Below are 69,213 nucleotides of genomic sequence, written 5' to 3'. Positions count from 1 at the left end.
GTCTCGTAAAAGCCATCTGTCCGTTGGAAGTGGCATAAAACCTTTATTTGCAGGATATCATCATGACGCATACCACATACTGGAGGTCCAAACGCTTAAAAAAAGATGTTAATATTTAAATACAAGCTGCGCTATCTAGACTTTTGGTATTCTAACATTGAATAACTTTAAAATTTTTGAACTGAGTAACTTTAAAATGTGCTTGAATATGAAACAACATTCTGTAGCATTTTAGCTTCGAGTCAAGACAAATCAATGCAGGTTGATTGAACCCGCTGAAAATATTGAAAAAATTGCGCAATTGAGAAATAATAAGTAAGAAATATATTAGAAATTCGACGTGAGAGTTACAGTGGGGAAATAGATCGCTGGCGTTAAAGCATTATCTGGGCGCTTTTTGGCAATCAAATAATTTTCAGATCATAATTCACTTAGTTAAAACATTATTAATGGATTAGGTTATTTAGAGCAAATATTGTAATAAATTATATATTTGATTTGGATTAGGGTATAATGCTGGGATATGAATATAAATATGGACCGGCAGTGCTAACCGAACTTATAGCTCCAGTTTGAATATTGATTGCCCTTCCCTCTTAGAAAAAAATTGGTACTTTCTTCCTGCCTCAATTATCGAATAGTTCGTAGTCCGACAAGTGTAAATATAGGTGAAATCGGATAAAAACCATGCCCCTTCTTTATATGTTAAGACTAAATTTCCGTCCGCCCGTCTGATGCTACAAGCCATAACTCACATTGCCTATGAGTTTGTTTGATTCCAAAAATTAACAGCTAACCTAAATTAGATTTTACTAATTATAAATGCGCGGATAGAGTCTGCAAGAATTGACAAATAAATAAAGAAACTCGCGTATAGATTGTACGTGTTTGAAAGCAATATTTTTGGAACAGTTTTGATCCTTTTCTTCTTCTTCTTAATTGGCGCGATAACCGCTTACGCGATTTTGGCCGAGCTTAACAAAGCGCGCCAGTCGTTTCTTTCTCGTGCTAACCGGCGCCAGTTGGACACACCAAGTGAAGCCAAGTCCTTCTCCACCTGATCTTTCCAACGCAGAGGAGGCCTTCCTCTTCCTCTACTACCACCAGCTGGTACCGCATCGAATACTTTCAAAGCCGGAGCGTTTGTATCCATTCGGACGACATGACCCAGCCAACGAAGCCGCTGGATCTTTATTCGCTGCGCTATGTCTATGTCGTCGTAAAGCTCATACAGCTCATCGTTCCATCGCCTGCGATATTCGCCGTTGCCAACGTGCAAAGGTCCAAAAATCTTACGCAGAATCTTTCTCTCGAACACTCCAAGCGTCGCTTCATCGGATGTTGTCATCGTCCACGCTTCTGCGCCATACGTTAGGACGGGCATGATGAGAGTCTTGTAGAGTGTTAGTGTTGTTTGTAGAGAGAGAGGACTTTACGACACAATTGCCTACTTAGTCCAAAGTACCACTTGTTGGCAAGAGAGATTCTACGTTGGATTTCAAAGCTGGTATTGCGATCGGTATTAATGCTGGTTCCTAAATAAACGAAGTCTTTTACAACCTCGAAATTATAACTGTCTACAGTGACGTGAGTGCCGATACGCGAGTGCGCCGACTGTTTGTTTGAAGACAGGAGGTACTTCGTTTTGTCCTCGTTCACCACCAAACCCATTCGCTTTGCCTCTTTATCCAGTTTGGAGAAGGCAGAACTAACAGCGCGGTTGTTAAGGCCGATGATATCAATATCATCGGCATACGCCAACAATTGTACGCTCTTATAAAATATTGTGCCTGAGCGATTAAGTTCTGCGGCTCGTACGATGCTCTCCAACATCAGGTTAAAGAATTCACACGACAGCGAGTCACCCTGTCTGAAACCTCGTTTGGTATCAAACGGCTCGGAGAGGTCCTTCCCAATTCTGACGGCGCTGCTGGTGTTGAGCAACGTCATCTTACATAGCCGTATTAGTTTTGCGGGGATACCAAATTCAGACATAGCGGCATACAGGTAACTCCTTTCCGTACTGTCGAATGCAGCTTTGAAGTCGACGAAAAGATGGTGTGTGTCGATTCTCCCTTCATGGGTCTTTTCCAAGATTTGGCGTATTGTGAATATTTGGTCGATGGTAGACTTTCCAGGTCTGAAGCCACACTGATAAGGTCCAATCAGTTGGTTGACGGTGGGCTTCAGCCTTTCACACAATACGCTCGCTAGAACCTTATAGGCGATATTTGGAAGACTAATCCCGCGGTAATTGGCACAAATTGCAGGATCGCCCTTCTTATGGATTGGGCAGAGCACACTTAAATTCCAATCGGCAGGCATGCTTTCATCCGACCATATTTTGCATAGGAGCTGATGCATGCACCTTACCAGCTCCTCGCCGCCATGTTTGAATAGCTCAGCCGGCAGTCCGTCGGCGCCCGCGGCTTTGTTGTTCTTTAGCCGTGATATTGCTATTCTCACCTCGTCATGGTCGGGTAACGGAACGATAATTCCGTCGTCAACGATTGGGGTATCGGGATCTTCACTTTCTCTATGACATGCGCAGCTGTCACTGTTTAACAGGTTCGAGAAGTGTTCCCTCCATAATTTAAGATTGCTCTGTACGTCAGTCACCAGATCACCGTCTTTGTTCTTACAGGAAAACGCCCCGGTCTTAAAACCTTCTGTAAGCCACCGAACTTTTTGGTAGAATTTTTGGGCGTTGTTCTTATTGGCCAGCATCTCAAGTTCATCACCCTCACGCATTTCGGCCTCTCGTTTCTTCTTTCTGATAATACGACTCTCTTCCTTTTTCAGCTCTCTGTAGCGATCCCACATGGCTCGCGTTGCGCCCGATCGCAGCGTGGCTCTATAGGCGGCATCTTTTCTTTCGGCGGCAGCATGACATTCCTCGTCGTACCAATTGTTTTTTCGGGCTCGCCGGAGTCCGATTTCTTCTTCGGCGGCGGTACGTAGGGAACGAGAAATGTTGCTCCATGATTGCAGCTTTTCGATGTCGAACATTCTTTGCGTAGGTAGATGTACGTTTTTTGCTGCACAGAGGCGTGTGCGCAATTTGGCTGCAACAAGGTAATGATCCGAGTCGATGTTGGCTCCTCGGATCGTACGTACATCTAATACACTAGAAGCGTGTCTTCCATCTATCACAACATGATCGATCTGGTTTCGCGTTTTTCGATCAGGGGACAGCCAGGTAGCTTGGTGTATCTTTTTATGCTGGAATCTGGTGCTGCAGACTACCATGTTTCGGGCCCCGGCGAAGTCGATCAGCCTCTGTCCGTTGCCGGATGTTTCGTTGTGCAGGCTGAATTTTCCGACTGTGGGACCAAAAATTCCCTCCTTGCCCACCCTGGCGTTGAAGTCGCCAAGCACGATTTTTATGTCGTGGCGGGGGCAGCGCTCATAGGAGCGTTCCAGGCGCTCATAGAAAGAATCTTTGGTCGCATCGTCCTTTTCTTCCATCGGGGCGTGGGCGCAAATTAGCGATATGTTAAAAAACGGGCTTTGATGCGGATTGTTGCGAGACGCTCGTCCACCGGAGTGAACGACAGTACTTGGCGACGAAGTCTCTCTCCCACAACAAATCCGACACCGAATTCGCGCTCCTTTACATGGCAGCTGTAGTAGACGTCGCAAGGTCCTATGGTTTTCTTACCTTGCTCCGTCCATCGCATCTCTTGGATGGCAGTGATGTCAGCCTTTACTCTCACGAGGACATCAACCAGCCGGGCAGAGGCACCTTCCCCATTAAGAGACCGGACATTCCAGGTGCATGCCCTCAAATCGTATTCCTTATTTCGTTTGCAGGGGTCGTCATCAGTGTTGGAAGTTCTCATCCGAGGCTTTGTTGCTGTTTTCATTGGGGGGGCTTTTTAAGTGGCGGGTCCCAAACCCAGCGCACAACCAGCTATGCTGGGATGCTTCGCCTTCTCACGTTAGCTCACTCCCGAACGGGTGTTCGGAAGCTAACCAGAGGATACGTGGGCTAATCCCGGACGTTGTGAGCTGCTTGAACCATATGTAGAAGAATCGTCCTGGCCACTCCCAAGTGAATGACGATCAGTAACTTTCCCCACTTGCGTGGACTTCTACACATGGAACCATCCTCCATTGTTCCTTTTAGATACCTAAAATATGGCACTCAAAGTAGTTATCCTTGTCTTAATTCCAAAACTAGTATTTTGTTGCCAAAGTTGTAAAACAATATAACTTACCACGCCTACAACATAAAATATTAAACTTTAACCTTCATTTGTTTTGGAAGAGTGACAGATGTGAATTTTCTTCTATTTCTCAGATCTTCTCGTTATCACTAAGTGAGGGGTTGAATAGAAAAGCGGTTTCTAATATTTTGGTAGAGATTTTCTTAGAAAATCAGGTCAAATCTTGAGTCACTAGAGATACAATAGCATTAACATATTTTATTTTGAAAACAAACAAAAAACAAATGAGCTGCTCTCGTAAAAACACCTTGTATAAATTTGCCTTGGTTTGCATATTTCATTTCGATCTATGTCATACAATTAACACTTATGTTGACTCCCTGTGCAATATTCGTACATGGATACCCATGTTTTGCTCCGTATAAAATATGTAGAAATGAAGTTTGATTTCCTAGGTTAATAAGTGTAGCTGATGAATTATAAAATATACAACCCCTTACCATTTTCAAAAGTTTAATTTATAAGTTGTCGAATTAAAAGTAATTGACAAATTACATCTAAACAAGATTTTCTGTCTTAATCTTTATAATTTTGAGTCTATTTTTAATTAGTTTCATAGATCTTCTTAATAAAAATTCTTAAAAAGCAGTACAGTACGCTACCTGTTGCAATCCCATACTGCTGTCTCAAACTGTTTGTTGCCATCCCTCGCTTCTGTCTTAAAGTAAGTTTAGTTAGAATCTGCTCATTGATAACCACTGGGTCCAGTGGTTTCGTCCTCTTCAGAATCCTAGTACTCGTATATATTGCTTCATCGCAAAGAGATGAGGCTTCAGCATTGATAATGTTGCTCAATCCTATTGGCATGCTTGACAGCGTAGAGATTTATCATTTCATTGACTGTATGCAATTGTAGGTCTCTCTGTAGGTCGTCATTCCGTATGTACCAGGGGCCTTTAACAATGTCCCGGATTACCTTGTTTTGAAAACGTTGAAAGATTTCTACAATACTTTTTGCGGTGCCTCCCCACAGTTGAGCTCCATAAGTCCACACTGGTCTAAGGATTTGATTGTAAATTATCAATTTATTTTCAATGCGTAATTTCGACGCTCTGCCGATAAGCCAGTACAAGTTTCTATATTTTAAATTGAGTTCAGCTACTTTGGTTTTGACATGTTCTTTCCACCTGAGCTTAGTGTCTAATGTCATGCCCAAGTACTTTGCTGTACAAGCATACGGAACGTTTTCGGAAAATATTTGAATGGGTTTGTAGATAACTTTTTTGTTTGTAAAGTTTACGTGTACCGATTTAATGTCGTTAAGTTTAATATTCCACAAACTAGTCCAGTTTGTTATTACAGTAATCGATTCCTGTAGCTTCGCAGTAGATTCATCCACGTTTTCGCCAACAGCGGGGACGCGCGTATCTTCCGCAAACGTCGCTATTTTGCACGATTTAGGAACAGGCAAATCGGAAGTATACAATAAGTACAATACAGGTGTGTATGAGTATCTAAATTTTAGAGGCCGACAACCAATGAAATTGTCTCGATATTAACAAGCTGCAAAAAATTGCTGTAATGATTCAACAATTCGAATCTTCATTCGCTGCGCTATGTTGATGTTCTCGTAACGCTCATACAGCTCATCGTTCCATCGCCTACCACCCCATTTACACACGGAGACATCTGGAATGGAGACACTGGAAATTCTCTTTTCATGTCTCATTCGCGGACACACGGGTAAAATTGTTTTCGGCGACATTTTGACATTTAATACTTTAGCATCGTCTGGTTCGGATGTATTCTAGCACGCGCTTACATGTAAAGCAGAGAGCGTTCGACAACAGTTTCTTAAATATATGAATGAAAAATGCAAACTGGTTAAATAATAAATAATTTGTTGTTTTTTTTATTGAAATATATTTATAAATTCTTATACTTGAATAAAAAAATTAAATTAAAAATACTTCATATGTAAATAATTAACTTAAAATTAAACTGAGTATCTAGAAATGCAGGGAACAATTAGAAATCAACATAAACATGTCCCATAACTATTTTAAATTATACTACTTTACTAGCAAAAATAATTGTGCATTTCCCAAGCAGCGTTCGTATGTTTGTCATCGTTGTTATCTTCCGTTTGCTTGAAAACCAACACATAACTTAGAACTTTCTTCCACGAAAGAAGAAAACGAATGAAGCAACTGTCAAAAATTGCTTTAAGATTGGAAATACGAATAAGAAGCACAAAGCGTGTCGCCAGTACAGGAGACAAATTCCCTTCTCTCTTCCGCGGCCGTCCTTCACCACCGAACAAAATGTTTCCCTTCCAGTGGAGACATCGTGTAAATGGGGTCTACGATATTCGCCGTTGCCAACGTGCAAAGGTCCAAAAATCTTGCCAGAATATTTCTCTCAAACACTCCATCGTCAACGCTTCTGCGCCATACGTTATGACGGGGATGATGAGAGCCTTATAAAGTGTGAGTTTTGTTCGTCAAGAGAGGATTTTACTACTCAATTGGCTAATTGATCCAAAGTAGCACTTGTTGGCAAGAGAGCCTCTTCGTATGATTTCAAGGCTGACATTGTTATCGGTGTTAATGATGGTTCCTAGATAAAGGAAACCACTTACAACCTCGAAATCATAACTGCCAAGAGTTCTAAGTACTGTGGCTCGCACGATCTTTTCCAATATCAGGTTAAAGATGTCACGACAGCGAGACGCCTTGTCCGAAACCTCGTTTGACAGCGGTTAGTTTACGAAAAAACTGAGATTGTGTTGGAGATATTCGAAAAAATCAACGTGGCTAATACTCATATTACTTAGCTGCAGTCTGAAGAACGACAGATTGTACGAGTGTGTGAATACGTGTGAAATGAGCCAATCCCAGCCGAAGTTACTCTCACAATTTCGTTAGAAACCTGCATTTTATTTGTCGTGAAATGTTGCTAGCAATATTAATTGTGAAATTAGAAGAAACGTCAAAAGGAAAATTGTATAAATGCAAACAAACAAATTTATGATCATCGAACCAGAAGTAATTGGAAAATTTAGGAAAGAAAAGTGTTTTTAATTATAATAATGGAACTAATTGTATTCTTTTTAAAAGTTTTTACTGATACTTTTGGGCGCCCTTTGCCCAAATGGTACCTTGCTTGTGGACCCTTATAAGCAACCAGCATTTAAAAACATTCTAACCGAACCATTATTTTTGCATATTCAACAAGTATACATTTCCCAACTGTGGAGGTGCCCTCGATGGTAAGCATGTCGCCATTAAATGTCCACGAAATTCTGGAAGCCTTTTTTATAATTATGAGGTATGCACTACATAGTTTACGTATGTACATATAATATAACATTTTTTATTTTTTACGACGTGTATGGAGAAGATGTCATAGTCTACAGCACGGAAATGGTTTGCAAAGTTCAAAAAGCGTGACATCGGCGTCGATTACACGCCCCGTAGCGGAAAGCCTTCTGAATACGATGAAGAAGGTCTCAAATCACTTTTGAAGGAGAAAGGTGGCCAAACCAGTCATGAATTAGCGGAAAAAATGAGCTGCGATCATAAAACGATTCTCAATAACCATCAATCAATGGGATTTACCGAAAAATTGGAAGCCTACGTGCCTCACAAGCTCAACGAAAAAAACAAAGAAAGGTGCGTCTCGCCCGCCATTGAGCAATACGCGCTCATAAACAGCGCTTTTTGTATCAAATCGGGACGGGAGATGAAAATGGCCTTCAATATGAAGCAAAGAAAGGAATGGGTGGCTCCAGGAGATTCGGCAAAGCCGAGAACCAAGCCGGTTCTTCACCCAAAGAAGATCATGATGTGTGTTTGGAGGGACTGAGAAGGCATAGTGCACTGGGAAATGCTGGAAAAGAATGTCACGGTCAACAAGGAGCTCTACATTGACCGCCGTATGCTCCGGACCTTGCACCGACCGATTACCATCTTTTCCGCTCCCTGTCAAACCATATAAAGGGCGTTGCCTTCACCAAAAAAGAGAGTCTTAAAAACTGGCTCAACAACTCCTTTGGCACCAGTCCAGATGATTTTTGGCGGAACGGCATAAACAAATTGGTCGAGAGGTGGGAAGAGGTTGTAAACAGCAACGGCGAATATACCTATAATTGATAAACTTATTGTTTTTTGTTTAAACAAAAGTCTTGTGTAAAAACGCACATTATGCATATGTACAGTAAAGTGCAACAGCAAATTTATTTGTTTTTGTTTTTTATTTAAAGCAACAAATAAAATCAAATCGCTTATGTTTAATAAATATATAAAATTCACAACAGGCAGAAAATAAATTCAATTCAATTCAATTAAATGAAATAAAATAAATAAATATAAATTAAATTCAGATACAAACAAAAAAACAAAACAAATAAGTCAAATTAAATAAAATTAAATTTCCTTAATACTTCTTTGGTGCTTTTCAACATCCTCCTAGCCATTTTCGTGAATTTATATTCCCTGTGCTTTCCTTAATTCTACAATGCTGTTCACTTGTTCCACAATTTTCTCTAAAAATAAAATAGGAGATCCGTGCATTAAGCGGTTTATGTTAAAAAATGTTGAAGCTTAGCTTACGTAATTATAGTCGGGCTGACCGAAACTGGTAACAGCCATTTCATGTGAACCGCGAACTTAGTACTATGCTTTAGGTTATTCAATAAATAAAATTAATTCAACATGAAATGATAACTATTTTAAATTTTTTTCTTATTTCTAATGTTTAAATTTTTGTAGAAATAGACACTCGAGGGTATCATAAAATAACAAGCCGAACGAAAATAATTTACTGATTAAACATTTGTTTTAAGCATAAATATGGTCTGGCCAGAACCGGGTGGCAACATAATGGTTAAAGGACTTGTTTCAAGACTCTTCAATAATATACAAAATATGTATATGTATGCACACTCATGCTCGCATGCAAGGCTCAACTATAGAGTGCCTTTGTTCTCTATAGCAGTAGAGCAACAACAACATGGCGAGTATTTTGTTGTTACTTGAATTACCTTGCCAACAACAAAGTAAAAGGTAAACAAAATTTGACAATTTAGAGACAACAATTAAAAACAAATTGAATATGGTTAATGTGCCGGCGCTCGTATCAATTCTACCTGCTCTACTGGGAATACACGGACGGAAACTTTTGGTATTCTTGCGCTCTTTTGTTTGTATTTGTTTATGTTCATTGATCTTATTTTGACGGAACAATGACTTGGGTAAATGTTAAATGTGGTGATACCCAGTTTTAGAGATTAATTCTATAGTGAGTAATGGTATGTTTGAGTTTATTTACAACCAGTTAAGAAAGACATTAGGATACGAGGGTTTGAGTTCCGCCAAATGCGGAACAAACCAGAAGCTAAACTATCAGCAGGTAACTAATGGTGTTTTCTTTTCCCGTAATAATGTCGCAATTATTTTGCCAATTTATTCAAGCAAATGTATAGCACTTTCTACCTTTTATAAGCCCGTACTTCAATTGCTCCATGCGATATACCTACATACATACATAATTTTGAAAGGATTGAGTTTTTTCTTTGGTCTATTCTCATACTGAATACGCAAAATTTTAGTAGGGCATAAAGCAATATCGTCATAATATTGTCAATTAGATGACATTTTTTCGATAAAAGGAAGCACTATAACCTTCACCACTTCACACGTGCTTACGTTCGTCCAACACGTAATATCGTTATATCACCAACACAATCCCAGTGTTGTCGTAAACAACACCTGTCACATCACCTGTAACATTAACAAATTAGCTGAATCCTTCATCTACTACATCAAGTGGGTCGGACTACTGGGTTATTACATATGTTTGTATTATGTTATTGGGCAGCATTGAACAACTTGTATAATATTTCGTTGAAAGAAGCCAAAGAAACGAGTTTTGAAGGAATTCGGTGCCCACTGAAGCATAGACAGAAAATATAAAAAATGTTGCAAGTATCCATTTTTTTGCACCTACAAATAAGTAGGCTATTCACACCAAGCGCAATTTGTGCAATATTCCGATATATATTTACTTTGTTGGAAGATTACCTAGGTTATTTTTTTGCTGTATATTTTTCTGGCGGCCGGCGCCGTAGCCGAATGGGTTGGAGCGTGATTACCATTCGGAATTCACAGAGTGAACGTTGGTTCGAATCTCGGTGAAACACCAAAATTAACAAAAAAAAACATTTTTCTAATAGCGGTCGCCCCTCGGCAGGCAATGGCAAACCTCCGAGTGTATTTCTGCCATGAAAAAGCTCCTCATAAAAATATCTGTTTTGTTAGACGTCACTCTTCGCACTTCACTGACCCATATACTCTTAAGATATACTCTGCGTTTGTTCGGTCCAAATTAGATTATGCTGATTTTATTCGGAGACCTTATCATGCAGTCCATATAAATCGAGTGGAGAGGGTTGAAAAAGTGTTTGTGCGTTTCGCAATACATTCACTCAATTTCTCTCGTTTGATTAGTCTCTTTCCTTTAAGTGACAGAGGTACTTTTCAGGCAATATAATTTATCTTTGATCTCATTAATGGCAAAATTGACTGTCCGGTCCTTCTAGAAAGAATACAGTTTAATAATTCTTTGCAGAAGTTTTCGCGGTTGCAAGATTTTTCGCGTTCGTTAGAACGTTGTCTGACCTTAATTATCTCGCCACCCTTTAGGATTTCGGCCTTTCTAGGGCCAAACAAGTATTTCGAACGCAATTAAAAAATGACTTTCTATGTAAATAATACCCAGTATATATTTGTTATTTTAGTTTCATGATTATTAATTTCGTTAAAATTCAATTGTAGCTTGTATATATTTTTACCAATTTAATGGTTTCTTATGTTGATAATCTAATTTTTCTACACTTTTTAATATTAAATATTGTAAATTTGTATTTTAGTTCTGAATTTATATCATAAATGTCTGTTCTGAATTTTATTAGATATTAATATTATATATAAATAAAAATAAATAAATAAATACGTGCATTGGCTACGATTTACAGAGTTTTGCCGTGAAAGGACCCGAAGAAGTAAGTTTTGATCTGATGTTATTAAATTATAAAACTTAAACTTTATAAATTTTTTGTATTCTTTCGTATCTGATCCACAAAAAATACCCTCGAAATCGGTTATATTTTACATTTAGTTATAGTTTGTTAACACTCTCACTTGTTTCGTTTTATTTGTTTATTCAGCAGTTGAACGTTTTGTTTTATCCAAAGCGAATCCATACAAAGCGATAGCAGGAGGACAAAAGCAATATTTACATGTTTTTCCACTTGCATATTTTGTTCCTGTAATTTGTTTATTTGAGTGTAAAAATTTTAATCAAACTGTAAACAAGCAAGCGAAACAACAACAAATAAGCAGAGTACTTTGACATTGAAGCCACCAAATCACAATAAGAGAATTAAATCAGCTAGTCTACTGCTATCACCTTAAATGTATGTTCATTGACCCGATTTACACGAGGAGACATCTGGAAGGGAGACACTGGAAATTCTCTTTTGAAGTTTCATTCGCGTTCACACGGGCAAAAATGTTTTCGCGACATTTTGACATTTAACACTTTAGCATCGTCTGGTTCGGATGTATTCTAGCACGCGCTTACATGTAAAGCAGAGAGCGTTCGACAACAGTTTCTTAAATATATGAATGAAAAATGCAAACTGGTTAAATAATAAATAATTTGTTGTTTTTTTATTGAAATATATTTATAAATTCTTAAACTTGAATAAAAAAAATTAAATTAAAAATACTTCATATGTAAATAATTAACTTAAAATTAACTTGAGTAACTAGAAATGCGAGGAAAATTAGAATTCAACATAAACATGCCCCATAATATATTATATTTTAAATTATACCTACTTTACTAGCAAAAATAATCGTGCATTTCCCAAGCAGTGTTCGGATGTTTGTCATCTTTGTTATCTTCCGTTTGCTTGAAAACCAACACATAACTCAGAACCTTCTCCCACAAAAGAAAAAAACGAATGAAGCGACTGTCAAAAATTGGAAAGATTGGAAATACGAATAAGAAGAGCAAAGCGTGTCGCCGAGTACGGGAGACAAAATCCCTTCTCTCTTCCCCGACCGTCCTTCGCCACCGAACAAAATGTTTCCCTTCCAGATGTCTCCTCGTGTAAATCGGGTCATTGGTTTAGCTGGAATTTCCCAAGTACTTTCCAGCGGACCATGCCCAATAGCCTCTTTGTTTTACTCAAGAATGATAGAAAGAAGATTGCGCCCATCAGAGCGTACGTGACGTCACGTTTGCAGAGTTGTGCAGTATTGCCAACCATTTGCTCTTCGCAATAAATTTAGTGCTTTTTTATACCGAAAATGCGAAAATTTTTAAGTTTGGTGTTTGTTTCTTTTTGTTTTTAATTTAAGGCTACCGAGACTTAAGTTGAAAAAAAACTGTATTATTATACAAAAGAAGTTTAAAAAAGGCCACTCTGAGAAGATTTTAGTGCTAATGAAAAGTTTTTTACTCTTATAAAATTTGATAATTTGAAAGTGCAAGTTTAATTTTTGGCTCCATTTAAGGCTATGCAAAAATATTAAATGCCCCTCTCTCAACTCTTCTGAAGATTGAAAACCTTTTTACACATTTTAAAAAGCCTTTGAATTTATTGAATGCGAATTGAAACCATAGAGGTGTAATCGTTTCTTCCGGTCATCAATCCTTAGTGAGACATAGAGCATCAAGAGGTGTATTCATAGTAAAAATAACCAACAAAATACCAGAAAATACTAAAGAAACCATACTGACATTTTTACAAAAAGAGTACCTTATGTAGTTACATAACTTCAAATATAGCAAAAAAGTCGTTTCTTTAACAAAAGAATTTCGCTTAACAAAAAAAACTCATAAATTAAATTGAACATAAGCATAACACATTTATTTAAAAAAAACGCACATTCTACAGACAATTTGTCACGCATACAAAGTTCTTACTTAACACAATAAAAATTTCGTGTTTTATTTTCTTTAAATGGGCATTTAGTGCGTTTTTATATCCAAAGCTAGGCAACTCTGCAGTAGCGAGAGAGAGATTTGACTGCCGAAAGCAGAAGAACACCAACAACACCGGCAATCGCGGGCAATGCCACCAGATGTTAAAAAAAAGTAAAGCTAAATAAAACTGAGTGAATTATTTAAATAATTATTAAAAAATGTATATTTCACAAAATTATAAACATGACATTTTAATTAGAACAGCTAGAAAAATGTCATGAAGAAAGAACTAAAACTCCGAGACAAAAAATAATAAAATTAACAAAAAAAAATGCTAAATCAAGTTACGAAAATGGTAATCTGGCCATACTGGAGCTAAAATCACGTAACTAGTTGTCAAATTCGCTGAGCGCAAAGTAACGGGACCACGATGGACGCCATCTCATTATTCTTTGCATCATGGTTTTACTTTACAACATATCAATTAAGTGAATATTTTGATTTGTTGCTTTCCCCCTAATTCGCTAAATTTCCTATGTTCTGCAGGTCAAGTGTAAAAGAAGACTGAGAACTGTTAAATAAAGTGCGTGAATTTGTCAACAGTATCGCGCAGTTATTGTCACCTGAAAATTAAATGTCACGAAAATTAAAATCTTGAATAAGTGCTACCGCGTGTTGCATCGGTCTAACACTTTGCTAGAAAGATTTGTTGTTTTTTTCAGACAAAGGCTCACTTATGAAACTATATTACATAAACAATACCTGAAAACTTAAAGGTACTTAAGGTACCAAAAAGATACTTAAACGTTGATAGTTTCCTGTGCTAGTTTTTTGAACAGATTTTTTTAATTGTAAACTTATCGATATGTACAGAAAATTCGAGGGCGGATCAATAAGTCCGTGACTTTTTGTATTTCTGACCTCTTTACTGAAAAAGAAATACTGCTCCTGTCAACAGGCATCTGTCAGTTGACTCCTGTCAAAATTTGAACGTGTTGCGTCAGTTAGTTTGTGTTTTACAGCTACCTTCATCAGACTACCCAGTAATTTGAGGAGAAAATGGAAAAAACTGAATTTCGTGTGCTTATTAAGCCGATTCACCCTTAGAAACCCACTGCTTCGACTGTTGTTTGGTCTCTGGTGTGTGGTGATGGATCCATGTTTCGTCCACGGTTACAAAACGGCGCAAAAAACTCCTCCATATTGCGATTAAACAACGCCAAACCTTCCTCTGAAGTTGTTACACGATTGCGTTTGTGGTCGACTGTGAATTACTGGGTAGTCTGATAAAGGTAGCTGCAAAACACAAACTAACTGACGCAGCACGATCAAATTTTGACAGGAGTCAACTGGCAGATGCCTGTTGACAGGAGCAGTATTTCTTTTCCAGTAAAGAGGTCAGAAATACAAAAAGTCACGGACTTATTGATCCGCCCTCGTATTAAAGAATTCTTTATCCTTTAAATAGCCTCATAATAGTCCATAAAAAATAACGGAACCAGCTCCTATGTTATTTTCAACGCGAATATTTCGATAAGAAACTCTTCCAGAATGGCTCTTAAGCCCTGTTCCTCGCCCGACCAAGTTTCTAATCATGAAGGCTGTGGGAGCTGCTCTTGAATTTAATATTGGTGATCGTTTCACTAGGCCTTAACAACTGATCGTTGACAAGAATAGAAAAAGTTGATGGTGCGATTTGACTCGTTGCTGCGTACTGTATGTATCCATTACTAAATCCGAAAATTTCAATTATAACCTGCAAAAAAAAGAAAGAATTACTACATATATTAGAAAATAAAAAGTTACTCGAATTTAACATTAGTAGGTCTTATTTGGTCCTCACTGTATAATTGATTCTTTCTTCTAAATACATATTTTATGTGTATACAGGGTGGTCTACATAGCCTGATACAAACAGTGCTTTTATCGAAAATAAATCCAATTATCTTTTCTCACAAAGTGCATTTTCATATCGGTGGATATGTTAACAAGCTATACTTCAGCGTCACGTGATCGTCAAGAAGCAATGCGTCAAAATAAAGTTTTTGAATTTTGTGTCCTCTCGTCTCTCGAGTTTATTTACCGCAGTACTCCATACTATATTAGAGAAAACAAACCGCGAAGCCCCAGACGGCATTCAATGGTTGCCGTCCCAAAAGCTTGTAGATCTAGATTATGCAGACGGCATATGCATCCGAGGCACACATTCGATAAAAATTTGAAAAATCAATGGCAAATTCAAAACCATAGGCCTGAGAGTTAACATTGCAAAAACTAAATTAATGCGACGTGGAATTAACAATATTACGCTCCCCATGCTATCAGCGGAGCATAATTTTCAAGAATAAAGTTACTGAAAGTGACGTATCTAACCATTTAAACAACGGCAAGTTTTTATAAATTGAGCAAAATTTGGGCTTCACGAAATATTAATAGATGTGCTAAACTAAGAATTTTTAATAGAATTAAAAACGGCACTCTTGTATGGTTATAAAACCCGGAAAGTCACTAAGTCTGCCAGAGTATGCAAACCATTACAAAAGCCTTCGACAAATTTGATTTTTTGTATTCAATTTATTTTCAAGGTAATAAAAAATAATAATTATATTATTTATTGAATTAAATTGTTAAACTATTGAAAATATATTCGTAATTAAAATTGTTTAAGCCTCTTTCCATCCATAGTGTTATACATCTATACTAATATTATAAAGAGGAAAACTTTGTTTGTTTGTTTGTTTGTAACGAATAGGCTCAAAAACTACTGGACCGATTTTAAAAATTCTTTCACCATTAGAAAACTACATTATCCAAGAGTAACATGGATTACATTTTATTTTGGAAACAAAATAGAGTTCCGTAAGACATTTGGATTTTTCGGACACAAACTGAAAAAAATCTTATATATAAAATAAAGTCAACTTTTTGTGTGTGTTCGCTAACCGGCCGTGTCTGCACCGAATTAAACCAAACTTACACACATTGTTAAGAAGGTATTGAAGATGGTTTCCGTATAGTTTGGATACCTATTGGTGGATAGGGTCTCGAGATATAGGTCAAAACGTGGACCCGGGTAACCTTCGGATGTGTATGTACAATATGGGTATCAAATGGAAGCTGTTGGTGAATGCTTTAGTTCAGAGTATTTCCATCCGCTCCGTGACTAGGGTCTCGAGATAGAGACCAAAACGTGGACCTTAGAATGTGTTTGTACAATATGGATATCAAATGAAAGCTGTTGATAAGTGCTTTAATACGGGGTAATTTTCATACCTATTGATGACTAGGGTCTCAAAATATATGCCAAAACGTGGACCCGCCGTGTCTTTGAACCGAATTAAACCAAACTTACACACATTGTTAAGTAGGTATTGAAGATGGTTTCCGTATAGTTTGGATACCTATTGGTAGATAGGGTCTCGAGATATAGGTCAAAACGTGGACCCGGGTAACCTTCGGATGTGTATGTACAATATGGGTATCAAATGGAAGCTGTTGGTGAATGCTTTAGTTCAGAGTATTTCCATCCGCTCCGTGACTAGGGTCTCGAGATAGAGACCAAAACGTGGACCCTAGAATGTGTTTGTACAATATGGATATCAAATGAAAGCTGTTGGTAAGTGCTTTAATACGGGGTAATTTTCATACCTATTGATGACTAGGGTCTCGAAATATATGCCAAAACGTGGACCCGCCGTGTCTTTGAACCGAATTAAACCAAACTTACACACATTGTTAAGTAGGTATTGAAGATGATTTCCGTATAGTTTGAATACCTATTGGTAGATAGGGTCTCGAGATATAGGTAAAAACGTGGACCCGGGTAACCTTCTGACGTGTATGTACAATATGGGTATCAAATGGAAGCTGTTGGTGAATGCTTTAGTTCAGAGTATTTTTCATGCCACTCCGTGACTAGGGTCTCGAGATAGAGACCAAAACGTGGAGCCTAGAATGTGTTTGTACAATATGGATATCAAATTGAAGCTGTTGGCGAATGCTTTAGCACAGAGTATTTTTCATGCCGCTTCGTGACTGGGGTCTCGAGATATAGGTCAAAACGTGGACCCGGGTAACCTTTGGTTGTGTATGTACAATATGGGTATCAAATGAAAGCTGTTGATAAGTGCTTAAATACGGGGTAATTTTCATACCTATTGATGACTAGGGTCTCGAAATAAATGCCAAAACGTGGACCCGCCGTGTCTTTGCACCGAATTAAACCAAACTTACGCACATTGTTAAGTAAGTATTGAAAATGGGTTTCGTAAAGTTTGTTTGTAATTCGGAGCACTGGCAACGGGTACAGCGTTCTTTTGAACCAGCCATAATGTCGCTTACTTTTTCAACGCTTGGGGCGGAACTGAACTGTCAAATTGACAGTGTGAGTTACAATGGGTCTATATTTCTTTCTGATTTGGATGCCATAAGGAAAAAACGTAAGTGCGACATGTAAAAATTGTTTGTGAATTTTTTTGGAGTGGATTTTGGAACAGTGAATAATTTCTTACGAAATTTGAGAATTTAATGTGAAATCCGAATGAAATTATATGTTCGTGAAAAAAAAATTTTTTTCGTTTTTTTTTTTGAAAAATAGGGTAACTGCGGGTATTGTGGTATAGGCGGGTAATGTGGTATAGCAGCTTTATTCGAAAACTAAAGTCGTGGAAATAACGGGACCAAGTTAGATATTTCGGCATTCTCAGAATCTTAAGAACGCGTGATTTGATTTGTGTTTTGCAAGGCATACAATGAGTCAGTTGTAAAAAAATCGCGTGGTCGTGTGGTTGACATTTTTTTGTGCTCAGTGGAAAATTTCTGGCAAATTAAAATCCTGTGCTTTAAACTGCATTTATCCATCGGGAAGTAATAAGTGAGTTTAATACTAGTGAAGCATATAAGCAATATTTTTGTATATTTGGTCGATATTTAATTATTCAAAATTAATTTGTTCAAACTCTAATGCGGCTATTGTGGGATAGGTAAAGGCGGCTAAAGTGGTATAGTGTACCATATTACCCTCTCGATCAAAAAAATGCCGAAGAAAGGTGAAATACCAAAATGGAAAGCAGAGGATATGAAAAAAGCTATCCAAGCGGTTAGAAAAGGTGAAATGGGTATTCTCTTGGCTTCCAAGACATTTAGTGTCCCCCATACCACTCTGCAGCGCATGGCAAGAAGCGAGAAATCCATCGAGGAGCTGTTGACAACTAAACTTGGCCGGGCTCCGATTTTAACAGCGGAGATTGAGAATGACTTAGTTAAATATTTACTAGAAATGGAGTCAAGGTACTGGGGACTAACACGCGCAGACGTGCGGTCATTGTGTTATCAAATTGCCACAAAAAACAACATTCCCAATAAGTTCTCCGTTATTAAAGAGTGCACTGGCAAGGATTGGCTAAAAGGCTTCTGTAACCGACACCGAAATGTTCTGAGTTTTCGAAAGCCAACTGGAACAAGCGTCGACCGTGCACGTGGTTTTTCTCGAGAAAATGTTGATATATTTTTCAAATTGCTGGAAGAAGAAAACGCAAAACATAATTTTCCGCCTTCTCGTATCTGGAACGTTGACGAAACCGGAATATCAGTAGTTCCTTCGCAACAGGCACAAATAATCGCTCGGAAAGGAAAAAAACAGATTGGAACAATGACTTCAGCTGAGCGAGGATCGCTTGTTACAGTCATCACTTGCATGAGCGCAGGAGGTGGTTTCGTACCACCATTTTTCATCCTTCCACGAAAAAACCATAACCCTCTTCTAATGAAAGACGCTCCCCCTGGCTCAAGCTCGGCGTGCCATGGTTCAGGCATTTTTTAAGCGTAACGAAACCATCTCCGTCTGAACCTCTGCTTCTTATATTAGATGGGCATTATAGCCACACACGCAATATAGAAGTTATTGATCTAGCTCGCGAACACAATGTGACTATACTTTCTTTGTGCCCCATTCAACACACAAACTTCAACCGTTGGATCAGGCTTTTATAGGACCTTTTAAGAAGTACTATAATGACGAAATAAGACGATTTATGCGTGAACAGGGCAGAAAAGTTACACATTTTGATATCGCAGGACTATTTACTAAGGCTTATTTGAGGGTTCAAACTGGACAAATTGCAATAAATGGTTTTAAAGCCACGGGAATTTATCCGTTTGATAAACATATTTTCACAGATGCAGATTACATCATCATCAGGTACAATTCAGTTTTAAATATAAAAAATCTTGCTAGATATATTGTCTTCTCAGAGGATCCAGTTGAAACTATAAATTCAACGACAGAAGAAACCCCAAGCGCATCAGCCATGGAAATTGAGCCTGAAATTCGTAAGTTTCGAAATAAAATCTATGGAAATTTTAGGAACGCTATTTAATTTGTTTATAGAAGCAAGCACAAGCCGAAGACTCGTTACTCCCTGGGAAATATCTCCACCACCAAAGCTACGAGATCCACCACCTAATCGGAAAGGCCGGAAAACAAAGGCAACTGTTTTAACAACTTCGCCTTATAAGTGTAATTTGTTACAGAGCATTGAAAGCATTAACATTAATCCATCCCCAAAACCCTCTAATAAAAAAAATATTTCTACCAAATCGTTTGTTGACTCGCATTCAAGTGACAGTGAAGAGGAGTTTCCAGATGTTCCACCAACAAAAGAATCGTCTTGCAACTACTGTGGCAAAATTTATGGGCAGGATATAATAATGAAGCCTTGGACCTCTTGTCTGCAATGCGAACAAATTTGGGCCCACGAAAAGTGTATTCCCAATCGAAGTGCTATTTTTCTTTGCGATTCTTGTAAGTAATATTGTAAGTAATACTCTTACAAGTGCTATGAATTTTATTGTTGCGTTTTTTGTCAATTGAAGCTTAAAATATTTTTGTTCAATATGTTTTAATTCAGTTCATATTCCTTTTTTAAATGGTTCGCAATAAAATTTTAGTTATCAATCAAAAGTAACTGACTTATTATTAAAAGCATCATATGCGGGTAATGTGGTATAGTATACCACATTACCCGCATATGATGCTTTTAATAATGTAAATGGTATAGTATACCACATTACCAGAACAAGGTATACCAATTTACCCGCCAATTTCTTCAAGGGCTTGTTTCCGTCTTTTGCAGTACTTTCTTAAATATTTCTGAAACTCGCGGCTCTAAGGCTTTTGAAGCTAGGTTTATTTGAACTTAATAACGGTAGCATATTATTGATAAATTTTCATTCAAATCAAATAAAATTTAACGATTTTATAGACGAAAATAAAATGGGTATACCACAATACCCGCAGTTACTCTATAAATGGATAATGGTTGAAAAAGCTCCAATGCTTAATAAAACATATAAATTGAAACGAAAAATTCATGGACGATCAGGAAAAAAGACGATTGTTTATTCATATGCGTTGATTTGAAATTTAAAAACAATCTTCTTTTTTCCTGATTTTCAATTTATATTTTATATTTACTCAAAAACAAATAGAAAAACAAAAAATATTGTTTATGCCAAAGCGCTTGAATAAAGAATAAAGAAATAAATAATATGAAAATCATATATTTTCTGTTCTAAACCATATCTATTCTATTTTAGTGTGCCCAGCGAAGGGGGCCGGGTTTGCTAGTCATTTATATTATTATTATTACTTGGACTTGATTTTTTAAACGATGGCCACCATCAACAAGCTGTAACTCCTTTAAAGAAGTAACCTATTTTTCAATCCAGGTCATAAACTATCTGCCAACAATGCCAATGTCACGCGTTCTCTCAGTAAAATGTTGACAATCTGATGGTCATTACGAGCTAATCAAGCGCAATATAAAAATTTTCAGTTATTTGGTAAATACTACTTTGAAGCTTAATATTGTTTGTTTATTGTTTTTAGGGTAAAATTAAATTCAAATGAAACGAAGTTATTGATCTATATTTCTGTGTTTTAAATCAACGCGTTCAGCGCGAAATAGCTTCTCTAATATTGCGACAGCAAGCCAGCTGAGTATCACCAATAAACCACCAAAAAGTAACAGTGCTCGAATGAAATCTGTCATTTATCAGATACTAAAATTAAGAGGGGTTCAGTTAAATCAATGAAGAGGTGAAAAGAAAAATTGAAAATATTATTTACTTAAAAACCGCTTTTTATAAAAAATATTTGCATTTGTGAAATATTCTTCTTTAAGGAGTAGGCTATTAAAGACAAGTTTTTTTTTGAATTTCTTCCATTTTCCCTTAGTTGGAGAATTTTTTATTGATTGATTATGGGGCAGTCGCTTGTTCGCAAGTTCAAAATTTTAAAAATCTGGTTATCTGCTTTAGTTGAAAAAAGCAAAAGTTATAAGTTTTCTCAAAAGGCATCCCCCAAAGAGTTCCCCAATTTACTCCGAAACACTACACATTTTCCGCATCTTCACTTTTTTCCGCATGAAGATTCAAAAGCGGCAGAACTGCAACAAACGGTGTGCGCCTTATAAGGCATCGGCCATAACAGCTGTTCCAATTGCGATGCGTACCCGCATTTATGAAGAGTAAAGAAAGCATTATTGCTGTCACATCACTTCATTAATTTGTCCAACGAATAGACAGCCCACTGAAGGCACTCTTACATTTTTTAATGAACGTTTTATTTTTTTTTTATCAAATTACACACACAACCGGTTACAGCGTTCAATTTAAAATGTCCAACTATTCAGCCTCGCCTTTTGAGTCTGAAAGAAGAAAAGCTTACGACAATGTACGCGCAACCTAACACATATTCTCATACACACATACACATAATTAATCTTCGACGTAAGATTTCTTTCATATTAACATGACTTTTTGTTGTTAATTTTTTTACGCTACCGAAAATTAACTTGCTACTGAGCTTGTGGCGGCGACTTATTAGCTGTCCCACTGAGCTTACACGAGGTACGGGAGGTTCACTAACTTCAAATGCAAGCTCTAGTCGAGTTTTAGTGCGTTTCAGCTTTGCTTGCTCTCTCAGTGGGTGCATTGCTACCTTACGAACACAATTGAACAACTGCAACCGCCTAAACCAGGGATGTGCAAGTAGTAGTGGTCACTACCTAATCTTAGCAGGCTTTGCGGGTTGCATAGGTATAATTTCTAATTCATTAATTATCAAGCCAATTTGAGCTTCATAATTACAATAGAAACAAGTAAGATGAAAAATAGAAAAATTAAAAATAGTACGTATTTTGTATTAAAATAAACCGGTAGCTGTGCGCGAACGCGTCGAAGAACCAAAATTCGAAATGGTTATTAGAGAGATTAGAGAACTGCTGGATATAATCTTTCCAACATTTGCTTGATTGCAGTAATTGTATATTTAATTGTTATCACAAAAATTGTGAACTATGTTGCTACATGTTGCACTCGGAATGCTAAAAAACATTTATTTATTTAAGGTATGTCAAATGCCAATAATGCATTTTTCGGCACTTTGAGCTGATGGAAATTTCGAATTCACTATCTGCCCAAAAGATCATTCAAACAGCTTTAACATTTGTGACCAAAAAATATTTATTTCCATTTTGATTGTCCTTTTATATTTATCAGTTATAATAAACAAATTTTAAAGCTAAACTAACCTACCAAATTACATATAGGTACATTTTTACCATAAAGTACTTATTCACAATTTCAATTTCAACTCTTGGCGTTCACTCTATAATTCTATACACATGATGGGGAGAGTAATTAGTGGTACCGTTACTTTGCTCCTAGGGAGTTTGAGAATATCAGCTGGTTTTCTTGACGTCACTCTAGACCAATTGGTGATCAGTGCTACCAAATTACTATTTTCGTAACTTGATTTAGCATTTTTTGCTCTTCAGCCTATCTAGCCTTTTTCTATCATTCTTGGCTGTACGCACGTTTTTTTATGAAGTACCTGAAAGTAACTTAAGTTCTGTAATATGTAAATTCGTCATCAAACTCAACAAGTACGCAATCAGCCTAATGAGAACTTCGTACACTTAGATTGTTCTCCTAAAAGGTAAAATTAACTCAGCGTTTGAAAGCGAATGATCATTGATTGATTGATGATTTAGTTATCGCTCTTTTAAGGAAAAAACAGCCAACTTCAAACTAAGGAATAAATTCGATTCTATATTCCCACCCCTTTAGGCAGATTAGTCGAAATGTATAGAAATAATAGTGGATTTGCTACCTCTGGCCTTAGCTATTCAAAAGGTGGCAATAAAAATTATGGGTCAACTGCATTCTGATCGGAGTTCTATACACAGAGAGTTGTTCAAAAGGTTGTCAGAGGAGTATTCTCGAAATTTTTTGTCTTCCCTCATCTTATAGTAAATCATTTCAAGAATGTTGTGTCAAAATTTTAAGTGGATCGGAGCAGAACTCTCAAAGTTATAGCCTTTGTAGGCACTCTACCTCGAAATCGATAATTTCTCTGAGTCATTTTTTCAAACGCGTTTTTCCCGAAACGACTTCTTAAAAGTCGGTGGCCAATCACAACTCCGAAACTATTCAACCGATTCTTTTCAAATTTGGCACACGTTTTCTAAATCAAAAATACCGCCCCCCTACACTGTTTTTTTTTTATTTTTTTTTTTAAGGTTGTTTTTCACTTACAAATATGGCGAAATTTTTCGCCAAAAATGCTCGTTTTACGTTTTTTTGCCACCAAAACTACAAAAATGAAAAAAAAAAAATGTTATTAATGTAGGGGGGAGCATTACGTCATACTTTAACTGAAAAATTCGACTTTTTTATATTAGATTCAGATGATTCTACGACGAATGCCGATTGGCACCGCAGAGCACCTCTCGAAAAACATATCTCCAAAAAAACTCTGTCATGGGCTTATTTGTCAATATTTTATTATTAATATTTTTTAAAAACTTATTGAAAAGATACACAATAACATGCAACTGATTTTATTAAAGTATCTTAAGCCATATTTCTGTAAAAAATTCAAAAAAAAAGTGTTTTTTTTTTTTAGCGCTAAACCCTAACCTAGTTGACAATCCAACTACCAAATTACAAAAATAAGAAGTTTTTTTCTAGTATTTCAGCACTAAAAATATTTGGGAAATAAAAACATGAATTTTATTGTCTCTAACAAAGTTTTCCTACATTTTTTTAGCAAGTCATTGCATACCGCTTACAAACATCAAAACACGCAAATGATTGGCAAGGCAGTAGCAGACTAGGATGATTTGCACTATTTTCATTTCTTGCAAATTTTGCAAGACCTGCAATGTAAACAATCCCGCATATGCTAAAGTAGATCAGCTTTTGTGATACTATCTTTTTTCAAGGCGCCAGATTGGATAAAAAAAATCTAAATGTACAATACATAAGAAAATTTGCTCAGTCAACAAACTTATCCAGCTAAGAACCTCAAAGTCAATATTTATTTAAGTGGGGAAATTGGAAATCTTTTCCAAAAATCAACAGTCGTCCTCAAATGTGGATTAGTGCACTACTTAAGCACAAATCGTTCAGCTGAATGTTTGTTCACTGGAAAAGTAATGAAATCAAAAAAGGTCAGATTTGAAGAATGATTTGTGTGGATATTGAGAAAAGTGTGAATATTCGGAATGACCCAATTAGCAGGTAATGAACCAATTACAGTTACTGTGTTTGAATGATCTGATTAACTACTTAGGAAATTTGAAAATTCACACATTGCATTCACCTTTTTTTATAATATAGTTTTTCGACGCAAGCATTGGCCATAAATCTTCTTGAAATTTGTTGAGGTATTTTATTACAATCGATTCAAACCCTGTCAGCAAATAGCAAAAGCATAACATTGCAGAACTCTTACTATTATTGATTCCATTTCTGAGAAATATCTCAATTAGATACTCTTTCTTGCAAATGGACAGTTGCGTTATGATGCTCATGCCATTTTAAAGCTCTGATACAGGTATACTACATACCGGACAATTCACATTTGCTGTAATTCAACAATGCGTACTTTCGTTTTGTTTTATATAATCTTACTAAATAACTGTAATTTGCCAGAGTGAAAAACTAGTTTCTTACGATCTCGTCGGAAGTCAAGTCGGTGTAACACTTGACCTTAAACTTCATTGAAAGCTGCACATCGAAAATCGAGTTAAGAAGGCCAGTATATGTTAGCATTCTACTTCTGTAAATCTATGTTGAGCAAGCCACGTGTCGTACTCTGTATGTACAACTTAGTGGTTCTTCCAATTTTGACATATGTATAGTTTGTAGCTTTTCGGAAGGGTTAGAACACCACAAAATTAGGGAGATTGCAAAAGACTGCATGTATTGGCATCACTGGGACGTGTAGAAAAAACATACCGTCCAGCTGCCCTTAACGTCATTCTGCACTTACTTCCCGTTGATCTTCAAGTTCAATACATTTCTGCTGAGAGCGCTATTAAGTTGAAGGAGATTCTCCTCGGGAAGCAAACTCCTATAGGATATGATAGAATTTTACGGCAGATTTCTTTTTCCTTCTCTGTACTTCGGACAGATCTCTCCATCCGCAAACTGGGTTTTCCAAGCAAGCTGGATTGGAAGAAAGGTAGAATCTGCACGGACATAGTTGCCTCTGTTTTCACCGACAAATCCGAAATGAAATCTGGAGTTGGAGCGTGGGTTTTCTATAAATCAGCCACTATTTTAGTATCATTTAAACTGTCAAAAACTAGTTGGGTTTTTCAAGCAGATGTCTTCGCGATCCTGCGGGCATACAAAATGCTTAGGGATCGCTGCTGGGAGAGAGATATAAATATCTGTTCCAATAGCCAAGCTGCGATCAAAGCCCTGTTGTCGCCATATTGCACCTCTCTTCTGATCAACTCCTGTACGGAGGAGATCAAACGTATCGAGCGTGCAGGAAACATTTCTCTTATCCGGGTTCCAGGGCATGCCGATAAGTTTGCCAGGAAGGGATCGACAGAACAGGTTTCAATTGTCCCCATATCAGACATCAGTGTTGAAGTTCTATATTATCGTGGGGTGTAGAGCAGATCGCCTCCGCGTGGTGCACCCTGGATAGCGCCAAATGATCTGCGGCCTGAACGGCCTTTCCGACAACCTGAACGGTGACAACCCTTGCTTTCGTCTTTGGATTTTCTCTCTTTCTGTACGATTTGGAATCTTTTGAACCTGTGCTGGTGGTTGCGGCATTCTGCCACCTGAGTATGTTAGGGTGAAACTTAACAGAAATGGTTGGTGGGCTAATGCCGTGACCGCCCCCGTCCCGTTAAAACCCTGGCAGGCCTCGGAGTACGTTCCAAACCCGTCGCCATTGGGTTGGCGGTGTAGGTGCGGTTGAGAGGACTCCCGTCTTTGCGTCCGGTCTGGCTCTGAACGCATGCCTCATGAGGGCATGCGTCAACCCTCGCATGGCCTCCCTGCCGCGGCACAGACAACCATGAGACCTCTAAGGGACGACTACACTTCTACGGGCTTTGGATAGCGGCTTCGAGTGGGGACCCACTTAACATAAAACATGAACAATACAAAACAAACAACAAAAACCTCAGATGGTAGCGGGAACTTGGAACCGAGTCCTAAAACCATCTCTCGTAGGATAGGAGGGGCGAAATCGCCTCCTCGTAAACTCTCCCGGGGTCTTACCCTGAGAGCTGAAGTTCCCAGTGGCAGCAAAATGTCGGAAGCGACTAGCAGAGTAGAGGGGGACCCCGAGGGGAAGTCGGAACCGACTTCCAGCAAGAACGTGGGGGTCACAAGCGGGAACCCGCTTATGGTAGGTAGGAGGCCGCAGGCGGAACCGGCTGCATCTCCTAATTTACCTTATCTTATTTTTTATTTATTTATTTATTTATTTATTGTCTTTGAATGGATACATTCTTACAGACTATATTAAGCTAATGTACAATAGTTTATTAGTTACTAAGAAAAGAACGATTTAAGATGATTGACTAAGATGCCATACGGCCATGTAAAATCAGCACCAGAAGAATTGAAAAACATATTTAAATCTGAACATGCCCTAGGAATCGGAGCATTCATCCCATAGTTGGTTCTCGAGAAGCCAATTTTAAAGGTTTCGTACTGTCGGAGCCTCATATTGGGTATATTAAATTGAATTTTACTTAAGAGGGAAGGACAATCAATAGATCCAGAAATAATACGAATAATAAATGAGCACGATAGAATAGACCGTCTGCTATCAAGTGGTTTTAAGTCAATTAATAAACATCGAGAGCGGTACGATGGTACAGGATCAGAAAAGTTTAAAGATCGGAGCGCAAAACGAAGAAAGACTTTCTGCACTCTCTCAATCCGATTAGACAGACCTATTTGGTACGGTCTCCAAATAATAGCGGCATACTCTAATCTTGATCTAACAAAAGCACAATACAATGTTTTGAGAGTGTGTGGGTTGGTAAATGCAGAACAATTTCGGCGAACGAATGCTAGCATCGCATATGATCGTCTTATGACGTGGTTAACATGGCTGGTGAAATTCAGCTTAGAGTCGAAAATAACGCCTAAGTCTTTAATTTCCTCAACGGATTGCAAAGGTAAGCCAGCAATATTATACGAAGTATGCAAAGTGTTGTTTGATTTAGCATATTTTACGTGAAAGCATTTGCTAATATTTAGTGACAGATGGTTTAAATAGCACCAGTTCCGGACATTGTGCAAGTCGGTTTGCAACTTTTCAGAGTCCCTAACACTGTTAATCACCGCAAATATTTTAAGATCATCAGCATACAACAAGTGTTCTGCAAATGAAAAGCAAGAACCAATATCGTTAATAAAGAGTATAAAGAGGAGGGGTCCTAGAATACTTCCCTGTGGGACACCGGAGGATGCAATAAATGCACGGGATGTCGTATTATCGACGGCTACAACGCAGTGTCTGTTGGACAAATATGATTTGATCCAAGACAAAAACGTGGAATGTATACCCAATGATGCAAGCTTCGACAAGAGTATTCGGTGCGATACTTTGTCAAACGCTTTAGAGAAGTCTGTATAAATTGCATCAACTTGAGATCTGTTCTGGAAGGCTGAAATGCAGTAATCATTGAAAATAGACAAGTTAGTGACAGTGGAGCGACTTGCAACGAAACCATGTTGGTTGGTAGATATTAGGCCTTTGACAGCAAAATATAACTTATCATTTACTGTTATCTCAAAAAGTTTTGAGACAGACGAAAGCTTCGAAATCGGTCTGTAATTGCTAACATCGTTTTTATTTCCACTCTTAAATATAGGCGTAATGGAAGTAAATTTCCAGTCGTCAACAAAGATACCAGAGGACAACGATTTATTGAATATAATTGTAAGAGGCTCAGCGAGACACAAGCAATTCTTCAGCAAAATGCCCGAAAGGCCATCCGAGTCAGTTTTCGTTGTAGGCTTAAGCTTCGTAATACCCTTGACGACATCAGTAACAGATAGGTACAAAGTCCCAAAATTGAGAGGTGAAAAACTATTAGAGGGCAAACTAGAATCGGAGTCTAGGTCGGGTTCAAAATTAGAGCAAAAAAAGTCAGCAAATAAATTGGCAGATTCTATGGCAGAATTTGCATATTTACCATTATAAAAAACATCGTTTGGCACCATTGAGCAAGACTTTTTTGATTTGATGAATTGCCAAAAGGCCTTCGAATCCGAAATAATATTGTTTTCGAAATTCAAGATGTAATTTCTATATAAGAACTTGTTCAAACAGTTAAACTCTTTTAAATGGCATTGAAATTTTGAGAAGTGCATTGGGTCTCCAGACCTTTTATACAGTTTAGAGAATTTGTTTTTTAGATTCTTTAGGTGCCTAAGCCGTTTGGTATGCCAAGGTGACTTATATACTTTCTTATGATAAATAGGAATGTGCTTCAAACAGAGCTCAGAAACCTTAGTCTTAAAAAAATGAAAACAAGAGGTAACATCATTGTCGTGGAAGGCATTACCCCAGTCAATACTTAATAAAATTTCGTTAAAAATTGAGAAGTCGCATAAGTTGTAGTTAAATTTGATGTTAGGCTCATCGGATACCTCAGAAAACTCATAAAATTCCAACTCAAGAGAAAGAGGAACATGATGTTTATCAGTTAAAGATATGGGAGCAATGCCTTCCGACAATGTGTAGTTGATGTTATTTGAAATGAACACTAGATCTAGGATTCTATTAAGGCTATTATAAAAACCATTGATTTGTGATAAATCAATGCTTAAAAAGCTATCAATGACATGAATTTCGGCTGAAGAATTTACATTAGAAGCCATAAAAGCAGCCGAGTTTCTAAGTGGGGACCAATTCAGGCGACATAAATTAAAATCACCGAGGACACAAAGATGACTGTCACCAGCTATGCTTGATACTAATGACACAACATTGTCAGAATGTGCAAAGTATAAATGATCCGGACTATTCGGCGGAATGTAGGATGCACACACATAAACTGATCCAGATGAGCCATAAACACGTACACAAAGCTGATCGATGAGTGTGTCAGAATTGGTAAGTGTAACCAATGATGCCCGAAATTTTCTCCGAACAGCAATGAGAACACCACCTCCTCTGGAACATCCAGATTTGACAGGGTCACGGTCTTTACGGAAAACATCGTACAAATTGAGGTCAAAAATTTCACAGTCGAAGAAATTTTCATTCAGCCAAGATTCAACGAATACAAAAATATCAAAATCTAAGAAAGAACTTTTCATATATACCGTGGAACATTTAGTCCGAAGTCCAGATATATTTTGAAAATACAATTTTAATAACTTATTACTAGCGATGGAGTTAGCTGCAGAAGTTACGGAATTAGAGGTGGAGTGACGTCTTTTTGAAAAAAAGTGAATGGCCGAATTTTTACGTTCGTAGGCCATATATCCGCATTTAAAAGCTTATCATAGGAAAATTCAGATACGCCTAGCTTAAAGTTGATTTTCTTGAAATCCTTTACGAGGGTATCCTTTTTGATAAGCATATAGCAGAAAAGAAATTTGCGGTCAATTTCTGCATGTTTCGCAACATAATCAACAATATCGGCAGCTGTCACAGTGTTTGAGAAGGACGATATGTGCAGCCACTTCATGTTAGGAACTACACTTAATTCACTATTTTGGTTTGAACCAATAACTAAAGGTTGCTTAAGCTTTTTCCTATTAGCTCTAGTTACGGTTTTCCATTCACGTGTACGATTTGATGTAGGTGCAAGAGAAGTCGGCAATGCCGACGCTTTTCTGCAAGTTGATGTTGATGGGAGAACGGACGTAGTAGCAGCAGCAGCAGCAATTGGCGTCAGCTTCACTTTAGCTGTATTAGTAACAGCAGCGCTATAAGAGAGCGGCGCATCACCAGCAGCAGCATGAGAGTGCGAAGCAGAGGAAAACGAATTAGTCTCACCATGCGAAGCAGCAACAATAGGCACGTTTACAGGCGACGTAGCAGCAGTCACTGATAGTGATTCCTGTCTCTTCGATTTGCTTTTCGCATTTTTTGTGTTCCTTGCATGACACTCACATGCAAGAACACAAGCATTAAGGTCTTTCACCTCAGCGGTTAGCTGTACCAGAGCAGAGGAGACATCAACCGTTTGATGTTTTCGTAACTCCTTCACTTCTGCACACAAATCACTTATTTGCGAAATCAGCAACTGTTTATCCACTTTGAGAGAGCTAATTGCAGCCATCGCACGAGCATTTTCTGATCTCAGTGCAGCAATTTCTCTGATAATTGTATTCAGACTGATATCTAAATTGTTTACGTCATCAGCTGATGTTGATTTCGGCAGTTGTTGATGTGGTGATAATTGTGTACTTAGATTAGCTGGATTCACAGGTACATTATCAGCAGTGGCAATTTCGTCATCCAGGTTAATGGGAGTTGATGGTGCTCGAAGGGATTGTCGTCGAGCAGCGGCACACTTATCGCATATGAATTGCTTACCCGTTTTAAGCAAGAATTCAAGGTCAACAGGTTGCAGGTTGACACAATTTAAATGAAAAAGGTCATTGCACTTGTCGCACTGCACTTTGTCTTGTGTACGCTCAACTTTGTTGGCACATAGACACGGCATTTTTAGATCGGTATATTATGCAATAGCCAAGAAGAATAAATTTATTAAAATAGAGTCACTGTCTCGCAAATAAAATTACACAATTTCGTATTTATGATGGTTTAGGATCATATTCAAAACTTCGATAGCGGAGCAATCAAAAAACACGACCGTTCACGTTCGCATACATACTCTTAATTTAGCAGTACTGGATGGGATGGCCAGTACCAGCAAGGGGTCCTCCATCAGTTTTCCGGGGGCTTTGGGGTTGCCTCTTCGGGGACCCCCTGTTAAGCCTAAACGGCAGAGAGGGCAAAGCAAACGATCCTTCTCCGACCTCCGTCTCGCGACCAAAATCTTGGAGCGCTACGGCGACCAAAGTGCTTCTCAGCTATCTGAGAAACATTCCCAGACGCTTGAGTGAGCCAGGAAGGTTCTGCGGGGGGCGGAAGAGGGCAGAGAAAAGGGAGTGACTGCGCCACAAGTGGATTCGGGGGTAAAAAGACAGCGATCCCAGGAGGAGGATGTTTCCCTCGAAAAGAGACCCAGGACTGATGGCGGCATGCCCAAACCATTTAGCGAAGTCGCTAAACAGGCAGGCCACATCACTCTTGGAGTCATGGACAGTGCTAGGGAGGACGGCGCCATTTCCAGGGAGGAATGGAAGAAAGTAGCGTCCGCCATCTCCGCTGTCTTCATGAGGGTAGTAAGGGAAAACCCTAGAAAAATTCACATCACGAAAAGAAGTACATAGTACGGAGTACATAGTAAGGAAGTACGTGGGAATTTCTCGGTACAAGGATTTTTTTATTTAAAAACAACAGAAGCATTCATAAAACATTAGTAAATACTAATCTTCATAATAACTTCGTATTAATTAAAGATGGCTTCTGTTATAATTTAGAAGCCTGGAAATTGACTTCAGAACCATGTGCTAAAGGATATTTTTTATAATTTTATGTAGAATCCGAATCTATTAGCAACGAAGTCGAAAAAATCGTTTGATACACATTGAGCTAACCTTCTTCTGCCTTTAAAATCGCATTAATTTGCGAGTCATTTTTTCATCTCCGAACACATTTTTAATCATTCATCGTCTTTATTTAAAATTTTCATCCAAACGTTTTAAATAACTTTCATCTAAATTCTCTTTTCAAATAAATAAGCAAACGAAGAAGATAGAATAAATACGAAAACAGGGAGTTTATTAACAAAAGTACAATGTTTCTGTATTATGCAAACAAAATTATAGTTGGCCGAACGGCGGCATCCGTGGCCGAATGGGTTGGTGCGTGACTACCATTCGGAATTCAGAAAGAGAACGTCGGTTCGAATCTCAGTGTAAGATCAAAAATTAAGAAACAGTTCGAGTTCCTCCTCCTATTTGTGGCGAGCGTCTTCATGTTGTTTCACAAATGGAAAGACTTACACTTTTAAGTCGACTGCACACAGCAACTTGTTCATGGCAGAAATGCACTCGGAGGTTTGCCATTGCCTGCCGAGGGGCGACCGCTATTAGAAAAACCTTTTTCTTCACTTGGTGTTTCACGAAGATTCGAACCAACCTTCTCCGAATTCCGAATGGTAGTCATGTAACAACGCATTCGGCTACGGCGGCCGCCATTAACATATCTATACAATAAATAAAGGCAATGTGGCATACAACGAGAAATGGTTACATTGTTCTTACTTAGTACCAGGAATGATATAATGGCTGCGGCACCGTGGGGTAGTTCATTTTTGGGGACGAGCTAAATCCTGTGCTCCCGAAATTCTGCTGCATAAAGTGGGATGAGCTGCCACCTGTCGCGGAGCCCATATTGCCGACCGTCGAGTTGTGATGAAAACCTAAATGCGATGTGGCATATGGCGCAGCTTGATGGTGCGCATGTGGATGCATGTGAAAGGAAGGCGATGTGTATTGAGAATGAGGTGGAGTAAAATCTTGATGAAGGTGGAATACATGCGCTGCCAATTCGGGCGCTTGTGAGGTGCTCGAATTCAACGAATCTTCGGGCGAGTGTGATGCTGTGGGACGTGTTGCGCCAATGTTATCATTCGAAGATGATTGTTGTGCGATTGATGCATTCCAGCTGGCATAAAGATGCTGCATTTGCTGTGTTTCCGTTTGCATTTTATTTTGCAATTCCTTGGAGGGATTGCCCATATTATCAGCGCTGACATTATGCTGCTCAGTGCCAATGGCGGTCGTTATGTTATTGGGTGTAGGAGGTATTTGTATGCTATTAGTATTACCGTTGACGCCGAATGTAGATGCATTTGGACTCTCTTTGCGTGGCATCACCTGATTAGAGTTCGCCGCCGTTTCTGCTGTGTAAGCCGGATTCTGATCGTTATTGCTTTGGCATGAATTCATGGTGTTGTTGTTGCAGTGATTTGGGCGCATCAACGGTGAGTTTGATTGGTATTGCGAATGTATTGGTACTCCAATATCACTGCTGTGTTGAGTTATGCTCGCTGATGACAAAGTTGGACCGGCACTTAGCAAGTTATGCTGTGGCAAGCTATAACTAGAGGTAGAATTGTAAAATTGCTGTGGTGGCGTTATCGAACCAGTACCTGAAGCAGGCGCTGTGGAATGTCCGACATAGAAGTCATACATCTGTTGCTGATACGCAGCAGCCATTGCAGTGGCCTCTGAAGATACTGTCGGCATCATGCCTGCGGCACCAACGGGTGGAAGTTGATTAGACCCATAGCCACCGGCCATGCCATTAGCACTGTCGCCCCCCGTTGATGGGCCAGAAGTATTTTGTTTTCGTAAACGTGCACGCCTATTGCTGAACCACACCTGTATGCGTGCTTCGGAAAGATTCGTGCGTTGTGCCAACTCCTCACGCGTATAAATGTCTGGGTATTGTGTACGCTCAAAAGCACGTTCCAATTCCTCCAGTTGCATGGCGGTGAAGGTAGTGCGACTACGACGCTGCTTGCGCTTCAAAGCGATACCCGGTTCACTCTCGCAATCAGAAACGTCCTCCCCGGACAATTTTTGTGAATGCTCCGAACCGGAGCAAGTCTTTTGCTCCTCATCATCGGCATTTGCATCGCGTCCACGTACCAAACGAGAAATAGCCGAGACAGAAGGTGCTGTAGTGCGATCACATATACCATCACGTATCAATTTATCTCGTATTTCCCAAGAGAAAATACTGGGATTTTGGCGTTTATACTCTTCAATGCGATTCTCTATTTCTGGTGTCGCGATGCGCGGCTTAGAACCACCGATAACACCCGGACGTATCGAACCGGTCTCCTGGTAGCGATTTAGAATTTTCGAAACACATCCGTGCGAAACGCGTAACTGTCGGGAAATTACGCATGGTCGTATACCCTCAGCGGCCATTTCCACGATCTTTAAACGCACGTTGTTGGGCAGCGGCCGCCCATTTATGAAGAGACCACCCAATTGGTTGACGCGGCCTTGCCCCGTATCTGTGAATTAGTGAAATAAACAGAAACATATTATAACACATAACAAATTAAATCTTACCATTCTAATTACTAAAAATCGTACTATTACAGCAGAAACAAGCGACTCTTAGATTCAAGCCCATCTTCGAGACTTCTCCAGAAAGCTTTACTAAGAAAATGTACTCGTATATACGAAAGTGTATAAGTTAACAAATTTCTGAAACCACAATAACAAAAGTCAAAACTAATTTATCTCCGTTCATTTTAACAAGCATTAAATCAAGTAAAATGTGTCGTCAAACAGACAAACAGTGCACCCGTCTACCCTCAGCTGTTTTAAGGTACAACGAGGAAATTGCCAATTTACTTTTTTGTAATAAAACAGTTTTTTTGGAAAACGACCGAAATATGCATTTTACTCTGAAAGTACGAGTACAACCTATAAATAACAGCTAACGAGAACAATTGACTTCTACGGAAGTCACACGGGCAATAACAAATCGGTGTCTATTTACATTAGTATTGAGCATCACAAGACCAAATGATCACATGGACGTCGACGGTGACTGTTGTGATTGTAATAAAAAAGTAGTGGAAGATTGGAATGTCTCTATGGTCTTTATACAAGTCGATGTGTCCATGTGTCCACGAAATACCATTAAACCAGCGACAATAAACTAGCTGCGTCGCTACCGAAGAAAAATAAATATATGTACGAGTATACATAAGAAAAACTACAATTAAACGAATTTTTTGTTGTTGAATAAAATTTAAAAAAGCGTGTTCAGGTAGACAAGTGAAATGGATGAAGTAGCGCTCTGGCACTCTCCAAGTAGCACTAAAGCGCCGCTTTAGTATCATTATGAGACTCCAATAGGCAGATATCTACAGCCAGACAAAGCTGTTGATGTAATGGAGAAGATTGGTTGGATATAGATTGGCGTACTACTCCAGACTGTCGAAGAAAGTAGCACGCAGTGACCTTAATCCTCCAGCTGCCAATTCAGGACATTTACAGAGAAAGTGCGCTACAGTCTCCGTCTCTGAAAGGTCCCCACAGCTTCTGCAATGGGGGCTAAATGGTAAACCCAGCTATTCCGCGTGCGTGCTATTCGTCCAATGACCGGTAAACACAGCTACGAGTTTGGAAATTGAATGATGTGAAGTGTCCGGGACTTTCTAGGTCCTCCTTCTATTGTACCGGGGTCAAAGGTTCTCGAATTAGCACATAGAGAAGTGAGCCCCTTTTCTTCGCTTTCCCGATAAATAGGTTGTGCAGTTCCCCTTTGACAACTGTCAGGTAGATGCCGATGAACGGGTAGGAGGTTTCCGAGGCCAATTTTTTGAAAGACCCTTTATATGAATTTAGTTCTTGTGCTGCCAAGGCAACTCGCAAATTCCACTTTTGACAAAATCAGAAATATCAACTACATGCTGAAATACTTTCTAGTTATATTGACGTCGGGTTAGGTAGGAGTTCGTTTTCTAACTGTTTGTTTTTAAGATTTTATTCACATATATCCGCTGCGGTTTTTCTTAATTAACTTTTTTCTAATTTTTTCTCAAGGAATTCCCCAAAAATACAACGTCAGCTGCAACACTTACCTTGCAAGGTGGCAAATCCATTGAAGAAGGGCCTGTGCATGGCAAATTCATTTATTGTCATTGTTTTTAGCTTCCAAGTTCAAGTCTTTAAATTTTGGAATTTCTATCCACTTAAATAGTTGGTAGAATTCCAAAACAATTTTAAACATTTAGTTAAAACTTTTTTTCACACAAATTGTCTTGCACTAATATTATTATTAACTGTTTGTTTTTGGAAACAAAATCCAAGCACACTTTTTAATTTAGTATTTATTTATTTGGTTTTTTGATATGCACATGAACAAATTCCACAAAAACAAAAAAAACTGCCATTGTATTGATGGGCGAATAATAATTATACATTTCCGAAACGAAACCAATTCGTTGCGTATGTCCTGTTGCCTGTTTCGTAGCAACTTCATCACTAACCAACGCGTCGATCTTTTGTCAAGATCATCAACTCTCTACGCAGGTTGCTAGAGTGCTCAAACCGATGCATGTACAAATCTATGTATTTCGTTACCATAAACATGCAAACGGCAGCACTGTTATTTTAGGTGGCAGCGTTGATTTCACCAGTAGCTACTCTATATACATATATAGCTGAATAGTTTCTTCAAGATGCCGGCCATCGCTGTCACAATGCTAGAGCGTTGGGAAGAGAAGCGGTATAGCTAGATGAATGAAGCAAAAATAAAAGTAGTCCTATACGTATTTGAGTCAGTTATTCGAGCGGTAAAGCGGTCAACCAATCGGGAGCGCCAAAATATTTCCCTCTCTGTTTTTCTTATTTTTAGATATTTACAAATCTAAGTGAAGTTTACTCTTTGTTTTATTTTATGTGTTGGTGAACCGTGGAACAAAGATATAATGTGGGCGTTTTCTACTTCTGTATAGAAAAAATAAACATACACATATAAACCCATACATATTGTTACACTTATATTTTATTCAAGCTTCCTTTATGAATATTTAATGAGCGTAGAAATGTTTGGTTTGTACAAATTAGGCTGCAAATAATTGCTTCGCAAATTACCACTTCGAATCGAATGGCCGATAAGAGTATGCCGCTGACTTTTGATAAAATAAGTTTGTAGTAATGAAATCTGTAGATTTTACATAATTAAACAGAGATACATAATGCAATTTAACTGCTCTCTTTGTCCTATTTCTGTTTCTCTCTATTTTTCTTTTTTGTTTTTGTACTGAATCAAATGTCTTTTGACAAAGGGTCTTTCAAAAGAAGCGCCTAGATGTTGTTTTAAAATAAAACATGTGAAAATTTAGATTCTCTCAGGTTTCACTATTTTTATTCAAAATTCAAAAATTGCATAATTTAAATGATCCACCATCAACGGAACGTCCCGTTTTCGGCCTGCCAGTGCTTTTTAAATAGTCGGCAGAACCAGTTTCTTGAAAGTGTTTGCCATCTTTCGAATTGTCGACTCATTCTTCTTCTTCTTGATTGGAGCGATCACCGTTTACGCGATTTTGGCATAATTTTTAGAAGAATTATTTCCACCAAAAAAACTCGAATTTTGCGAAATGTTGTTCTTAAGGATCGACCATTTTCATAATAAGTTTCAATAGTCTTCACGCGTTGTTCTATCGTGTAAAATTGTACATTTGTGTACTGACAAACATCAAAGATGCCATAAAAAAGCTACCGTCTAGGAATTATTCACAACTGACATGCAGGTGTCATTTTATCTACCATTTAATTTTCAACTTTAATTTCAATTTTAAAATTAACTCTTAGAATTAACCGCAATTATTTGTTAAACGATAGATTTAAGAATGTGATTAAAAGAGGAGGGAATCCGTTCAGCCCTTCGAGAAAGTTATGCCCTCACACATGAATGCATAATTAATTTTATAATATTTTATACAAGTAGCTATAAATGAGATATGTATTTATAAAATCGTGCGGTATAAATTATATTCTGCAAACGCGATTTTCAACTTTATTGTGCTCAAAAGTAAAGTAAAGTGTATCATCAGTTTAACTGCATTTTCACCTCTGAGTAGGTTTGCTGGCTTATGTACTTACTTGGCGTTGGCACATACGCCTTGCCTGGTCGCTGTATCGAAGTTGCTGCATTATTTCAGCAGTCACGTGCTGCTTTTTGTTCCATGTATCCTAGTCCATCAACATCTGTGGCACTAGATTCCCAGACGTGACGCTGCAGCCTAGGCTATCTTCCAGTTTAGCCATCAGTCTTCTAAAGCGAAGACACACGAAAAACACATATTCCGCATTTTCATCAACTGCTGGAGTGTACTGCTCGCAGTATGGAGTCTCTTCGTGCTATGGTGCTATGATGAGCGCCTGATTTTCTGAGACTGTTCTGAAGGCTGAGCAGGTTATAAAATCACACAAGTGGTACGTGGAGCTCACGCTTCTTACATATGTAGCGAATGGTCCACGCCAGACTGTCGCGTCATATAAGAGGATAGATCTTACTACGGATTCGCGGAAGAGTGACCTCCAACCAATTTGCCCGTCTTACCATCCATATATTATCTATCCTGTCTCTCTATTCCTTCCGTTGTATTCTTCCTGACTGAGTGCTTGGACCGAAGTTTGGATTGCTTTTTCCAGTGATGGGGTCCAGGTGGTCATCATGAAAGCTAAAGCTTCCAAAGCCACTCTCACCACGCCTACAAAGTGTAAAATAGGAAAAGTGGTCACACTACTGAAACCTGGGAAACCCGCATTTAAGGGGCGACTTATCCCCAATCCTCTAAACAGATGATTTTCTAGCTAGGAGTGTCGTAGGGTGGTGTCCTTTCGCCCTTGCTTTTCAACGTCTATAGCTCAAAGCTTTCTCAACAACCAGAGTGAGTTTCACTGATCTCACTCCCATATTAGCGTCCGGCAATGACATCGATGGCTTGTATTCAAAAGTGAACGACGAACAAAAGCTTACAAAAACTTCGCAGCGAGGCAACTATGTTCCCAGTTAAGGAGCAAAGTAGAATGCCCAGCAAGCAATTCCTGCTGAGATACTTTATTTATGTATTAAGTCTATGATTTAACCACTTTAAGTAAGTGCAATCGATAACACCGTTAATAACGTCGTGTATACCAGATAGACACAATACGGATCTGCGGCTACCAAGACACTTAAGATTTTAGAGCTGTGGGATCTGAAAAGTTTAAAGAGTGTAGTACGAATTTCAGCAAAAATTTTCTAGGGTAGAACCCTATTTATGGAAATCTGATTACAGGTCTCCAAATGCGTCCGAATCACCTTCGACTTTATGCAATTAAACGTGTTTTTAAAAGAAATTTTTTCATCAAACACTACACTGAGGTCTTTAATCTCACCGACACACTTAAGGTATTAACAAATATCTAGATAGTAACCGGTAGTAAGGCATTAAAAATCTTCTCTCTTTAAAGAGAGGCGGGACTTTATGCACTGCACATGAAGCTTATCAAAATCGTTTTGAAAACCAGCTATATTTGATCAGTCAGCATGGCTCGGTAGCACTCGGCATTCACCGAATCGGTAGCTCCTTCCTCATTTCGAAAGAAATAAGGTACGCTTCAAATAAGCTTTATATTATAAGTTTCCAAGCATCAGCCAAGTTTTTTTAAAAGCGGTCGCCCTCGGCAGGCAAACGTCCGAGTGTATTTCTGCCATGAAAAAGCTCCTCATAAAAATATCTGCCGTTCAAAGTCGGCTTGAAACTGTAGGTCCCTCCATTTGTGGAACAACATCAAGACGCACACCACAAATAGGAGGAGGAGCTCGGCCAAACACCCAAAAAGGGTGTACGCGCCAATTATATATATATACATATAAGGCCTTGGTGTTAGTTATGGTAAGTATTCAGTTTTGGTTTTCAAACTAATTTCCCAGTTCGCAAACTTTTTGCTATTTGCAGATAATAGAAAAATATAATATTTTTGGTGAGATAGAGTTCAAAGTTCAAAGAAGCTTCGAGCTGATATCCACTGTTATTAGCATTGTTGGTGCACTAAATCCTAAATGTTAAAAAATGCTTCAAAGTCTCGTATGCGAAAACTAGCAATATTCCACCTACGCTGTTAGATAGAATCTGTTATTGAGATCAAAGGTCTTGGAGTAGTTTTTTTACCGAATTTGTCGATTAACAGCCATTCCAAATGATAACCCGAACTGAACGTGTTTAAAAAGATTTCCTAGAGTTGGCTTTATGCGAATTCCATTTTTCTGAGTCTTTTCCATCGTATAATTTTCCCTTACTATTGAATGAATTTTGAATTTGAAGAGGTCGAGCCAAGAGCACCAGGAGATTTGGTGGCTCCTAAAACACTCAGGCTAAAAAGCCCATTGTATTTAAAGCTCTGGAAAGGGGGTAGATAGTCAAGGAGGGAGGGAGAAAAGTATCAGAGAAAGAGATAGGAAAGAATAGAGACAGAGATAGAAATAGTTAGTCCTGTGAGAATTTTCCAGATTCTTTGGCGAATCTGTAAATATCCTCCAATTTTAGAGAACGAATATTACTCATTCCCATGACATCGGAACCCAATACCCGTAGTCGCGCTCTAGCAAAGGCAGGACACTCACAGAGAAAGTGCTCAGTGCTATCCGGCTCCTCCAAGCAGGACAGGCATACCGGGTCCTCGATGATTCCAATGGTGGTCATATGCTGACCCCATGGATTGTGTCCTGTAATGATGCCGACCATCAACCGAATGTCTTTCCTTCTAAGCTTTAGTAGAAAGTTTGACAGTTTTCTGTTCGGACTTGTCACAAAACACTTTGCAGTTCTGCAGCGTTCTAGACCGGACCATCGCTCTTTATGTAGATTGCCTACATAATCGTTGATCCAATTCTTGATTCCTTCGGGACTGATTCCGACTATTGGCTCTGGCCCCTGTGGGGGCACCGCTGATCCACGGTTGGCCAATTCGTCGGCAATTTCGTTTCCTTGAACACCGGAGTGTCCCGGAACCCATATAAGCCTGTTTTGTCTTGCGACAGAATTAAGCTTCTTCTAACATTCTTGAACAATCTTCGAGGTTTGCTTCGCGTTCTCCAGAGCCTTCAATGCAGCCTGACTGTCACCGAAGACTCCAATCTGTTTCCCGCTCCATCTCCTCTCGATTATCCATTCGGCTACTTTTAGGATGGCAAAAACTTCTGTTTGAAAAACAGTTGCCATTCCCCCCATAGCATAGTGATACTTATTACTATCGTTTAAGTACCATCCGGCTCCAGAGACTATATCAGTCTTGGACCCATCGGTAAAGAAAATATCCGTCAAACCTCCCTGCATGCATTCTGGATTGCTCCATTGCTCACGCAATGGAAATCTGACATCAAATTTCCTTCCGAACGAAACTGTGGGTATCAGGTCATCTTTAGGTGCCAAAAACAGTGGATACTGCTCCGACAGCAACTTAAAGATTTCTCTGTGTCCCGAAGTTCCATCTTCGTGCCAGAAACCATATTTATGGAGTCTACACATTGCTTTTATTGCTTCCTGTTGTATCTTAAGATCCAGGGGAGCAAATTAAGCATAGCATTTAGGGCATCACCAGAGGTTGTACTCATGGCACCCGTGATGCATAAACATACACTTCTTTGCAGCCTGTATAGTTCCCGGATTGTGGACTTAACCATGCTCCGTCGCCACCAGACCACAGAAGCGTAAGTGATGATTGGTCTGATAAGTGCCGTGTATATCCATAGGACCACAGCAGGTTTCAGACCCCAAGTTTTGCCAAAGGCTCTACGGCATTGCTGAAAAATCTTCAATGCACGATTCACCTTCAGTGAAACGTGTGTCTCCCAGGTCAGCTTCTTATCCAAGATTACTCCTAGATATTTAACTTCGTTGGAAAGACCAAGTGTCACACCTTTCAGTGTTGGAAGACTGAGTCCATCCAATTTCCGTTTTTTCGTAAACAAGACTATGGTTGTTTTGTTCGGATTAACGGAAAGACCTTGTCTCATGCACCAATCATCGATTTTGTCAAGGATCCTCTGCACTTTCGTGCAAAGCCTCCTTAAGGATTTATCCGATGTTAGCGCACAGACGTCGTCCGCATATGCTTGGACGTGAAAGCCGAGTTCCTGCATCTCCGCTAATAGGGAGTCTACGACGAAGCACCACAGCAGCGGAGAAAGAACACCCCCTTGGGGACATCCTTGCTTGGCCCTGACTGTGATTTGTTCGTCGTCGCTCCCACCAGCGGTTAACAGCCTCTCAGAGAGCATGGAGTATATCCATTTTATAATGGCTTGATTAACTCCGTGTCGTTCGGCAGAAGAACATATCGAGCCGAAAGTGGCATTATCAAAAGCCCCCTCAATGTCCACGAACACGCCCATTGTGTATTCGTCAGCTTCCAGCCCAGCTTCAATCTTACTAACAAGATCGTGTAAGGCTGATTCACATGATTTTCCACTCTGGTAAGCGTGTTGATTTCTACTAAGTGGACTTCTCGGCAATACCCCCACTCGAATATGTTTCTCCACCACTCGTTCCAGACTTTTCAACATGAACGATGTCAAACTGATTGGTCTGAAACTTTTTGCTAGGGAATAGTCATCTTTTCCTGGTTTCGGAATAAATACTACTCTTACGCGTCGCCATTGGGATGGTATATAACCAAATGCAAGACAGGCTGTGAAGATCCTTTTCAGGGCCTCAATCAGCCTGTCTCCTCCTTTTTTAAGCATTACTGGATATATTCCGTCAGGTCCAGGGGACTTAAAGTTCTCAAAGGAAGATAAGGAAAACCGTATCGATTCCCTTGTCACTATCCGACTAGCAATATACCAGCTGTACCTAGAGGTTCCGCCGTTGCCACCGTCATTGTTCATGCCACTCTCAGCTTCAGAGAGAGTTCTACTACCCGGAAAATGGGTTTCGAGTAGAGCATTAAACGTTTCCGATTTGGAAATGGTGTATGAACCATCAGGTTTTCGAATGGAATCCAGCCTTACTGAGCGGTCTAAATGAAGGACCTTACAGAGTCTCGCTGTTTCCCTCATTTCTTCGACGTTACTGCAGAAATTTCTATAGGATTCAAGTTTGGCTTGCCGTACTTTTTTCTTATATTCTCTCTGTGTAAGTCGATGATTGGCCCAGTCCTCTTCTGTTTTGGTCTTCAAGGCCTTATTAAGAAGTTTCCTGGACCGTACACGAAGCTTCGACAGTTCAGGGTTCCACCAAGGAACCGCTTTCCCCTGTCTGCTTTGCCTGAGTGGACACAGTTCCTCAAAGCAATTGATTAAAGTACCTTCTAATTTCTTAGTAGCATCTTCAATCATTTCTGCTGATTTGAGTTTTTTCAGGTTTGGTAATCGCTCTGTTACAAGCTCACCATACCTGTCCCAGTCCACATTTCGAGGATTCCTACCGGAAGGTATTGATATTGTGTCAATTCCCAGTCGGAATTCGATAAGACGATGATCAGAAAGAGAGTCCTCTTCCAAAACTCGCCATCGGTTGATTTGATTTCCAACTGACCTATTGGTAAGTGTTAAATCAATCACCTCTTGTCTCCTTCTGGTCACAAAAGTTGGTTTGTTACCAGTGTTTTGGATAACCAAATCGGATGACAGGATAAAATCCAGTAACTTGAGACCTCTGGGGTTGCATTTGCTGCTTCCCCACACAATGTTCTGTGAATTTGCGTCACAGCCCACTATTAGCCCCAGATTATTGGATTCTGCGTACTTGACCACTTCTCTTAGCTCCCTCGAAGGAGGTGGCTGTAAAGAGTCGTAGGGTAGGTAGGCCGAAACTATGAAAGCTTCGACACTGTTCCCACTTTTCAAGTACTTTATTTTTGCAGCAACGATATCTCCAGAGCATAGCTCTTTTAACATCGTGTGTTCGATCAACCTCGGCATGATAATACATGCTCGCGGTCTCACATTCCCTTCACAATGAAGTATTTGTCCCCACGACATAGCACTTAGACCACAGATACGCTTGTGACATACCCATGGTTCTTGTATAAGTATTATGTGTGGGTTTGTTTGCAGTTTTGCATGCCTACGGCACAAGAGAGCCGTAGACGCTTTGCTATGCTGCAGATTAATCTGTGTAAATATTACTTCAGTCATGAGACTGAGTATATTTACGCTTTGTCCTCCACCTTATCCTGGAAGCGGAACTGGATCCGCCCCAGATGTAGGTGAGGACGGCACCCGTACTTCGACTTAAGCACCTTGAGGGACCCAAGATCGATACCCAGTACCAGGTGGGAACCCGCCTCCGAAGTGGTAGCGGATTTCTGCCTGGTGCACGAGTATACTCTCCAGAGAGTCGTGTCGAGATCCTTATTCTGAACACGGATGCGTTTGAGGAGTTCTGCTGAATTACAGGAAGGACCCGGAATCCAGACACTCGCTCGTACCAGCCTTTCTTTGCTACTCTCAACAAGAATAAACTTGCTGTTTTCGCAGGCTGGAATCTTTGCTATAGCTTTTTCTAGCCATTCTCGGGAAAAAGCATTGGAACAGTGCACCTTTACGATGCCGTCCACCACGCTTTTCCCCTCGAACGTCGGCGCGTCTTTCGACTCACCGATAGCTTTCCAAAGATAGCTGTCGAGATAGTCTTGTTGCCCTTTGGACAGTAGACCATCTTGTTTGTCGGTATATATCTCCACCGTCATTGCCTTTGCTGCCATTCTCGCGAATGATTCGCCAGACGTTGACGGAAGAGTGTCATTCGACATTTGAGGTCCCTTAGCCTCTGCCTTGTCAGGCAAAGGTTTGTCTGCCTTGGATTGGGTCGGGGATGCAGGCATTTCCGAATTCCGTCTCTCGACTTTCCTCTTCTTTGCCTTTCTCCTCTTCCCGGTCGTTGGCACAGACCCCGTTTCGTTTCCGGAAGAGCGCAGCGCTACAGAGGAATCCTCTGTTCTGCCGCGCTTTCCCGTTTCCGTTACAGGTGTCGAAGTTGACGGAGCTTGAGTCCTTGCCTTAGCTAGTGCTTCGGCTTGCCTCGCCTTCTGTCTCCTTCGTTTGATCTGCCTTGCGGTTAGACCAACACCTGCGTTCGAATCTCCAATAACTTCGGTCTTTTTACCGGTACTTACCTGATTCGCACCAGGTTTAACCGTTGTCAAAGACTTACTCGGTACCAGAGATCCGTCTGAGTCTACTGAGAGATTGTCCGCCATCTCCACATCCTCCACAACTTGCTCAGTTGCTTCAGATCGTTTCGACGGCGGTGTATCACTCACACTCACTCGGCTCTCCATTGGCATAGCCAATGTGCCATGTTTCACCACTAGTAGTGCGCTTCCTCCGGAACCCTGGGTGTCAGTTCCGGTCATAGGGGAATGTGGGGTTCGGGCCTGCACATCCGATGCCCGAGCCGTCGATTGCTCGACGGGAGGATTTCCCAGAAGTGGGTTACCTCGTGCAGAGAAATCCTTGTTGAGCCTCCACATTGTAGGAAAATGCATTTTATACCTCCTGCCAGGTTGTCGGTACGGTACTCTCCACATAGTACTTGGGTGGCCACCAATTCCGCCGTTCCGCGGTTGAGTGGATACCCAATTCCTATATGGAGCTGCCCTCTTAGTTCATGGTAAGTTAATCTCCATAGAATGGGGTTAACTCGCCACTTAAGCCTCATCCCCGCGGCAAGGAGACCGACATGACAAGGCCTTACTATTAATAAATCTTTTTTATTGACTCCATTATTTATTGCTTCGGTTAATTAACATTTACAATATTTTAAAACTTATTTTAAAATAATAATAATTTAATTCTAACGTAAATAAATAATACATATTGTATAATATATATATGTTATGCGACCGCCAACAAAAATATGAAGTCTATAGAGTAATTCGTGCGGAGTTTTTCTCTCATTAGACATGGTGCCAAAGTATATTATTTTTATTTCCTCATTTACCGTCGGTATTTTCAGACCCCTGTAGATTTGGGCATTGGAGACATACCACGATCAATTAATATCATCCGGATTACTTTAGACTAAAATCTCTATAGTATTTCGATATTGTATATTAGTTGGGTGCAGTACCTCATAGCTGGATACTGTATGCCCAAATAGGTTTGAGAATGGCCTGATAAAGAGTGATTTTTTAAGAGCTATAGGAAAGTTTTTCAAAAAAACACACGTAAAATTCAGAACAATGCATGAAATTTTTATTGAAATCGATAGTACAGTCCATATAATTTAATGTTTGAAGATTATTTCATGCAAATGTTAACCGCGACTGCGCTGGCATACTCTTTCCAATGTTTCGGCCGGTATCTCACATATAAATGCTTTAATGTTGTCTTCCAATGCGTTAATTGAGGCAGGCTTGTCTGAATAGAAATGAGCTTTAACATAGACCCACAAGAAATAATCTAAAGGCGTTATATCGCAAGATCTGGGTGGCCAATTGACAGGTCCCGAACGTGAAATAAAATGTTCACAGAACTCGCCTGGCCGATACAGCTGCGATATTTTGTTCAGTTCGCACTCTACGTAAGCGTGTTGGTAGTTTGATGTCCAATAATGTAAATTTGGTTCTAAATTTAGTCACAATAGCTCGAATAGCCGCTTCAGTGGGTTGATTAAACTGACCATAAAGTGGAAGAAGCGCGCAATAAACTTTCTTAACAGAACAGGCATTTTTATAATAAAATTCATTGGAACATTTTGCCGCGCAAGCGTGTTCATATTTCACGCACCGGATTGTGTTTTTTGAAGGCGTCGAGAAATAAGTTTTAAGCCCAAAGCTTTTCTGTGAGCTTCCCTAATGAGTTTCGAGTTCATATGAAGGCCTGAATTCTTAGTTTCATTGGAATGTTGGATCTCGATTTCATTGAGCTTTACTGGAGGATAGGGTTCACGTCTAGTTGTAAATGTTACTTGAACCGATTTAGTCTAATTCACTTAAATTTGCTAATTTTGTAGTCATTGGGTAAAGTGTGAGTCGTGCTCTGATTAGCGTAGGATGTGTTTTTCTTAATACTAACGGAGCCACTAAAGAAGCGCGAGAAAGCAAAATAGCAAAACGTATTGTGAAGTATTGCGATGAAGGCGAAATGTCACCTTCAAAAAAAATTTAAGCCATGGCTAAAGCCAATACCGTGAAGCTTAAAAATGAAAACTTTTGGACACCTCTGCAAGCCCTTTCTGACTGTGATTCACAGATGGAGATAGAGGCCAACAACTCAAACAAAAAAAACCTGACAAAATTTTTATTCCACCTATCAAGGTGCTGCAAAGAAATTAAACATTTCCTTATTAAAAAAATATCAATGGCTGTTAAAATTATTTGTGAAAATATTAATGTGTATGAGCAAAATAAGAACCAATTGATGGAAAATAAACTACAATTTGTTACCCATGACTTAAAGAGTGATCGCGCATTCAAAAGTGCCGAAAACGTCAAAACCGAGTTAACCTCTGTCGGATTCAAATGCAAAGAAGTCAAAAATCATAAAGAATTACAATGATAACTATACTGATCCTATATACGTTGTATATTTTGAAAATGGGGCATTAAGACTTCGTGATCTTCGTCAAAATGTAAAATCGCTATTTCAAACCATTATACGATGGAACTACCAGCGAAAAAAAAAATCAACCAACCAATGTCGAAATTGTCAAATGTTCGGCCATGGAGAGCGCGGATGCTTCATAAAAACAAAGTGTTCAAATTGCGCCGGTAAACATAAAACCACAGACTGTAGAACTACGGATAAAGTGCGCTGTGCTAACTGCAATAGCAGCCCCAAGTCTACTGATCCGACTTGCCCAAATCGGGCTGCATATATAAATAAAAAATAAAAAATGCATATATGCAAATCAAACAAAAATTCAACAAGATTTCACAAGTGCACACTCCAGCACAATTTAAACTGCAGTTGAACGATGAACAGTTTCCGAAGCTAAAGGCGAAAAGATTGCAGCTCAACCAAAAGCTGCCGACTCCCACAACAACTACGCACGGCTGGCGCTCTGGAAATAATGCGGCTGCTGATAGCGTGTCAAATGATTATTTGTTCATGTTCGAGTAAATCACTCAACTGACGCTCGATATTATTTCTAAGCTTAAAACATGTACCAGTAAAGACCAACAATTTAATATTACTCAACTCAACTAGCTATTAAATATTTGTACTCAAGTAATAAGTGATGTCTGAACTGTTTATAATTTTTTGGAACTGTAGAAGTATCCGTATTAAGTATTATGAGTTTTTTGATTTTCTATATCAAAACCAGATCGACATTTGTTTGCTCAGCGAAACATGGCTCAAAAGCGAGAACAAATCATGTCATTCACGCTATTCGGTCATACGTAGGAATCGACTTATTTCAGCCATCTTAGTCAGGAAAACAATTAATTATTATGAAATATAAAATATCAAAACTAAAGTAATTGAAAACGTAGGAATCGAAATTGTTGGTAAAAATAATAGCAAAATTAAGATTTTTAGTGTATACTGTCCGGGAGGTTCACCAACAAATGATCTGCGTAAATTTTATAAAAAAGATTTAAGACGTCTTTTTAATGTAAAAGAAAGTGTAGCATTCTGTGGTGATTTCAATAGTAAACATCGTGAATGGGGTTGTGTAAGAGCAAATGCTTGGGGAAATATACTCAAAGAATTTATAACATTTTTTCCAATTACCATTTCTTATTCAGATAATCCTACCTATATTACATCTACGACAAGATCTTCACCGTCATATCTAGATATTGTATTGACTAAAATTCCCACTTATATATCTCAGCCTATAGCTATTAATGAATTGAATTCTGATCATTTGCCCGTAAAATTTAATTTGAATATAGAGGATCCATATATTTCCAATTTTAACTGGGACTTATCAAATGCTAACTGGTGTTCACATAAGAAGTTTTTAAAAAATGCTCTTCAAAACACATCTGCAAATATAGAGGAGATTAACTCCCGCGAAAATGTTGACGAAAATATAAAATTTTTGAGTAGTCAAATAATGAATGCAGTATGAATTTCAGTCCCTAAGAAAACACCAAAGATTAATTTTGTTAAACTGTCACCTCATATATTAAATTTAACTAAAATAAGAAATTACTTTCGAAGGCAATGGAGCCACCATCGGCAACAGGAAGATCAGTTAGAAATATTTACATAGATTATCTGGGCTCATACGGAAAGAAGTCTTTCATCATAGGAACAAAGAATGGAATAAAAGGATAAGTGAACTAGATACTAGAAGTAAGCCTTTCTGGAATATAAACAAAGTTTAAAAAAAGAGGCATATACAATGTCCAGCTCTCTTCGATCAAAGCAAAACTATTTATTGTGCTAAGCCACGAAAAAGCAAAGGCATTTGCTCACACTTTCCAAAATAATCACAAAGCTTCGGAGCACTTAAGCTCTAAAATACATGAAGATGCGGTAAATGAAAAAAATTTTAAAACTGAATTCTCTATATGTTAATACCTCACTCTTGACTGTGCGAATACATCGCTTTATTAATTCAGCAAACAGCTTTACGAAAATCCCCAGGTTTAGACGATATAAGGAATATAATGCTTTAGAATTTGCCTAAAATAGCAGTTATTTTTTTACATTTACTATCAATTCATGTCTTAAACTTCAGTATTTTCCGTAAACATGGAAAACGGCAAAAGTAACTCCAATACCAAAGCCCAGAAAACCACCAAATGAAATCGGAAGCTATCGACCAATAAGCCTTTTAAGTAGTCTCGGTAAAATATTCGAGCAAGTACTAAAAGATTAATGAATGAAAATAATATATTGCCTGCTGAACAGTTTGGATTTAGAAGATTTCACGGTACAACACACCAAATCCAGAGAATTTGAAACCATATAAAATCTAATTTCATTAATAAAAGTTCACCGCTTTAGTCCTCTTCGACGTTGAAAAAGCCTTTAACTCCGTTTGGCACAATGGATTGATAATTAAACTCATAGATTTTAAATTTCCAATCCAACTTATCAAGATCGTTCAGCGCTTTCTAAAATATCGTTATTTCTGTGTCTGTCTAAATAATGAATTTTCAGACCTAGCGGAAGTTCCAGCTGGTGTCCCTCAAGGATCAGTTATAGGACCTATTTTATTTAATATTTAGGTGTCTGACGTCCCTAAGTTTGACAACTGTCACTACACCATGTATGCTGATGATATCGGTATTTTTTATTCGCACAAGTCTGCTCATGACATAGTGAGTAAAATGCAAAGTGCGCTGAATCATATCACAAATTTTTTTTCACAGATGGAAAATAAAACTTAATGTTAGTAAAACGCGAGCCATCTTTTTTACCAAAAAAGAAGTCCATGCAATTTGCCCAGCATAAACATAAATATTAATAGGCATGATATAAATTGGTCTAACACCGTTAAATATTTGGGCGTAGTATTAGACAAAAAGGTAATATTCAGTGATCACATTCACCACAAAAATAATAAATATAATATCGCAATCAAAATGTTATATCCTTTAATCAACAGGAAATCGGAGCTCAGTACTGAAAATAAACTTGTAATATGCAAAGTAATTTCCCAATCAATTATGCTCTATGCATGTCCTTTATGGGAAACATGTGCAAAAACACATATAAAGACGTTGCAAATATATACAACAAAATGTGCTTCTGAAAATGAATCTTAATTTACCATGGGATTATTTCACAAGACGGTTACAAAACGAAAACAAAATAGAAATGATATTCTCACGAATCGAAAAACTTAATGATAAGTTTAAAATAAAATGTAGTTATTCTAATAACCAATTAATATTAGATCTGCTTCAGCATGTTTAAGTCATCAAATATCTGCATTGTACATGTACATGACTTCCCTTTTTCTTGTTTTTTTGTTTTTTCATAAGGGTTTTTATAGTAGTTTTTCCCCCTTAATTTATTTTATATATATTGTTCAACATTATCTTATGGAATACTTTATATTTAAGAATTAAGGTAGCGTACACCATATTCTGCAAATTAGGTTTAACCAAAAAATTGTATATTGAACGTTTTCTACCACTTAATAAATAAATAAATAGTCATTGGGTAATGTCAACGAATATAATGAGTCTTGAGGCACGCCAGCATTTATTTTGGGGAGGCTGTTTACTTCATCGCCTTGTTTGACAAAAAATTGTATATCGGCAAGCTACGAGTTTATAAAGTTATAGAAATTTACTGGGTGAGACTATTTTAACTTTGTAAAGTAGGCCACTGTGTCATACTCTTGAGAGATGTCGAGAAAAGCCGCTGTGAGAAATTCTTTACGTTCGACGAGACGGTGCACTTGCTCAGTTGTGTTGTGCGGCTTACGGAAACAAAATTGATGTTTCGGAATCAACTGACTTTGCCCAATTACGGGAGATAATCTTTTCAGAAATAAGATTGCCATTAGTTTGCAGATAATTAGGAGTAAACTTCTTTCCTGGCTTTAAAATCAGGATTATTTGAGCAACTTTCCATTGAGGTTGAATAATAATCTAAAGTCCTTGGAAACAAGAGGATACGTGCTTGCTTTATCTTTTACTTTTAATATGGTTAACCCTCGAGAAGGCAGTTCTAAATGAGAAACGCAGTTTGGCGCGCAGGAGCGTTTTGCTCACCCTACGCTAAGCTTAGGTATTGTGGTAAGTTATAGTTTTTTTTGACAATTTAGTGGTTTATTTTCTAAAAAATTAATTAAAAATTTAAAATTTATTTTAGCATAACATGGCAAAATTAATAAATTTCTTCATAAAAAAAATACAAAATTAAGAGCAATAGCAAGAGCAAATAAGATCTCAGTAATGGACGAGATCTGTGTTGAAGTTGCTATCGAAGCAGTTTAGGTTAGGTTGGTATGGTTGCCCAGGGAGTGAGCACACTTGGACGAAGAAGTATTCGTCCTTTGTGAAACCGTTGTGAAGGAATGGAAGCAACTTGGACATATGTATGTAATATATATTACTTGCATGCTTAGTACAAGGTAGTTTATTGCACAAAGAATACGCTTTTTTGGTGTGTCTATTTTTTTTACAGCGGCCGCCGTAGCCGAATGAGTTTATGCGTGACTACCATTCGGAGAACTTAGGTTCGAATCTCAGTGAAACATCAAAATGAAGAAACAAATGTGTCCTAATAGCGGTCTCCTTTCGGCAGGCAATGGCAAACGTCCGGGTGTATTTCTGCCTAAAACTGTAGGTTCCTCCCTTTGTGGAACAACATCAATACGCACGCCCCAAATAGGAGGAGAAGCTCAACGAAACACTCAAAAAGGGTGTAAGCGCTAAGTATATATAATACATATTTTCCGTATCGGACACAATGCGTTAAATCTGTTAAATTCATAGGATTCTAGAGGTTCTTTATTTGCCAATATCGGAACTAACACTATACTTATCGTAATGAATTTGACAGGGGTGTAATGGTCTGACGACGTAAAATATGCGCTTTTATAAGCTTCCTTCATTTCTTCAAAAATTACCTCTCCGTATCAAATTTTTGTTATTGCATTTATAATTAATCTGCGCGCTTATACCAGCAATATTATAATTGTAAAAAATTTAGCAAAATATGTTATAATTTGGCTTTATTTGGGTTTGACTTTGGCACCCGTTTCATCATCTATTCGGTCCTCTGTACGAAACAAGAGTAGCATAAGTAGAGTTTGTTCCCCTTCCTTTTTGTACACATTTGTACGCTTTCGCTAAATATTCTTCCACCTCGTCCTCGTCATCCAAAATCTCCTTCAACCAAGATAGAACTTGTGAACTATCATTTGCCATACGACGGAGCTTGTTATTGATTATTGATCATTATACAGTTAAAAAATAAGCCTAAATAATTGTGATAATAAAAAAATACTTACCTGATTAGGCGCGTAAATAAGATAAACCGCTTTCTTTGCTATCTATTTGCACACTCACTGCTTCGAGTGTTTGTTGCCGCACGTAAAAGCATTTACTTAAAGGTACTTAGAGCCATTATTCTAAAGGTAAGGGTAAACTTTGAAAATCTAACAATGTATATCCTTTACATTATCTCCGACTGACAATTTTAAATGGTGAAATAAAATGTGGATATACACCTACATACGTGCATATAAAATACTACGAGCCATATGTATGTTTTTGTGTGCGTATGTACGTATAGGTACCCAAACCACGAAAGGTGCGTAGCTTCATGCATATCCTTTTCACGCTTTCCACCTACTTCTTCCTAACCAGTCATTAGGTCAATGGTTAACGCGTTAGAATGATGAAGCGTGTGAATTTGATTAATTATAAGATTTCACGCAACAACTGGCCATTGTGTGGTTTCCAGTAAAAATAAATATAAAAACAATCGGAGTAAGCGAAACCATTGCTATAAGAAACATATCTATGAGTGCACGTATGCATATGTAGGTCTATAGACCAGGCGCGCACCTATTCCTAGCAACATGTCGAGGAAACTCAATTAATAATAAAGAATAGTTTCTATTAACTTTGACGCCACCGCGGAAATTGTAGAAAAAAAAATGTATGACAAATTAATTGTGACTAAGGTGGGATGTGAAGTAGAGTCCAGAAATATATACAAGTTTGTCGTAGTGCCGCCATAGCCGAATGGGTTGGTGCGTGACTACCATTCGGAATTCAGAGAGAGAACGTAGGTTCGAATCTCGGTGAAACACCAAAATTAAGAAAAAGTTTATTTCTGCCATGAAAAAGTTCCTCATAAAAATTTGCCGTTCGGAGTCGGCTTGATCCATTTGTCGGTGTATCCATTTGTGAAACAACATCAACACGCCACAAATAGGAGGAGGAGCTCGGCCAAACACCCAAGGGTGTACGCGCGGTGGGATGTGAAGTAGTGTCCAGAAATATATACAAGTTTGTCAAAATTACGTACAAGATAATTTAAATTATTGTAAATTAAAGACGTTAGGTCGTAGACTAAAAAGTTTTCATTTTAGCATATATTTTTAAAATGAAAAAGTTGATGAGAACCAAATGAATATTGAACTAATCTATTTTAGCAAATCAAAGTTTTAGACCTTAATTTTTCTAATGGAAGCTTATACATTTGTCTATCTCCATATACATATGTATCTACATATATATTTACATGTAGACATACATATTCATATGTAATAAAATGTATATATTCATACACTTTACTGAAATCGGTTCAATCAATCGGAGGATAAAGCAAATTACAATTTCTATGAAATTTAAAATTTTCACTCATAGATACATCACAATTATGATTATGTGTTTAAAGATTGACGTAAGCGATGAAAAGACAAATTTCAGTACGCATTGATTTTTTGTTACCTTGTATTACGGACGCGTATATACACGAGTACTGGGTTGCCCATATTCGACGGTCCCATGTGTTTTTTTTAATCAAAGAAAAACACAATTTTTTTGATGTTGACGATAATAATCATTTTATTTGGTTCAAATAGATTTGTTGACATCACTTTTTGAACATGATATCTCTCAAATGGCCGCCTTGAGCCTGTACGGCGTATTGTGCCCGTTTTACAGCATTTTCCATAGTTTTAGCTAACATTTCGGCTGGAATAGCGGCTATTTCCTCCCGGATGTTGTTCTTGAGCTCTTCTATGGTCTTTGGCTTATTAATACCGATAAACCGTTGATTTTAAATATCCCCACAAGAAGAAGTCAGGTGGCGTTAAATCGGGCGAACGCGGTGGGCAGTCAAAATCGCCATTTTTCGACATCAAACAACGAGGAAACAATTTCTTCAAAAAATCGATTGTGGTGCGAACTGTGTGTGGTAGAGCGCCGTCTTGTTGAAACCAGAACTGTCTCATACGCTTTCGACGCGATAACGCTCCTGATTGACGGTAACAGCTTGACCATCTTCATTTTCGAAGAAAAACCGCCCAATAATCGTTTTCGCACTAACGCCGCACCAAACAGTGTCTTTTTCGTTGTAAAGAGGTACCTCTTGAATTTCGTGAGGATTTTCAGTGGCGTAAATACGGCAATTTTGCTTGTTTACCGTCCCATTCAATAAGAAATGAGCCTCATCGGACATGATGATTTTGTTCTTCTTCTTTTGACTTCTTTTGTTGGATGTAAATTTCAACAATTTGGGAGCGCTCGCGTGGCGTGTACTGTTCCATGGTAAAAATCTGCTTGGACTGACGCTTCCAACGCGGTATGTCATTAAGCGATCTGACGTCTCTGTCAAAAGATACAGGGTTGCCAGATGGGTCCGTCGAATATGGGCAACCCTGTACATATAAAAGACGTTTTTTAACAGCTTGAAAACTTGCAATGATAATATAAAATAGAAATGTTATTGGAATACATTTTTTTTTTATTATAATCTGGTAGATAATTTCAAAGCATTTATTTTTTGAGTATGATATCCCGCATATGTCCGCTGCGGCTAAAAGTTAAATGCGATGCAAATTTTGAAATGCTTGTGTTAAGAAAGGCTAATATCTAATAGCAAATCAAATTATATTATCAGTAATTTTACTGCAATTTTTTCAGTAATCAGTGAAAAAATATTTTTACTGCAATTTTTTTCAGTAATCAGTAAAACAATATTTTTACTGCAATTTTTTTCAGTAATCAGTAAAAAAATATTTTTACTGCAATTTTTTTCAGTAATCAGTAAAAAAATATTTTTACTGCAAATTTGTAAAAGATTACTGGTAATGAAAATTAAAAATATAAAATATTTTTACTGCAAATCAGTAAAAGATTACTGGTAATGAAAATTAAATTGCAATATCAGTAAAATATTATATTTACTGCATTTTTACTGTTACTGCAAAGTGCCCACCTATGATATGTATGTATTTAGTTTGTTAACAGTCACGCGTGATCTGTCAAAAAAACCCTACCTCCAATCTGATTACCCTTTGCTAGTAATTTTAAAAGTTAAATGAAGAACAAAGTGAAACCTTATTAAAGTGGCAGATTATGTGTCTACTCATTTGAATAAAATCTTTTTTCAGCCAGCTATTCCTTCAAATTAGGCAACAAACAGTAGTCCGAGGAATCCGAGGGAACCATGTCTGGAAAATAGGGAAAATGTGAATCGAGTTAGAATCCTATTTCCAGTAATTTTACGACTACAACTACTGAGTCGATAGCTGGTGCGTTGGTGGAAAAAGAAAATAACGCGTATTCCTCGATTCAAACGAATGCGAAATACAAAGAGATTTATGTACCTATCTGGCTGAAGCGTGGCGTGTGTTCTTCCAAGATATTCTACTGACTAAACATAACCTCGATTTTACTCTTTTATTTTTCACGGTCATTTCAAACGACCCTCGTATAATCAAATCAAATACGCTGGCACTCTAATTAAATTGCGAACTATTCCAAATCTAAACCAATACGAGTATGACTAAAAACAAAAATCTCTTAAGAAACAAGTCATAACAGTTTAAAGATGTTAATCTGATCAAATTAACACAAAAAGGTTTTCAATCTCTTTGCTTGTGAACAATAGTTCCGTCTTTGTTGACTGGTATAAGAAAGTGACCAACTTCCCTTTGTTGGTAAATCACTGCAAGGAGCCTTGACCAAAGGAACAAAGATGATCAGAGAACAATTTGTCACTAACAATTAATGCCACTAACTTTACATACTCTGAGACAATCTCGTTCTGGCTATGGCTTGTTGTTTAATACAAACCCCATGAAGCCTCCGGGGTCCGTTACATGACAACACTTGAACTATTAAATATATAGTCAAGCTTGGGTAATACTGCTATAGTTTTTATTGGAAGTCTACATACACTCTTTAGCCACTCAATACTAGCATACCAACCGAAGTTTTTTTGTTAACTACATCTTGTTACATCGGTAGCCACGGTGTCCATTGCACATTTGTACATACATATGTACACAGATTACCACATGCTGCAACTAAATTGCTCCGTAAATTCGAAGAGAAAAGCTTCTTGCCTACGGTTCAATTTTCATCGACTGACGAATAGCGGTTGGTCTTCGGTTAACCGATGTCAACATTGCTTGGTATGTGGTAACTGATGTGCCAATGGTGCTCACTGGGACAATTTGTCATAGTGCGATAAAAGGCAAACCAACAAATATCGACAACCTGATAATATCATTAAGACATCTGAGCAAGGACAACACGATAGCTCATATGTGTATGTATACACGGGCATTCAAATATTTGTCAGTGGTAAATATGTATTTATGCATGTGTTTAATTTATAGTAGCATTTATGAGCATCCAACTGGTAACAGTGGTAACAAAAAAACATGGCAGACGTTGTGGAATCGCTACTTGCCACATCGAATTGATTACCAATTTACAGGTATTAAAATTGTACGAACACTTTAGCAAATAAGCGTAAAACGTAACAAAGGAGTTACACCAACAACTATTGACCGTTATCACACCTGAAATATAATATAACATATCAAAAAACATTATATTAACGAGTTAATTATATGTATGTATGTAACTAATAGTCTTTTCATTTATCCAAAAAAATTTCCCCTCATTGAATGTCGACATTTTGAGAATTTTGTCATACACCCTGTGAAAACGTTTCGTATACAAATGAGAATAGACCAAGAAAAACTCAACGCTTCTACAATTTATATACTTAATATAATATACATAAATATGTATATTGAGTGTAATGAAATAAAACGATTTACTTCATTATTTATTTTATTATTTTGTGCACAGATAAACAAAAATCAGCGGAATAGCACTCATCCTCCCTTTTTTTAGAGGTCAGAAAATGACAGGCATCGCTAGGCCAAAGTATAACTGTTTAAGAAAAGAAAACAAAAATGTTACAGCTCTGGCGCAGGGCGGAATGAATGCTATTTGCAGCGGCACATTTCTAGTTAACATTAGACAATAAAGTAATCCATAATTGGTGGCGCAAAACCGCGCTGATACGCCCTCCTAATAATACTAATATTGCATTCAAAGATATTCATGTATCAATTATTTTGTTTGTTGGAAAACAAACCTCAAATTGACTCTGTAATGAAGCGCTAAATCCTCATACAAACGCGCAATTATAAAAACTACACATGTTTTTCCCCTTTTCGCGCACACAAGCAACCAACGCGCCCAAGTAGAACAAAATGCAACAAGTAATGCCGCACAGTGGTGCGTTTAACTAATTTAGCCGGACATAATTCATGCCACATTTTGAGATATTCAACACGGCTTAAGCCTATTTTATTTTAAGCTCTTATTTTGAAATTTATTTACATTCTAAACTATTTTTGAAACGGATTCAAGATAAAATTATGCGTTGCTGACAAAACGCCTTTTCTTGAAAGGTTTTATGAACTTTGTTAATATTGCTCAGTGGATATGTTTTATTTGGCAACAAATATTATTATCTCTATATAATGAACAGCTGCATGTGAATAGAAAAAATAACAATTTGCAAAAACAAAGGGTGCCGGCAGTTGTGATAATGATTTAACATGACTTGCCGTTAGCAGACAAAGTGGGTATACAGTTTTTTTCTTATTTTGCCCAATCAGTAGTATACGCTCTCTCAATGATTTCGTAAAGTTGCAAGAAAATGTAGTTATTTATTAAAGTTATTGGGGAATTTCTATAATTAATATTGATAAACAATATTTTATAATACGGTGCATCAATTTATTTTGATGAATCTCATAAAAATATAAGTGAATCGCAACTTTACGAGAAAATGTTTTAGTAGAATGAAAGCTAAAATATTTCAGAATTCCGAAAAGAACAAACACTTGATTAAAAATAAAAAAATAAATAATTGGCGCGTACACTTCTGTTAGGTGTTTGGCCGAGCTCCTTCTCCTATTTGTGGTGTGCGTCTTGATGTTGTTCCACAAATGGAGGCACCTACAGTTTCAAGCCGACTCCGAACGGCAGATATTTGTATGAGGAGCTTTTTCGTGGCAGAAATACACTCGGAGGTTTGCCATTGCCTGCCGAGGGGCGACCGCTATTAGAAAAATGTTTTTATTAATTTTGCTTTCACCGAGATTCGAACCAACGACCTTTCTGTGAATTCCGAATGGTAATCACGCACCAACCCTTTCGGCTACGGCGGAATGGTTGATTACAACCATTAATATTGCATAGCTTCTGACTTACAAAGTGCACTATATACGGATATATGTATATTGGAATCGAATTTGATATCTGTTTTTAGAAACAAAACGCCAGGTTAATTACTTTAGCGTCTGTTAATCAAAAAATCTGTTTGGAAGTCCTTCCGTCAAATAAACTGTGAATGTGTGCACATGTTGTGAAAACCTACATACTAAACTTTCCAAAAATATTAATAAAATTATATGGGATTAGTAGTTCGGAAGATTCACTGGATTAAGTGGAGAAACCTTAAAATATTACTTTTATATTTCCATCACGCATGCATTTCGCAATTTTTAACTCATTGTAATTCGTTCTATTGTATACCTATGTGTATGTATGTATATATGCGCGCCACAAACGATCTATAGTTTAAACAAGTAAAATAAATTGTCCTGTTAACTTGTATGGGCAGCTCCACTGTGCGCCGCGTCAACTAGTCATTCAGCCTTTATGGCGCAAACACAACGATCTTAAAATATCACATTCTGCTAGCATCCTACGAATAACCTTTCATTCATAGCTCGGCAGGTGGGCATCATAAATATCTCTAAGTAGCTTTTTCATGGCACGCTGCTGGAGTTCATAGTAATGCTCGAAATTCAAACTGCGTGGATATCTGCATTTCCTTGTTTTTCCTTGAGCATCGCACACGCCCACACACGTACAAATATACATTCGTGTATGAACATCTCAGGAATTGTTTGTTGCTAGTTGTGTATTTAGATGAAAATTGATTTTTCAAGGAATGGAAACGGCGCGCATTCACCGTATTTAGCGCGAAAATTTTCCTCAAAGGTATGCTCCTGCAGTTTTGACAATTTACCTCTAAACCAAAAGTCAGCGAACATTAGTGCTACTATCAGTGGTGTGTAAATGTTAAATGTGTGTAAATTGTTAAAGCAATTTATGCGAACTAAAAATTATTTGGGTGCGACAAGATCGTCAAAAGCGATCGTGATTATTTGAGTGATTCTTGGCAGCATCTGCTGAGTGTGACATATGTACGTGTACATATACATGTCCATCAAATCTTATTTTTAGATAAGCAAAGATGCTCTAATTTTAATTTATTTAATTGTTGCCGATCTCATTTTTTCCAAGTTTTTTTTATGAATTTACTTATGAGCCATTTACCTACGCTTTAATATTAACTTGTAATATATGATTATTTTCATCTGTGATCAGAAGTGCCAAGCCAACTAAACAGCCATCTATGTGCATATGTATCTATGTATGCATACTGCCCTGCACCAAAGATATAAAATATTCGTAAATTTTCTAAAATGTGCACTCTAACCGGACAAAAGTACAATATTTTCTACCCAACAAAAAAGGGTGAGTGTGGAGGTGCGCACCCAGTATTTTTTTGTGGTTTGAACCCCGAAAACTCGCCTTGGTTGCGCGCATGGTTGTGCGACTTTAATTGTTCAAAAAATTTTAAGTAAATCATTTACGTATTTTTGACGTGACAACGTCTTATAATTCGATTTAGCCGGTTGCACGCACGAAAAAATGCATCGTTATCTTGCTCAATCGTCGTTATCTTGCTCATTCGTCGTTATCTTGCTCAATCGTCGTTACCTTGCTCATGCGTCGTTACCTTGCTTGAACTGCAAGCGAGAGCGCGGAACGAACGACAAAGAGCACAATCGGCCCCCGCGTTCGGCAACGTTCGACATCTGGCTCTCTCCTACTTGAGTGAGCATATATATGTATGTATATGCGCATATGTATATAAATTCAGATATTTGTATTTGCATATGCCTTCTTCCTGTGGGCATGGTAATGAACCATTTCTCTGTTGAGAATAGGACGATGATAGGAAAAGTAGGAAATGAAAGGGGGTGTTTCGAGAGTAATGTGTCTTGAAAAAATCAAATCGATGATGTTGTCTCTTAGTGTTGTTGACTTATTAACGTCTGATGCACAATCGAAATTGAACATATCTTGCATGAATTTGATAAATGTTTCGTCATTTTTCTATATCCATACTAAATATCTATCAAACAAATAAAATTAAAATTTTATGACGTTGTCACGTTAAACTATCAGTAAACCGACTTTACAGACAACCTATTTTTTTATTCATTTATTATATTTAATTATATTTAACTATTCATTTATTATATTTTACTCATTTACTATATTTAAATATGTTTATATATATATATATATACATATATTTTAATACACAATACGGTGACACTTTTTCCGAGGAAATAAAACACTATAATGTGTGTATAATTTAAAGTTTATTAAAAAAAATATTTTTTTGCTGTACTCTCATTGTTTTTAAATGTCCGATTAAGGGTCAATAAATTTAGAGCTGCTTATGCGAATATTTTGGCTTACAGTTATTTGCTCCGAACTCAATTTGGGATAATGATCAATGATAAAATTAAACACAAAACAAATACTGAGCCAATGTCGACCTTTTGGTATAACAAATTTAAAGTAAATTCTTTTTTTCGGTCATTGAAATTAATTTCAGTTATTAATTCATAAATGCATTCCACAAATATATTAGTTTTAGCTTAACTCAAACACTATGCTAAATTACTTTGTAGTCCGAATGTCTGCCAAATTACCAAAAGTAACAAACATTCGTCATTCGCCCGTCAAACCGCAGACCGAGTGACTGACATAAACAGTCAAATCTTTCCTGAATTGAATTCAAGCCTACAATAACATCATACATAAGAAGATTCGAACGCTTAAGCACACCCACCTTTCGAAAGTCATTAGCCCTCGTTCGTATGCGCCAAGCGGTGGCAGGCGGTAAAGTATGTAGTATGTTTACCAGCGCATCGCACCAGGGGCGAGGGTGTGAAAGCAGTGATGGTGTGTGCCCGCTGGCGGTATGATCAGAAGAGCCTTCATATTGATCATTAAACAGGAGGCAGTGGTGGTGGCAGTAGGCGCAAAGACAGAATTCTAAAAAAAAAAATGAAAAGAGAAACACTCGCAGAAACCGGACCCACTGACACCCGACAACAACGTAAATCGAACATTGTTTTAATATCTAAGCCGACACCGCTGAGCACAAACATCTGTTTAAAATGAAATAACGTTACAAAATGCTGCTCCTCCTGCTGTGCATTGCGCCGACACTGAGTGGCCGCTTAGGAGAGGAGCAATGTCGGCGGGGATATATAAAATAAACGAAGCAAGAAGATTAATTTGTTTTCACTACTCTCGCCAGACTGGATGACGGACAACCGTTTTGTTTTTGAATACAGAGGGTCGTATAACATCATCAGTAAACAACCTGTTGTGGTCATTATTCTCCAATTTTCTTTATTTTTATTTCATTATCTAATTTTTCTTATTTTATTCTCACCTTTGCGATGGATGTGAATGTTTTGCTTCTGACAATTACCTACTTTTAATTCAAGAGAGAGAGCTTATCGTAAATTGACGATAGATCATCGAACAAAAATCGCTCAAACACCTCTTTCGTAGCTCTGCAAAACAAAGGAGGCTGAAGTGAGAGCAAAAGTGATGCATTTATCAGGTGAGTGATGCTGTCCCAAAGCGCAGTATTACACTCAGCTAATTGGAAAATATATCGTTTCGGATGTATGCGAATTAAAATCTCATCTTACGTTGCACTGCTTGCGCATTTGTGAACTCAGCATGTGGAGGAAGTCATTAATCATTGAACATTCGGTCGCTTTGCTATTGAGTTAAGTGGGAAGTTTTATGTACGAGTAAAACTCGTTTCATAAAAATGTATCAATTGACTATAAATGATTATTAGAGTTGGGTATTCGGCAGTCGCGTACTTTTCAGCAAACTAATTGAAATCCTTTGCATAGATGTTATATTACAGGCGCTGTTAATACGTACGAGTATAATACCATACGTATAATGAACTTTAAATGTGTGTAAATTTAATTCAAAGTATTAATAAATTGTCCAAGTAGCGTTTATAATTCAAACGCAGCCACCACGAGCATATAATAACTAGATCCTCGTGTGTAAATAATTGCCAAAACGATGCATCCAGATGCCACCCGGCTTTCCAAGCTGCACTTACATACATAGAATAAATATAATTTTTTTTATTTGCTGCACTGGAAAAAATGCCATACGGCTTCTTATGCATGCCAGTCTGCTTGCTCGTTGAGGGCTCATTAGCATAGCAGTTGTGCATGACAGTGCTTTGAAGATGCTTCAGTGTCGCAGCCACATTATTACTTTATTGAGCAAATAGTGGTACGAGTACTGCCGTCTTGTCTATTAGCGCATGCGAATGCATTTGCATGCGTGTGTTGCGGTCTCCCTCAATGCGTGAATGGAACGCTTTAAGGAAACTTTTCAATTGCCTCAACTTTCCAGGAAAATAACAAAGCGCATTAAATTGCATTTGTTAAGGTTTTATATTTACATTGTAAATGTTTTATTTGATTTTTAACCATACCAAAAATAAAATAAAAATCCATAAACATGATTTTGCATATTTCGATGGTTTTCCTTTATTTTAATATCTTTTGAACCGATTAAGTTAATTAATAATAATTGATATATTTTAATGCATAGCCTTCGCAAACCTATAACATTTTTGTGAAAACAGCCAACCCAGACTGTGTCAGTGCGACTTTTTCTTTGTTCCTTTTCACAGCTATGTACGAGTATGTAGAGTTGCTCAACTGGATATGCCTTAGTACCACGGTGGAGAGAATTCAGTCCGTTAACCGACTCTCAGTAATTTTGAACAAAAAATTGTTGTAAAATATCATAAGTTAGAAAAATCAAAATTCAATAATCTCCTTCTCCTGACTTGGGGAAGTTGAAAACTTATTATTCCCCGACGCATCCTATACCTACTTTTTCTTTATTTTTGATATTTTCTTGCTGAATAAACAGTATTGCAATATAATTTATTGGCTTAAGGTACTTGACCACCTTATAAGTTTCAAAAAATTAAATTTTTTTTTTTTACATTTTTTCAATCCTTATACTTTTAAAAATCATCACCTGAAACTGTTCTTTTAAATTCGAATTCTAACAAAGTGAAATCAGTGAAAATGTGCAGGCGCATCCTGCACTCATTACTTGCTGACTCAGCTGAAAGAAAATAGCAAGTTTTAACTTTAAACGCGTTTTTCCAGAAATTACTTTTTTTCGAATGGCGGACACTTTATCTCCGAAACTGCTTAGCCGATTTTAATGATTTTGGTCTTGTTTTATTTGTTAAGATGTTTTGTATGCCAATTTACCACATTTTGCAAAAAAAAAGTTAATAAAGTATTGCTTTTTAAGCATAACATTGTGAAAAACAGGGGTGTTTTCTTAACTTTTTTTCAAACATCCGCCATTTTTTTATTATTTTTTTTTTTTGTCAGTTTGTGGTAAATTCTCACGCAAGGAACCTTCCTTTTGAAAATTTTGTTTCTCTCTTTTGTTTTAGAATTACCATTTCTAAGATTAACTGTCCGCCGCAAGACATGATTTTCTTCAGGCCTCGACTTTGGCGCCTCCTGGATATATATTATGTTAAAAAAAGAAATTTTAATAAATCAATTTTTTTTTGTATTATATAAGCTCTAAATAAAAATAAAAAAAAAAATTTATTTTAATATATTATACAGAACATGAAAAAAAAATTATTTAATATGTTGTACTTTTTAGCTTTCCAAGGTGGTCAAGTACCTTAAAACATCAACCTTGCACTAACTTGAATATTTACTTTCTTCATTTCAATTTTTCAGTCTTAATTCAATAAAAATGTCTGTAAAATACAGAAATGTATGGGTGTTGTAGCAGATACGCAAATACGAACAGTTTTCGCAAATTATTTTTGGTGCCTTATTTCTAGCTGCCCGCCACTTCAGATTCATCAGCCCACAGATTGGCATTACTACCAAGTACTCGAACGAATTCCTGGACACGCTCTCACATAAAATGAGAGAGTTTCGCTTCTAGTCATGTATGTATGGTCTGAATAACGACTGATTGAAAGTAGGACGTAAAAAAACGTATAAAATGAACGGTCATAAGTCTGCTGCCGTATCCCCTATGACGTGGCAGCCGAGTTACTCTCACAATTTTGTTTCGGATGGCCAAATCTTGTAATCTATCATCCTTGCCTTAGTACAACGCAATGGTCTCCTAAGTCTAACCTAAATGTGAACAAAAATTAAATATAGGAAAAACTGACTGGAAAGTTTACAATAAAAAATTAAAAGCTATACTGCCAAAGAGAGCCCCCAAAGACCCCACTACATGTGGGAACTGGATAAATTGGTTAATTAGGTAACTAAAGCAAGGAACAGCTCCTTAACAGCTAGTTGTCCGGTTGTTCAACTCAGAGGGAAGTCTAAACCACTTTGGTGGAACAATCCAGAACTACTATGATACAAAGCAAAGCAACTGCAGCCATCACTTAAATTTAAAGAATAGCAGGCAAACAACTCAACTTATTCCTTATAGTCAGCTAGACCATGATCACAATCCATTGTTTCCAATTTAGCCTACTCCCACACGCTCATTTACACCTAAAAGTGACCTAGCACTTGCTGAGAATCGGAGGAATATCGAAATATACGGATGTACGTACATACGAAAATTGTTTGCTGACATCGATATAATTTTCTTAATCCACACAAACTTTGTATTCTCCACTGACTGATTTTCTTTAAAAACCAACAGGACTCACATCATGTCGAGCAGTCAATAGGAAATTTTGATCCACAAACATATAATACCACCAATTAAAATAGTATTTCGCTATGCTGCTTATCTACTGAATAAGAGTATGTATGTATATACTCGTTTATATATTATATATATAAACAACCTCTATGCGGTAGTTGAGGTGTCTGCTTGGATAGTTAGACAGCTCGCGCGCACAGAAGAGTTAATCACATTCGCTGCGCTACGTAGAGGGGAAATTCTACTCACTTGGAAAAACAATTGTGCCTGTACTACTGTTAAAAATTAAATACAAACATGCAGGCAATACAAAGAATATAAATACATATTTGTAGGCGGTTTTGTAGATGGGCGGAAGGGAAAGCCTACCACAGCTTTGAGCCTACCTAAAACATAAAGATACGTTTATAAATGTTGTTCAATAAACCGACCTTTCGTTGTTCCATTTTAATGCGATTGTCTTTGGTAATGGATTTAATCATGGCAAATAAACGTTTAAGCGCATGAAAATTTTAGCAAAATATTTGCAAAAGTCAAAATCTACTGTAATACAAAACTGCACAAGGGATATTGAAGGGATACGTTTAGTTGTCCTAGTTTCTGCTAACGCCTCTAAAATTCTTAGTAATTGTGTTTGATTATATGCTGTTGTAAGTACGTATATGTAGGTGTGAAACCATTTCAGTTTGCATAGTATTTGAACCGAAAATCAAATAAGATAGAAATAGAGCAGGTAAGACTACATTTTAAATATTTGTTTTTGGGACAACGGATTTTCTTCTGCATATTTTTTTTTTAGAGTAAATATGTATGTAGGTAAATGAGCACACATGAGTGCCATATGCGGCCTTCTGCATACTTTTTTTATCTATCTCGGCGACTTTAACACACCTCAGTCACTTGTGTCAATTTGAAAAACATGGGTTAATTTTGGTGTTATTTTTCAATATGTTTTGATATGATTTCTATAACTTCTCTTACTTTTCTTTTTTCTTATTTTTTTATAAGGTGAAACAAATTAACATTCTTTCTCAGGGACTGAAGCGTTGACATACTCTTAAAAATAAAATTAAGTACCCCTAAGAATGCCTTTCAAACATATTTCTTAATTTCTTCAACTGATATTTCAGACAACTACAAAGATATTCAGAGGGAGGCACCAAATTTGCACAAGTTCGTCTAAGACTTGGTTTAACCATTCGGTATCATATTCAAAATGCATAAAACAATTCCCCATAGCGCCAAACCGCTAAAATTCAATTAAAATTGATTGAAGAAAAACGATTTGGTGAGTGTGTTGGGTGTACCGTGAAAAAAAGTGTTGGACAGCTGACTCGAATTCCATTATGTTCCGACAGTTAATTAAGGGAAGTTTAGTCACATATATACATATGTAGACTAAAGAGCACCACTCACAGTAAAATTTCACATTTTTCAAGAGGATTTTACGCCTCTCATCTTGCCTCCTCAATCGCCTGCTCCCAACCTAATCGAGCATGTTTGGTAGAATTGTCCAGACAACGCTATCATTTTACCTCCTCAATCGCCTGCTCCCAACCTAATCGAGCATGTTTGGTAGAATTGTCCAGACAACTAAAGAGTAAAATTATTCGGAACTCAAGCGAACTGAAGGAAGCTCTGAAAACCGAGTGGTACAATATTTCATCAGATATTTGTGAAAACTTTATAGAATCCATTCCATGACGTTTAAATGCTGTAATAAAGGCCAAAGGATTAAAATCTAAATACTGATTATATAGTTTTGTATTATATAATATTTTAAAGACATTGAATTTTGTACGATTATTCGTTTCAACATAAATTCTATGGCTAATAATCTTTGTTTGCCAAGTACAATACATAAATGTTGAATGTAAATACATATTTATTTATTTTATTTATTTTTATGAATAAATGGAGTAGGCTCTAAGTAAATTTAATTTAATTTAATTACAGTTCCGCAATTCTATTTATTTTAATGTAAAACAGTGAATGCATGAGAGCATTACCTTTTGTAAATATTTTTGCACTAAAAATCTAAATGTCCATAGCAACTCTGTAATCATCGAAAAATTGGTTAATACGAAAAATATTTTGAGCGCTTTTGTAACAATCCATGGTTTCTAAAATTACAAATTGTGTAAGCTTCGCAAATCTAAGTGTTTATTTCCTCGGTTACAAATAATGATAATAGAGAATGATAGACAAATATGGCTTTACTGGAAATAAACCACTTTTCAAAATGAAGTAACATCATAATACACATAAAAGCAAGTGTCCTGCTCCTACCGAAAAGTCGCTCAAAATGTTTTGTAATTCTGTTCTTGTAATTCCGTTGCTTTTAGCCTCTCCGCCTGAAAGTATGCTTTGAAAAATTTTAGTACACCTAACAGTACATATATTAATATGTAGAGAGAATGTTGAGCGGTTGACCGATTTTTTGAGCACCAGCATACATTCTGCGTTCGATGTAAATTTGTTATTTATGTATGTACATATATATTTACATCCATATATATATGTATATGCGTTTGCGATCTTGCGCGGATATTAGAATGATTTTTTATATCACTAACTTTTGTTTCAATTCTCGCTTGAGACCTCGAGTAACCTGGTGTGCTAAATTTTTCAGTGAATTTCTTTAAGGAATTATTTGTGCATCTTACTTATCTTTATATAAAAACAAAACAAACAGTTTAGCAAAATGCCGTTGCTATAATTGGCCTTCAAGGAAAAGAAAATTTTTGTCATCAATTCATAAGTTTGGTAAGTGGTGTTTTAGCGTCGGTGTTCGCCGCTACTGTCGGTGGCGTCGGGTAGAAACAAACGTTTAATGGCGGCAGCGATGCCCTCGCTGTTAGCCAACGAAAGTGATTTTGAGGACTTTGCGGAAAGTAAGGCGCGTAATTTAGGACAAATTATGAAGAGGAAAAATATACCTGATCGCGTGGGCAAGGTGCTTCAAGCGGGCGGGACTGGTTCAAATGAAGAGCCAGTAAGCGCAATATCCCAATATACAGCAACCTACAGCAGCCTCTCTGAAAACGTCAGTAACCTGAGCCAGGGGCAAGCAGGGTGCTCCAACCCTACAAATACAACACCAAAGCAACAGAGTCAAGACGCAAAAAATGCAAACAAACCAGGTAATAGAGACCCAATAGAATATCCAAACGACCATACAGGTCCAGCCTTTGTTCTCGTAAACGTGGCAGAATGCGAACTGTTTAAAAATCAAAAAATTAGAAGCGGAATGGGGCTTTGTCAGCACATTCGCCACTTAAATATTAAAAACATTGATTTAATTGAGGCTGTGGGA

General features: G+C 37.8%; 2 protein-coding genes across 3 annotated transcripts; one reads left to right on the top strand and one right to left on the bottom strand.

Annotated features, from left to right (window-relative positions):
- Positions 1-13,094: 13,094 nt before the first annotated feature.
- Positions 13,095-36,799, bottom strand: LOC128862723 (segmentation protein paired). 2 transcript variants are annotated; one of them, XM_054101410.1, is made up of 3 exons: positions 36,200-36,799; positions 32,850-34,615; positions 13,095-14,922 (listed from the first exon to the last, which is right to left on the bottom strand). In XM_054101410.1, the coding sequence occupies exons 1-2, from the start codon at positions 36,258-36,260 to the stop codon at positions 32,850-32,852; spliced, it is 1,827 nt and encodes a 608-aa protein (XP_053957385.1). In that variant the 5' UTR covers positions 36,261-36,799; the 3' UTR covers positions 13,095-14,922. The 2 variants fall into 2 exon arrangements, with proteins under 2 accessions (XP_053957385.1, XP_053957384.1); XM_054101409.1 differs by lacking the exon at positions 13,095-14,922 and having other exon boundaries at positions 32,339-34,615; positions 36,200-36,797.
- Positions 19,375-20,130, top strand: LOC128862724 (uncharacterized). Its single transcript, XM_054101411.1, has 2 exons — positions 19,375-19,496; positions 19,555-20,130. Exons 1-2 carry the CDS (start codon positions 19,475-19,477, stop codon positions 19,974-19,976), a joined length of 444 nt encoding a protein of 147 aa, XP_053957386.1. The 5' UTR covers positions 19,375-19,474; the 3' UTR covers positions 19,977-20,130.
- Positions 36,800-69,213: the final 32,414 nt, after the last annotated feature.

Source organism: Anastrepha ludens, chromosome 5 (genome assembly GCF_028408465.1).
Source record: "Anastrepha ludens isolate Willacy chromosome 5, idAnaLude1.1, whole genome shotgun sequence".
Classification (NCBI taxonomy): domain Eukaryota; kingdom Metazoa; phylum Arthropoda; class Insecta; order Diptera; family Tephritidae; genus Anastrepha; species Anastrepha ludens.
Note: the sequence above shows the minus strand (reverse complement) of the source record. Positions and strands in the feature narration are given on the sequence as shown.

Excerpts from the sequence above, each read along its gene's own strand:
- LOC128862724 (XM_054101411.1), top strand. The coding sequence starts at position 19,475 with ATGGAAATTGAGCCTGAAATTC. Across the intron at positions 19,497-19,554 it reads GGAAATTGAGCCTGAAATTC|AAGCAAGCACAAGCCGAAGA; the intron begins GTAAGTTTCGAA and ends ATTTGTTTATAG.
- LOC128862723 (XM_054101410.1), bottom strand. The coding sequence starts at position 36,260 with ATGACAATAAATGAATTTGCCATGCACAGGCCCTTCTTCAATGGATTT. Across the intron at positions 34,616-36,199 it reads TGGATTTGCCACCTTGCAAG|ATACGGGGCAAGGCCGCGTC; the intron begins GTAAGTGTTGCA and ends ACTAATTCACAG.